Source organism: Scyliorhinus torazame, chromosome 14, assembly GCF_047496885.1.
Source record: "Scyliorhinus torazame isolate Kashiwa2021f chromosome 14, sScyTor2.1, whole genome shotgun sequence".
NCBI lineage: Eukaryota > Metazoa > Chordata > Chondrichthyes > Carcharhiniformes > Scyliorhinidae > Scyliorhinus > Scyliorhinus torazame.
In genome coordinates this window covers 8957736-9029229 of record NC_092720.1, presented here as the reverse complement: position 1 = coordinate 9029229, position 71494 = coordinate 8957736, and the positions used below count along the sequence as shown (strand labels likewise).

The 71494-nt window shown below is 50.2% G+C and overlaps 1 protein-coding gene across 2 annotated transcripts; it reads left to right on the top strand.

Moving 5' to 3' along the window:
- The first annotated feature begins 16698 nt into the window (after positions 1–16698).
- Positions 16699–54274, top strand: LOC140389510 (eukaryotic translation initiation factor 5A-1-like). 2 transcript variants are annotated; one of them, XM_072473659.1, is made up of 5 exons: positions 16699–16844; positions 37202–37390; positions 42997–43101; positions 46632–46763; positions 51531–54274. In XM_072473659.1, the coding sequence occupies exons 2-5, from the start codon at positions 37226–37228 to the stop codon at positions 51594–51596; spliced, it is 468 nt and encodes a 155-aa protein (XP_072329760.1). In that variant the 5' UTR covers positions 16699–16844; positions 37202–37225; the 3' UTR covers positions 51597–54274. The 2 variants fall into 2 exon arrangements, with proteins under 2 accessions (XP_072329760.1, XP_072329759.1); XM_072473658.1 differs by having other exon boundaries at positions 16833–16989.
- The last annotated feature ends 17220 nt before the right edge of the window (positions 54275–71494 follow it).

Here is a 71494-nt window from a genome sequence, read left to right as displayed (position 1 = left end):
AATGATTCAAACTCACACTATTTTGTTTATCCCAGAAATACCATTACAGTCACAAAAACCCAGTGAAGATTGACCACTATAAAGAAATATCATGGACTGGATTCTCCCAAACTGGGGTATATCCCCACGCTGGGGTAAAAACGCTGGCGTTGCACTCCCCAGTTTCCTGCAAAAAATAAAAGGCGATTCACTTACCTGCAGTGGGCTAGCAGTGACCCATCGTGAAGCTCGCAGCTTTGGCTGGGGATACGGGCCCCCACACCTCCGGTCTGAGTCCACGCATACGCACGACGGCGACTGAATTGTTGACCGGTACGGACTGCGGGCCACCTTCCCGTACCTAGATAACATCACCATCTACGGCCACGATCAGCAGGACCACGACGCTAACCTTCTCAAATTTCTCCACACCGCCAAACTCCTTAATCTCACATACAATAAGGAGAAGTGCGTGTTCTGCACCAACCGCTTAGCCATCCTTGGCTAGGTTGTGGAAAACAGAGTTCTAGGGCACGACCCCGACCGCGTGCGCCCCCTCATGGAACTCCCCCTTCCCCACTGCCCCAAGGCCCTGAAACGATGCCTGGGGTTTTTCTCCTATTATGCCCAGTGGGTCCCCAACTATGCGGACAAGGCCTGCCCACTCATCCACTCCACAGTTTTCCCCCTGACGGCTGAGGCCCACCAGGCCTTCAACCGCATCAAGGCCGACATCGCCAAGGCCGCGATGCACGCGGTCGATGAGTCCCTCCCTTTTCAGGTCGAGAGCGACGCATCGGACGTCGCTCTGGCCGCCACCCTCAACCAGGCAGGCAGACCCGTGGCATTCTTTTCCCACACCCTCCATGCCTCCGAAATTCAGCACTCCTCTGTCGAAAAGGAGGCCCAAGCCATCATGGAAGCTGTGCAGCATTGGAGGCATTACCTGGCTGGCAGGAGATTCACTCTCCTCACTGACCAATGGTTGGTTGCCTTCATGTTTAACAATACGCAGTGGGGCTTCCGGTTGCGGTGATGACCAGCTAAGCCGCACGTTTCGGCGGCTCCAGCTTAAATGGACCTTTTAAGAGTCCCAACGGGAAATTCTTTTTTGATGAAACCCGGTGTGGGGTGAGGCAACAGGGAGTTGCCCCCCCCCCCCCCCCCCCCCCCAGTGAGAAAGAAAAATATCGTCGGCGGCGGCCAGATCTCGGAGAATCCTCGAGGGCAGCGGCAGAAGAAAGAAAGGAGCAAGATGGCGTCGGAGGGAGCCCAGCCGACATGGGGACTGGACCAGGACGAATTTTTAAGACGGTGTGTGGAGCTGCTTAAAAAGGAGGTGCTGGCCCCGATGCTACAGGCAATCGAGGGGCTTAAAGAGACACAAAAGGCCCAGGAGATAGAGCTCCGTGTGGTGGAGCAGAAGGTAACGGACAACGAGATCCTGGGCCTAGCGGTCAAAATGCAGACGCACGAGGCGCTCCATAAGAAGTGCACCGAAAGGATTGAAGTCCTGGAAAATAGATCACGGAGAGTGGAAGGAGCTGACGGCGGGGCTTATGCGAGCACGATGCTACGCTCGCTAATGGGAGCTGAGGCCCCCTCGGGCCCCTTGGAAGTGGAAGGGGCCCATCGGGTCCCTGCGAGGAGACCAAAGGCGGGAGAACCACCTTGGGCGATGATCGTGCGATTTCACCGCTTCAATGACAGAGAGGTGGTTCTGAGATGGGCCAAGAAGGTACGAAGTAGTAGATGGGAGAATGCGGTGGTACGGGTGTACCAGGATTGGAGTGCGGAGGTGGCGAGAAGGAGGGCGAGTTTCAATCGAGCCAAGGTGGTGCTGCATAAGAAGAAAGTGAAGTTTGGGATGTTGCAGCCGGCGCGATTGTGGGTCACGCACCAGGAGAGGCATTACTATTTTGAGACGTCGGAAGAAGCATGGACCTTCATTCAAAAAGAGAAACTGGACCAGAACTGAGGGACTGATGTTGGAGGGGAAACGACAATGCTGATGTATAGAGGTGTAAATTGGGGATGGGGGGACACTGAGAAATGTGGGCGCCGGTGGGGGGGAAGAAGAGACACAGGCAGGGGACGGGGAATGGGAGCGGGGCTGTGAGGGGGAGCTGTGCCATGGGGGGCGGGATGGTTCTAGAAAGCGCGGGGTTTCTTTTTCTTTTCCCGCGCCAGAGAGATGATGGCGGGAAGATAGGCGCAACTGGGTTGCTGCTGTGGAGATCGAAAGGGAGCTGGTAAGAGAAAGGTGGTGGAGGCGGGAATGCGCCGCCTGGGGGACGGGTGGGTGCGCGGAACCGGGACGTGGGACTGGCCCAGAGAGGGTGATGGCTAGTCGACAGGGGAGGGGGGCGGGCAGCCCCCCAGTCCGGCTGATCACGTGGAACATGAGGAGCCTAAATGGGCCGATTAAGAGGGCCCGAGTGTTCGCGCACTTAAAGGGACTGAGGGCAGACGTGGCCATGCTTCAAGAGACGCATCTGAAGGTGGCGGACCAGGTTAGGTTAAGGAAAGGACGGGTGGGACAGGTGTTCCACTCAGGGCTGGACGCAAAGAATAGAGGGGTCGCCATATTGGTGGGGAAACGGGTGTCGTTCGAGGCTAGGAACATCGTAGCGGACAGCGGGGGCAGGTATGTGATGGTGAGTGGCAGACTGCAGGGAATGGAGGTCGTGCTGGTCAATGTATATACCCCGAACTGGGATGATGCAGGATTTATGAAGCGGATGCTGGGACGCATCCCGGACCTGGAGGTAGGAAACCTGGTAATGGTGGGGGGGGACTTCAACACCGTGCTAGACCCAGGGTTAGATAGATCTAGATCCAGGACCGGAAGAAGGCCGGCAGCGGCCGAGGTGCTTAGGGGGTTTACGGACCAAATGGGGGGAGTGGATCCGTGGAGATTTGCTAGGCCGCTGGCCAAAGAGTTCTCCTTTTTCTCCCATGTCCATAAGGTATACTCCCGGATAGGTTTCTTTGTTTTGGGAAGGTCACTGATTTTGAGGGTGGAAGGAACGGAGTACTCAGCCATAGCTGTTTCAGACCATGCCCCACATTGGGTGGATCTGGAACTAGGAGAGGAGAGGGAACAGCGTCCACTCTGGCGACTGGATGTGGGATTATTGGCAGATGAGGGAGTCTGTGGAAGGGTGCGGGGATGTATCGAAAGGTACCTGGAGGCCAACGATGATGGGGAGGTCCGAGTGGGGGTAGTATGGGAAGCGCTGAAGGCGGTGGTATGGGGAGAGTTGATCTCCATCAGGGCTCACAAGGGGAAAACATAGGCCAAAGAGAGGGAAAGATTACTGCGGGAGATTTTGAGTGTGGATAAAAAATATGCGGCGGCCCCGGACAAAGGACTATACAGGGAGAGGCGACAACTCCAGACGGAGTTCGACCTGCTGACCACAGGGAGGGCAGAGGCACAGTGGAGGAAGGCACAGGGGATGAGATATGAATATGGGGGAAAGGCGAGTCGCCTGTTGGCCCACCAGCTTCGAAAGAGGACAGCGGCGAGGGAAATAGGGGGAGTTAGGGGTGAAACGGGAACCACGGTGCGGAGAGCAGGGAAGATAAATGAGGTGTTCAAGACCTTTTATGAGAGGTTATACAGGTCCCAACCCCCGGAGGGAAAAGAGGGGATGCAGCAGTTTCTGGACCAACTAAGGTTCCCGAAGGTGGAGGAGCAGGAGGTGGAAGGCCTGGGGGCATCAATTGGGGTGGACGAGGTGACCAAAGGGCTGGGGAACATGCAGGCAGGGAAGGCCCCGGGACCTGACAGGTTCCCGGTGGAATTTTATAGGAAATATGTGGATTTGTTGGCCCCGCTGCTGGTAAGAACCTTTAACGAGGCCAGAGAAGGGGGGACCCTACCCCCGACAATGTCGGAGGCGACGATATCACTAATCTTGAAGCGAGATAAAGACCTGCTGCAATGCGGGTCTTATAGGCCTATCTCACTCCTAAATGTGGACTCCAAGTTGCTGGCAAAAGTGCTGACAATGAGGATAGAGGATTGTGTCCCGGGGGTGGTGCACGAAGATCAGACAGGGTTTGTAAAGGGGAGACAATTGAATGTCAACGTGCGACGGCTATTGGGGGTGGTAATGATGCCCCCAGCAGAGGTGGAGGCAGAGATAGTGGCGGCAATGGATGCAGAGAAGGCATTTGATAGGGTAGAGTGGGAGTATCTACGGGAGGTGCTGAGGAGTTTCGGGTTCGGGGAGGGGTTTGTCAGCTGGGTTAAACTCCTCTATGGGGCCCCAATGGCAAGTGTAGTCACAAATCGGCAAAGGTCGGAGTATTTTCGACTACACAGGGGAACAAGACAGGGATGCCCGCTGTCCCCATTACTGTTCGTGCTGGCAATTGAACCACTGGCCATAGCGCTGAGAGACTCCAGGAAATGGAGAGGGGTGGTTAGAGGGGGAGAGGAACACCGAGTGTCACCCTACGCGGATGACCTACTGCTATATGTGGTGGATCCAGTGGGGGGGATGATAGAGGTTATGCAGATATTGAGGGAGTTTGGGGATTTCTCGGGATATCGGCTTAACATGGGGAAGAGTGAGCTTTTCGTAATACACCCTGGGGACCATAGTAGAGGGATAGATGGCCTGCCGCTAAGGAGAGTGGAAAGAAACTTCCGATACCTGGGGATTCAGATAGCCAGGAGCTGGGGAACCTTACACAGACTCAATCTGACTCGGCTGGTGGAGCAAATGGAAGAGGATTTCAAAAGGTGGGATATGCAGCCGCTGTCACTGGCGGGTAGAGTGCAGGCGATTAAGATGATGGTCCTCCCGAGGTTCCTATTTGTGTTTCAATGTCTCCCTATATTGATTATTAAGGCCTTTTTCAAAAAAATAGACAGGAGCATCATGAGCTTCGTGTGGGCAGGGAAGGCCCCGAGGGTAAGGAGGGGGTTCCTGCAACATAGCAGGGACAGAGGGGGACTGGCGTTACCGAATTTGGGTGACTACTACTGGGCTGCCAACGTGGCGATGATCCGTAAGTGGATGATAGAGGGAGAGGGGGCGGCGTGGAAAAGGCTGGAGATGGCGTCCTGTAAAGGAACGAGCTTAAAAGCTATATTTGGGGTAGCGGATGAGCCGGGAGTGCAGGAGGCGAAAGAGGCCGATATTGTGGCCTTTGCGTCCCTAGTAGCCCGGCGTAGGATTTTACTCATGTGGAAGGAAGCGAAACCTCCCGGCGTGGAGGCCTGGGCAAACGATATGGCAGGGTTCATAAAACTGGAGCGGATGAAATTTGCGCTGAGAGGATCGGCTCAGGGGTTCACCAGGAGGTGGCAACCGTTCCTCGACTATCTAGTGGAACGTTAGGGGGAAAATAGATAGCCAGCAGCAGCAACCCAGAGAGGGGGGGGGAGGCAGGGAGGGAAGGGGGGGTAAATTGTTTGTGTTCTAGATGGTGTGAGGGGGCGGGGGGGGGCACTATTTCGTGTTATTTTGTTAGTTCACTATTTTATTTAAACAATGTTATCTATCAGTTATCATGTTACCGTTTTTGTTGATTTGTAAGGGGGGAAAATTGTGTTTGAAAACTTTAATAAAATATATATATTTTTTAAACAATATGCGGTGGGGCAAGATCAAAAATGATAAAATCTTAAGGTGGAAGATCGAGCTCTCCACCTACAATTACGAGATTTTGTATCACCTCAGGAAGCTCAACGAGCCCCCCGATGCCCTATCCCGAGGTACATGTGCCAGCGCACAAGTGGACCAACTCCGGGCCCTACACGATGGTCTCTGTCACCCGGGGGTCACCCGGTTCTTTCACTTCATAAAGGCCCGCAACCTGCCCTACTCCATTGCGGAGGTCAGGGCTGTCACCAGAGACTGCCAGGTCTGCGCGGAGTGCAAACTGCACTTCTACCGGCCAGACCGAGCGCACCTGGTGAAGGCCTCCCGCCCCTTTGTACGCCTCAGCATGGATTTCAAAGGGCCCCTTCCCTCCACCGACTGAAACACGTACTTCCTGAACGTGATCGACGAATACTCCCGATTCCCCTTCGCCATCCCATGCCCCGATATGACTTCTGCCACGGTCATTAAAGCACTCAACAGCATCTTCGCCCTGTTTGGTTTCCCCGCTTACGTCCACAGCGACCGTCGATCCTCCTTTATGAGCGATGAGCTGCGTCAGTTCCTGCTCAGCAAGGGCATTGCCTCGAGCAGGACGGCCAGTTACAACCCCCGGGGAAACGGGCAGGTGGAGAGGGAACATGGGACGGTCTGGAAGGCCGTCTTGCTGGCCCTGCGGTCTAAAAATCTCCCGGTCTCCCGCTGGCAGGATGTCCTCCCCGACGTGCTCCACTCCATCCGATCACTACTCTGCACTGCAACTAATGAAACCCCCCATGAACGTCTCCTTGCCTTCCCCAGGAAGTCTACCTCTGGGGTTTCGCTCCCAACGTGGCTGGCAGCTCCTGGACCCGTCCTCCTCCGCAAACACATGCGGACCCACAAGGTGGACCCGTTGGTCAAAAGGGTACAACTACTGCACGCGAACCCGCAGTACGCCTACGTGGCGTACCCCGACGGGCGCCAGGACACAGTCTCCCTCCGGGATCTGGCACCAGCTGGATCCCCACCCACGGCCCCACACCACCCGACACCCCCCTCCGATTGCCCCGGCGCCACTCACCCTCCCCCCAGCGCACCTCACCACAGCCCCCGCCCCAGGATGATCCGTCCTCCCACTGGTTCCACCCGGGGATGAAGACGAGGAAAACACACTCTTGGAGTCACAGGCGACCAAGTCGGCGCCCGCATTACCACCGGGACCGAGGTTATCACAGCGGAGGATCAAGGCACCCGACTGACTAAATTTGTAAATTTTGCCTGAACTGTAAATTTTTCCACCAAACTGTAAATTTTTCCACCATCCCCGCTGGACTCTTTTTTAACAGGGGGTGAATGTAATAGTCACCACTGATTGTATGGTAGTTGTAATAACGGTTTAGTAGATGTAATACGGTAAGCTCCTGTACTAGAGGTACGGGGGTAAATCCCTGTCTGCTGACTCCACCCAGTAGGCGGAGTATAAATGTGTGTGCTCACTGAGCTGCTCCCATTCTGGTAGCAGCTGCAGGAGGCCACACATCTCTGCTTAATAAAGCCTCGATTATTCTCTACTCTTGTCATGTAGTAATTGATAGTGCATCAGTCTGCAAGGTTTTGGGACAAGTCTTTAATTTTATAAAAGCTCAGGAGACTCGAGAAAGTAAATCTAAATGGCAACTTATTTTCAGACAAAAGAAAAGACTGCAATGTAGCAGACATCACAAAGGACCCAACTGGGACTACCATTCGTGAAGGTCCCAATTCGGGCCGGCTTTTAACGTCCTCTGCCCATTGTGGGGGAGTGAGGGGGGGGGGGGGGGGGGATCAGTCAGGTGGTCCCCATGGGTCTTGCGAGGGTTATTACAGATTGCCATTGGTGAATGCCCATTTTTTCTACCTTGTGTTTATTCCTCAAATCACTAAACATCTAAGTAAGTAAAGTCGCCATAGTCCCAGGTGACCATAGGCTGCTTTCCCCTTTGAGGTGAAGTAGTTGATTCTGAGACTAAGGTCCTGAATCTTAATAAAGGAAACCATGATGATACGAGGCGCAAGTTGGCTTTGATCGATTGGGGAAGGTTACTTAAAGGGATGACAGTGATAGGCAATGGCAAACATTCAAGGAGTACATGAGGGAGCTGCAACAATTGTTTATTCCTGCCCCGCACAAAAGTAAAATGGGAAAGAAAGGTGGCCAATCGATGGCTTACAAGGGAAATTAGAGATAGTATTCGATTCAAGGAAGAGGCATACAAATTGACCAAGAAAAATAGCAGGTTTGAGGATTGGGAGCAGTTTAGAATTCAGCAAAGAAGGACCAAGGGATTGATTAAAAAGGGGGAAATAGAGTGTGAGAGTGAGCTTGCAGGGAACATAAAAAGGGACTGCAAAGGTTTCTGCAGGTACTTGAAGAGAAAAAGATTGATGAAGATAAATGTCTTCAGTCAGAAACAGGAGAATATATAATAGGGGACAAAGAAATGGCTGAGTAACTAAATACCTACTTTGAATCTGTCTTCACAAATCAGATACCAGAAATGTTGGGGAACACAGGGTTTAATGAGAGGGAGGAACTGAAGGACATCAATATTAGTCAAGAAACAGTGTTGAGGAAATTGATGGGATTGAAGGCTAACATATACCCAAGGCCTGATTACATCCTTGGGTACTGAAGGAGGTGGTTCTAGAAATAGTGGTTGCATTGGTGGTCATCTTCCAGGATTCTATAGACTCTGGAACAGTTCCTGCAGATTGGATGGTGGCTAATGCAACTCCCCTATTTAAAGAGGGGAGAAGAGAGAAAATAGGGAATTATAGACAAGTAAGTCTGACGTCAGTAGTAGGGAAAATCCTAAAATGTATTGTCAAAGATTTTATAGCAGAACACTTAGAAAACAGTGGCAGGATCGGACAGAGTCAACATGGGTTTAGAAAGAGAAATCATGTTTGACAAATCTACTGAAATTCTTCTAGAATGTAACTAGTAGAGTTGACGAGCGGGAGCCAATGGATGTGGTATATTTAGACTTTCATGAGACATTTGACAAAGTCCCGAACGAGAGATTAGTTTGTAAAATTAAAGCGCATGGGACTAGGGGCAGTGTATTGAGATGGATAGAAAACTGGTTTGCAGACAGGAAATAAAGAGTAGGAATTAATGGGTCTTTTCCCAAATGGCAGGCAGTGGGGTACCACAGGGATCAGTGCTAGTACCTAGCTGACACAAAGTTGGGTGGGAGGATGAGCTGTGAGGAGGATGTAGAGGTCCTTCAGTGTGATTTGGACAAGTGAGTGGATGCAGTATAATTTGGGGAAATGCGAGGTCATCCCACTTTGTTAGCAAAAATCAGAAGGCAAACTATTATCTGAATGGAGAGGGGAGTGTGCAAAGAAACACTGAAGTAAACATGCAGGTACAGCGGGTAGTAAATAATGCAAATGGTATGTTGGCCTTCATAGCGAGAGGATTCACATCCAGGAGCAGGGATGTCTTGCTGCAATTATACAGGGACTTAGTGAGGCCACATCTGGTATATTGTGTTCAGTTTTGCTCTCCTTATCTGAGGAAGGATGTTCCTGCTCTGGAAGGAATGCAGCATAGGTTTACCAGGCTTTTTCCTGGGATGGTGGGACTGACGTAGGAGGAAAGATTGAATCGGTTAGGATTGTATTCGTTGGAGATCAGAAGAATGAGGGGGGAATCTCATAGAAACCTATAAAATTCATAGAATGTACAGTGCAGAAGGAGGTCAATTGGCCCAACACGTCTGCACCGGCCCTTGGAAATAGCATCCAACTTAAACCCACACCTCCACCCTATCCCCATAACCCAGTAACCCTAACTAACCTTTTGGACACTGAGGGGCAATTTATCATGGCCAATCCACCTAGCCTGCATATCTTTGGACTGTGGGAGGAAACCGGAGCACCCGGAGGAAACACGGGGAGAAGGTGCAGACTCCGCACAGACAGTGACCCAAGCCAGGAATCGAACCCGGGTCCCTGGCGCTGTGAAGCACCAGTGCTAACCACTGTGCTGCCGTGCTCCCCATTCTAACGGGACTGGACAGAATGTTCCCGATGGTGGGTGTGTCCAGAAACAGGGGTCACAGTCTGAGAATACGGAGTAGACCTTTGAGGACAGCGATGAGGAGAAATCTCTTCACCCAGAGAGTGGTTGGCCTGTGGAATTTGTTATCACTGGAAGTAGTTGAGGCATGATTTCAAGAACAGTTAGATGTAGCACTTCGGACAAATGGGGATAAAAGGATATGGAGAGAAAGTGAGATTATGCTATTGAGTTGGATGATCAGCCATGATCATAATGAATGGTGGAGCGGGCTTGAAGGGTTGAATGGCCTCGTCCTGCTTCTATTTTCTGTGAGAACAGACTGGTGATTGAATCTGAGGATCGATCCAGTTGTCTAGGCAACTGAGCTAAACCGGTCGGACAGCTGGTTGTGATGCAGAGCGAGGCCAGCAGAACAGGTTTAACTTTGAATTTACTAAACTAACCCCTCTGTAACCCAGCTTTTCACTTCAGGTTGTAGGACCTCATTAAAAATGCACAGAAGCAAACTAATCCAAAATACCTGACCCTTTTTGCTAGGGAACCCTCCAGACGTCCTGGCACCAATCTCACAAAAAAGCTAAATTAAACTGAAACCATGGGCGGGATTCTCCGATCCTGGGGTAAGTGTCGAAGCCGTCGTAAACGCCGGAGCGTTTTACGGCGGCGTCACCTGGCCCCTAGGATCAGCGATCCTGCGCCGCACAGGGGGCCAGCACGGCACTGGAGAGCCTCACGCAGCTCCAGCTGTCGATCCGGGCGCCAGCACGGGCGGCGCGGGTCAACTCATGCGCCCACGGCCGGCACGGGTTCGCGCATGCGCGTGGTTTGCCGTCTCCGCGCCGGCCCCGATGCAACATGGTGGGGACCTACAGGGGCCTGGCGCGGAGGAACATAGGCCCCCACTGAGGTAGGCCCGCCCGCCGATCGGTAGGCTCCGATCACGGGCCAGGCCACCGTGGAGGACCCCCCCCCCCCCCCCCCCCGGGGTCGGATCCCCCGCGCCCCCCACCAGGCCGCCCCCGCAGCATGAATGCCGTCCCGCCGGGTAGGACCACACAACGCCGGAACAACGCCGGGGGGGACTCGGCCTAACCCGGCGGGCACTTGGCCCATCGCACGGGGAGAGTCGCCTGGGGTGGTGGGGGGGGGTCAGAGAATCCCGCCCCATGTTTCACTTTCTCAACACGGTGGGCAGCACGGTAGCATTGTGGATAGCACAATTGCTTCACGGCGCCAAGGTCCCAGGTTCGATTCCGGCTTGGGTCACTGTCTGTGCGGAGTCTACACATCCTCCCCGTGTCTGCGTGGGTTTCCTCCGGGTGCTCCGGTTTCCTCCCACAGTCCAAAGATGTGCAGGTTAGGTGGATTGGCCATGATAAATTGCCCTTAGTGTCCAAAATTGTCCTTAGTGTTGGGTGGGGTTACTGGGTTATGGGGATAGGGTGAACGTGTTGACCTTGGGTAGGGTGCTCTTTCCAAGAGCCGGTGCAGACTCGATGGGCCGAATGGCCTCCTTCTGCACTGTAAATTCTATGAAAACACGGCAATATAAATTAAGCTTAAAGTTATGCATTTTTCCAAAGTTATCGACGTGGCCACTGTGCGGGGCACGGTAGCACAGTGGTTAGCACTGTTGCTTCGCAGCTCCAGGGTCCCGACTTAGGTCCCTGTCTGTTTGGAGTTTGCACTTTCTCCCCGTGTCTGCGTGGGTTTCTTCCGGGTGCTCCGGTTTCCTCCCACAGTCCAAAGATGTGCAGGTTAGGTGGATTGGCCATGCTAAATTGCCCTTAGTGTCCATAAAAAAGGTTAGGTGGGGATAGGGTGGAGGTGTGGGATAAGTAGGGTGCTCTTTCCAAGGACCGGTGCAGACTCGATGGGCCGAATGGCCTCCTTCTGCACTGTAAAATTCTGTGAGTGTCTGGTACTTGCGTAGCATTGTTTATTAACTGAAGCCTGAATATTGATGTGATACAAATAGTCCTCAACATAGTACTGTGCAACCATCAAAAAACATTTGGGCCTGGGACCCGACCCTGAGGAATTCCTGCAATGACACAGACAGGATATAGACAGGATGGTCAAATGGGCAGAAAGGTGGCAGATGGAATTTAACCCTGAAAAATGTGAGGTGATAAACTTTGGAAGGAGGAATTTGACAAGAAAGTAACCAATAAACAGCCTGACACTGGGAAGTTCTGAGGAGCAAAGGGACCTCGACTTGTTTGTCCATAGATCTCTGAAGGCGGGAGGGCAGGTTAATAGGGTGGTGAAAAAGGCAAATGGGGACTCAGGGGCTGGTTTAGCACACTGGGCTAAATAGCTGGCTTTTAAAGCAGACCAAGGCAGCCCAGCAGCACGGTTCAATTCCCGTACCAGCCTCCCCGAACAGGTGCCGGAATGTGGTGACTAGGGGCTTTTCACAGTAATTTCATTGAAGCCTACTTGTGACATTAAGCGGTTTTCATTTCATTTCATTCTTGCCTTTAACTGTTGAGGTATAGATTACAAAAGCAGGGACGTCATGTTGTTGTATAGAACTTTGGTGAGGCCAGAGCTGGAGTAATGTGCACAATTCTGGTCACCACATTATAGGAAGGATGTGATTGCACTGGAGGGGGTGCAGAGGAGAATCACCAGGATGTTGCCTGGGATGGAACATTTAAGTTATAAACAGGTTGGATAGGCTTGGGTTGTTTTCGCTGGAGCAGAGGAGACTGAAGGGGCGACCTGATGGAGGTGGACAAGATTATGAGGGGTATGGACAGGGTGGATAGGGAGCAGCTGTTCCCTTATTTGAAGGGTCAGTTAGTATTTTGGGAGTGTTGTTACTTTTGTAATGTATTTGCACACAGCAATCTCCCACAAGCAGCCCATATGGAAATGGCCAGATAATTTGTTTTCCTTTCCAAAAGCTAGAGAACCACCCCCCCTCCCCACTCTTCAGAATAGTGCCATGGAACCTTTCACATCCCCTGGGAGGACAGTGAATGCTTCAGTTTAATGTCTCATCTGAAAAATGGCACCTCTGGCAGTGCAGCATTCCCTCAGTATTGCGTGCACTTAGATATCAGCCTGGATTTTGTGCTGAAGTCGCTGGATTGGGACTGGATTTCTGACTCAGAGTTACCCACTGATCATGGCTGACAGAAAGATTAACCCACACACTTACCTTTGACACCCACAGGTTGTCCCAAAGCACATCACAGTCATTGAATCAGTGTGTTTATTTCATTTTACCACACTCTATTCCACAGCCCAGATGTGGAACAATTCTGGTTATTTTGTCAGGTTATCGACCTTCTGCACAACAGTTTTTACTTATTTGATCGATCAAAATCCTTCATGATTTTGGAAACATTTATCAAAATCTCCTCTTATGTCCCTTTTGCCAAATCAGCACATCTTCTCTGCTCTAAGGAGGCAAATTCTAGCTTCCCCAGCACCTCCACATAACTGAAGTCCCTCATTTTGGTAAATCTTCACTGCATCTTCTCCAAAGCCTTCAAATCCTTCTGAAATTGTTGTGTCCGGAATTGGATACAATACACCAGCTGAGGGAAAACCAGTGATTTATAGATTCAAAATATGTCCTTGCTTTTGCAATCTATACCTATCTTTAAAAATGCCAGGTTTCTGTATGTTTCCGAAAAGCCATTTTGGATACTTAGCGAACAGTTGAATAGATGGTGTCGTCGTACTTTTATTTTCAACAAAATAATCAGAGGCGACAGTTACAGAATGATCTTTTATTAGCCAACGCGTTGGGAGAGCACAACATCAGAGAAGGATCTCTGGAGTTGACTCTGCCCAACTAAGAAATCAAGCATCATTTATACATTGCCGAGCATGTGGGCAAATGCATTGTTTACCATTGAGCATTATCTGGTTCAACTTTATATTTAAACAAATTGCAGATGCGCACTCAGGCAGAGTGAGTATTATCTCCCCTTATCTTTCTATGACCCTTTCCCCAATTAGGTTACTTGTTGTTGTACAGTTAGATATGTCTGGTCTATACGTTAAACCAGAAAACATATTGCTTGACCCTTATTATGGCTTCTTAAGGATTGTGCTACCTAAGCATTTAGTTCGCATCGTTTGTGTCGCTTTATTAACGGTTGACATCTTTGTAAAATTATTCTCTCCTATTCTAGTGTACTACACTGCACTATATATGTTCAAAACTCCCTAAGAATGATTGTTGATTGCCTTAATAAATCGTTGTCAGTAAACCCTATTCATCTGCCTCCCTATATCAATAGTATAGAAACACAGAAAGATTGACAATGCAGGAGGCCATTCGGATGGGTGGGGTTACTGAGTTACAGGGAAACGGTAGAGGTGTGGGTGTGCGTAGGGTGCTCTTTCCAAGAGACGGTGCAGACTTAATGGGCTAGCAGATAACAAGTTATCCAGCCTAAACCAACTATTCACTTTTTAATCCTTCACTGTTTAGGTTACGGAACATCAATCCTCTGCCGCTCTTACAGCAGTGAATTCCAGACCCCCAGTGTTTGCCCCTATCTATGTCAATCCATCAGGCTTTATCCCAATAATTTTCCCTGTGTTTTTCGATCCATTATTGGATCCCATTATCTTTCCCACATATATGTGTCTCTGTCATCTGCCTCCAATGCCGTCACATCTTTCCCCAAATAAGAAGACCAAAACTGGACACAATACTCCAGATGTGGTCTCACCAACACCCCATACAATTAGAATAGAATCCCTACAGAGCAGAAGTAGGCCATTCGGCCCATCGGGTATGCACCGACCCTCTGACAGAGCAACCCACCCAAGCCCACTTTCCCATCCTATGCCAATAACCCCTTAAGCCAAGCTACACACACTGTACCTGCACTGACTTTCTGCGATTCATGAACAAAGACACCCATATCCCACTACCCAGATGCATCTTGATCCTGCTTTCGATATTTTGATAATAATTTGCCTTTCTATTATTGTGGCCAAAATGAATAACCACACATTAAACTCCATATGCCAAATTTTGGCCTAATCTCCTAACCTATGTATATCCGTCTGTAAAATCTGTATCAACTCTTCAGTGCCTGCTTTCCCACCTATTTCAGTATCATCGACATATTTTGCTGTGTTACACTCTGTTCATGCTTGCAGATCATTTACATCAATTTTAAACAGTTGAGGTCCGAGGACTGACCCCTGCGGCACCCCGCTGGTTACAGTTCGTCAGCTAGAGAAGGACCCATTTGCACCAATATGGGCAGCGCGGTAGCATAGTGGTTAGCACAGTTGCTGCACAGCTCCAGGGTCCCAGGTTCGATTACCGGCTTGGGTCACTGTCTGTGCTGAGTCTGCACGTTCTCCTCATGTCTGTGTGGGTTTCCTCTGAGTGCTCCGGTTTCCTCCCACAGTCCAAAGTTGTGCAGGTTAGGTGGATTGTCCATGTCAAATTGCCCTTAGTGTCCAAAAGGGATGGGTGGGGTTACTGAGTTACAGGGAAACGGTAGAGGTGTGGGTGTGCGTAGGGTGCTCTTTCCAAGAGACGGTGCAGACTCAATGGGCCGAATGGGCTTTCTGCACTGTAAATTCTATAATTCGATAAGTTCCCTTGTATTAACTGTAGTTTTTGGTACTTTTTTATTATCTTCTACCATCTGTTTTGATCCCAGGCCCTATGTGTCTGAATCTGGTGATCCCAGACCCTGTCTATGTGTCTCCATTTGGTCGATCCTGTGCGGTGGCACAGTGGTTAGCACTGTTGCCTCACAGCTTCAGGGACCCAGGTTCCATTCCAGCCTCGGGTGACTATCTGTGTGAAGTTTGCACTTTCTCCCCGTGACTGCGTGGGTTTCCATCTGGTCTGATCCCAGTCTGTGTGTGTGAATCTGGTCTGATCCCAGTCTGTGTGTGTGAATCTGGTCTGATCCCAGTCTGTGTGTGTGAATCTGGTCTGATCCCAGTCTGTGTGTGTGGATCTGGTCTGATCCCAGTCTGTATGTGTGAATCTGGTCTGATCCCAGTCTGTGTGTGTGAATCTGGTCTGATCCCAGTCTGTGTGTGTGAATCTGGTCTGATCCCAGTCTGTGTGTGTGAATCTGGTCTGATCCCAGTCTGTGTGTGTGAATCTGGTCTGATCCCAGTCTGTGTGTGTGAATCTGGTCTGATCCCAGTCTGTGTGTGTGAATCTGGTCTGATCCCAGTCTGTGTGTGTGAATCTGGTCTGATCCCAGTCTGTGTGTGTGAATCTGGTCTGATCCCAGTCTGTGTGTGTGAATCTGGTCTGATCCCAGTCTGTGTGTGTGAATCTGGTCTGATCCCAGTCTGTGTGTGTGAATCTGGTCTGATCCCAGTCTGTGTGTGTGAATCTGGTCTGATCCCAGTCTGTGTGTGTGAATCTGGTCTGATCCCAGTCTGTGTGTGTGAATCTGGTCTGATCCCAGTCTGTGTGTGTGAATCTGGTCTGATCCCAGTCTGTGTGTGTGAATCTGGTCTGATCCCAGTCTGTGTGTGTGAATCTGGTCTGATCCCAGTCTGTGTGTGTGAATCTGGTCTGATCCCAGTCTGTGTGTGTGAATCTGGTCTGATCCCAGTCTGTGTGTGTGAATCTGGTCTGATCCCAGTCTGTGTGTGTGAATCTGGTCTGATCCCAGTCTGTGTGTGTGAATCTGGTCTGATCCCAGTCTGTGTGTGTGAATCTGGTCTGATCCCAGTCTGTGTGTGTGAATCTGGTCTGATCCCAGTCTGTGTGTGTGAATCTGGTCTGATCCCAGTCTGTGTGTGTGAATCTGGTCTGATCCCAGTCTGTGTGTGTGAATCTGGTCTGATCCCAGTCTGTGTGTGTGAATCTGGTCTGATCCCAGTCTGTGTGTGTGAATCTGGTCTGATCCCAGTCTGTGTGTGTGAATCTGGTCTGATCCCAGTCTGTGTGTGTGAATCTGGTCTGATCCCAGTCTGTGTGTGTGAATCTGGTCTGATCCCAGTCTGTGTCTATTGGGTTTGATGGTGAAATCCAGGATGTTGTTGGTGCAGACGTCAGAGGGGGTGATTTTCCAGCGCGCTGGCGTCACGGCGGCGTGGTCCTGCGTGCTGCTGGGCGGGGCCTGGGAGGGGTGCGGGTTATTGAGGATTGGTCAGGCCCCTCCCGTTGGCTGGCGCAGTGCTGGGAGGTGCGCATGCGTAGCAGCGCCTTCTGCCCGGACCGTTGGAAGGTGAGGCAGCAGCGCGCGCGCCGCGGCCTGAAGCGAATGGCGCGGTCGGCGGGAGGAGAGGCCCGGCCGCGCCCGGTCCGGCACCCCGCGCTCACTCAGATCGGGCGCCCACCGCCCTCTCTCCCCTCGCCGCGCGAGGTCTGAGGTAAAGTCCCGGCCTTTGTTCGGGCGGGTGAGGAGCGGGCGGCCTGGTGGCCCCGGGCCCCCCTCCGCACCCCCCCCAGGTCTCCCCTCCAGGTCCCCCCTCCGCACCCCCCCCCAGGTCCCCCCTCCGCAACCCCCCCCAGGTCCCAATCCCGCTACCGGAGCCGCTCCGCCTGGGGGCCCCAGGCCCGATTGCCGCCGCGCTGTAACTTCCGGGTTAGAGGTCACCGCTGACCCTCCGCAATCACAGCCCCCGGGGAGGGGGATGGGGTTAAATTGTCCACGTGGGGGGGAGGGGGGTAAATTGTCCACGTGGGGGTGAGGGGGGTAAATTGTCCACGTGGGGGGGAGGGGGTAAATTGTCCACGTGGGGGGGAGGGGGTAAATTGTCCATGTGGGGGGAGAAAGGGGGTAAATTGTCCACGGGGGGGGGAGGGGGTAAATTTTCCACGTGGGGGGAGGGGGTAAATTGTCCATGTGGGGGGGGGTAAATTGTCCATGTGGGGGGAGAAAGGGGGTAAATTGTCCATGTGGGGGGGAGGGGGTAAATTTTTCCACGGGGGGAGGGGGTAAATTTTCCACGTGGGGGGAGGGGGTAAATTGTCCATGTGGGGGGGGTAAATTGTCCATGTGGGGAGGATGGGGGGGGTAAATTGTCCATGTGGGGGGAGGGGGTAAATTGTCCATGTGGGGGGGGTAAATTGTCCACGTGGGGGGAGAAAGGGGGTAAATTGTCCATGTGGGGGGAGAAAGGGGGTAAATTGTCCATGTGGGGGGGGAGGGGGTAAATTTTCCACGTGGGGGGAGGGGGTAAATTGTCCATGTGGGGGGGGGTAAATTGTCCATGTGGGGAGGATGGGGGGGGTAAATTGTCCATGTGGGGGGAGGGGGTAAATTGTCCATGTGGGGGGGGGTAAATTGTCCACGTGGGGGGAGGGGGGTAAATTGTCCATGTGGGGGGGGTAAATTGTCCACGTGGGGGGAGGGGGGTAAATTGTCCATGTGGGGGGGGGGTAAATTGTCCACGTGGGGGGGAGGGGGTAAATTGTCCACGTGGGGGGGAGGGGGTAAATTGTCTGTGTGGGGGGGGAGGGGGTAAATTGTCCATGTGGGGGGGAGGGGGGTAAATTGTCCATGTGGGGGGGGAGGGGGGTAAATTGTCTATGTGGGGGGGAGGGGGGTAAATTGTCCATGTGGGGGGGAGGGGGTAAATTGTCCATGTGGGGGGGGGAGGGGGGGTAAATTGTCCGTGTGGGGGAGGAGGGGGTAAATTGTCCATGTGGGGGGGGGAGGGGGGTAAATTGTCCACATGGGGGGGAGGGGGGTAAATTGTCCACGTGGGGGTGAGGGGGGTAAATTGTCCACGTGGGGGTGAGGGGGGTAAATTGTCCACGTGGGGGGGAGGGGGTAAATTGTCCATGTGGGGGGAGAAAGGGGGTAAATTGTCCATGTGGGGGGGGGGGGGTAAATTTTCCACGGGGAGCGAGGGGGTAAATTTTCCACGGGGGGGGAGGGGGTAAATTTTCCACGGGGGGGGAGGGGGTAAATTTTCCACGGGGGGGGAGGGGGTAAATTTTCCACGTGGGGGGAGGGGGTAAATTGTCCATGTGGGGGGGGTAAATTGTCCATGTGGGGAGGATGGGGGGGGGTAAATTGTCCATGTGGGGGGAGGGGGTAAATTGTCCATGTGGGGGGGGGGTAAATTGTCCACGTGGGGGGAGGGGGGTAAATTGTCCATGTGGGGGGGGTAAATTGTCCACGTGGGGGGAGGGGGGTAAATTGTCCATGTGGGGGGGGAGGGGGGTAAATTGTCCACGTGGGGGGAGGGGGTAAATTGTCCACGTGGGGGGGAGGGGGTAAATTGTCCGTGTGGGGGGGGGAGGGGGTAAATTGTCCATGTGGGGGGGGGAGGGGGGTAAATTGTCCATGTGGGGGGGGTAAATTGTCTATGTGGGGGGGGAGGGGGGTAAATTGTCTATGTGGGGGGGAGGGGGGTAAATTGTCCATGTGGGGGGGAGGGGGTAAATTGTCCATGTGGGGGGGGGAGGGGGTAAATTGTCCGTGTGGGGGAGGAGGGGGTAAATTGTCCATGTGGGGGGGGGAGGGGGGTAAATTGTCCATGTGGGGGGGAGGGGGGTAAATTGTCCATGTGGGGGGGAGGGGGGTAAATTGTCCATGTGGGGGGGAGGGGGGTAAATTGTCCATGTGGGGGGGAGGGGGGGAAATTGTCCATGTGGGGGGGAGGGGGGTAAATTGTCCATGTGGGGGGGAGGGGGTAAATTGTCCATGTGGGGGGGAGGGGGTAAATTGTCCATGTGGGGGGGAGGGGGGTAAATTGTCCATGTGGGGGGGAGGGGGGTAAATTGTCCATGTGGGGGGGAGGGGGGTAAATTGTCCATGGGGGGGTAAATTGTCCATGTGGGGGGGAGGGGGGTAAATTGTCCATGTGGGGGGGGAGGGGGGAAATTGTCCACGGGATGAGGGGGGTCAGTTGTCCACGTCATGGGGGGGGTAAATTGTCCATGTGGAGGGGTCAATTGCACACGTCGGGGGGGGGGTAAATAGTCCATGTGAGGGGGGGGGTAAATTGTCCACGTGGGGGGAGGTGGGTAAATTGTCAATGTGGAGGGGTCAATTGTACACGTGGGGGTGGGGGGTAAATTGTCCACGTGAGGGGGGTAAATTGTCCACAGGGGGCGGAGGGTGGGTAAGTTGTCCACGTCGTGGGGGTGGGGGGTAAATTGTGCACGTGGGGGGGTGAGTGGGTAAATTGTACCCGGGGAGGGTGGGTGAATTGCCCATGTGGGGGGGAGGGGGGGTAAATTGTCCATGTGGGCAGGGGAGGGGGGTAAATTGTCCATGTGGAGGTGTCAATTGTACGCGTGGGGGGGGGGTAAATTGTCCACGTGGGGAGGGAGGGGGGTAAATTGTCCACGTGGGGGAGGGTGGGTAAATTGTCCATGTGGGGGGGGGGTTAATTGTCCATGTGGGGGGGGTAAATTGTCCACGTCGTGGGGGGGTCAATTGTACACGTGGGGGCGGGTAAATTGTACACGGGGAGGGTGGGTAATTTGCCCGCGTGGTGGGGGGGGAATTGTCCATGTGGAGAGGTCAATTGTACACGTCAGGGGGGGGGGTAAATTGTCCACGTGGAAGGGTCAATTGTACACGGGGGCGTAAATTGTACGTGAGGGGGAGTGGGTAAATTGTCCATGTTGGGGGAGGGGGGGTAAATTGTCCACGTTGGGGGGGTAAATTGTCCACCGGGGGGAGGGGGGGTAAATTGTCCACGTCGTGGAGGGGGTAAATTGTCCATGCGGAGGTGTCAATTGTACACGGGGGGGGGGGGGGTAAATTGTCCACGTCGGGTGGGTAAATTGTCCACGTGGGGGGAGGTGGGTAAATTGTCCATGTGGAGGGGTAAATTGTACGTGCAGGGGGGGGTGAGGGTGGTAAATTGTCCACTGGGGGGGGGGTAAATTGGGTAAATAGTCCATGTGGAGGGGTCAGTTGTCCACGTGGGGGAGGGGGGGTCAATTGTCCACATGGGGGAGGGTGGGTAAATTGTCCATGTAGGGGGGGGGTAAATTGTCCACGAGGGGGTAAATTGTCCACGGGGGGGAGAGGGGGTAAAGTGTCCACGGGGGAGGGTAAATTGTCCACAGGGGCATGTAAATTGTCCACGTTGGGTGGGGGGGGGGGAAATTGTACACATGGGGGATGGTGGGTAAATTGTCCACGTCGTGGGGCGGGGGGTAAATTGTCCATGTGGAGGGGTCAATTGTACACGTGGGCGGGGGGGAGGGGGGTAAATTGTCCACGTGGGGGGGGGTCAATTGTACACGTGGGGGAGGGTGGGTAAATTGTCCATGTGGGGGGGGGTAAATTGTCCACGTGAGGCGGGGGGGTAAATTGTCTACGGGGGAGTGGGTAAATTGTCCACGCCGTGGGGGGGTCAATTGTACACGTGGGGGGGGGATTGTCCACGTGGAAGGGTCAATTGTACACGGGGGGGGCGTAAATTGTACGTGAGGGGGAGTGGGTAAATTGTCCATGTGGGGGGAGGGGGTGTAAATTGTCCATGTGGGGGGAGGGGGTGTAAATTGTCCACGTTGGGGGGAGGGGGGTAAATTGTCCACGTGGGGGGGTGGGGTAAATTGTCCATGCGGAGGGGTCAATTGTACACGTGGGGGGGGTCAATTGTCCATGTTGGGGGGGGGGGAGAGTGGGTAAATTGTCCACGTGGGGGAGGGTGGGTAAATTGTCCACGTGGGGGGGAGGTGGGTAAATTGTCCATGTGGCGGGGTAAATTGTGCAGGGGGGGTGAGGGTGGTAAATTGTCCACGTGAGGGGGGGGTAAATTGTCCACGTGGGTTGAGATTGGGTAAATAGTCCATGTGGAGGGGTCAATTGTCCACGTGGGGGAGGGAGGGTCAATTGTCCACGTGGGGGAGGGGGTCAATTGTCCACGGGGGGGGAGGGGGGGAAATTGTCCATGTAGGGGGGGTAAATTGTCCACGTTGTGTGGGGTGGGGGGTAAATTGTGCATGTGAGGGGGAGGGGGGGGGAGTGGGTAAATTGTTCATGTGGGGGGGAGGGGTGAAAATTGTCCACGTGGGGGGAGAGGGGGGTAAATTGTCCACGGGCAGGGTAAATTGTCCATGTGGGGGGGTCAATTGTACACGTGGGGGGGGGTAAATTGCACACGTGGGGGGAGGGGTGTAAATTGTCCACGTCGGGTGAGGGGGGTAAATTGTACACATGGGGGAGGGTGGGTAAATTGTCCATGTGGAGGGGTCAATTGTACACGAGGGGGGGGAAATTGTCCACGTGTGGGGAGAGTGGGTAAATTGTACGAGGGTGGTAAATTGTCCACGTCGTGGGGGGGGGGGTACATTGTCCACGTGGGGGGGGAGGATGGGTAAATTGTCCATGTGGAGGGGTCAATTGTACACGGGGGGGGGGGTGTAAATTGTTCACGTGGGGGGAGGGGGGTCAATTGTACATGTGGGGGGGAGGGGGTAAATTGTCCACGGGGGGGGTAAATTGTCCATGTGGAGGGGTCAATTGTTCACGTGGGTGGGGGCAAATTGTCCACGTGGGGTGGGAAGGTGGTAAATTGTACACGTGGGGGGTCAATTGTACACGTGGGGGGAGAGTGGGTAAATTGTTAATGTGGAGGGGTCAATTGTACACGGGGGGGGGGGGGTAAATTGTCCATGTGGAGGGGTCGATAGTTCACGTGGGCGGGTGGAGGGGGTAAATTGTCCACGTGGGGTGGGAAGGTGGTAAATTGTACACGTGGGGGGCGGAGGGGTAAATTGTACATAGGGGGGTAAATTGTCCATGTGGAGGGGTCAATTGTTCATGGGGGAGGGGGTCAATTGTCCATGTGGGGGGGAAGGGGGTAAATTGTACATGTGGGGGGTAAATTGTACACGTGGGGGGGGAGTGGGTAAATTTTCCACGGGGGGGGGAGAGTGGGTAAATTGTTAATGTGGAGGGGTCAATTGTACACGGGGGGGGGGGGGAGGAGGAGGGAGGTAAATTGTACACGGGGTGAGGGTGGTAAATTGTCCATGTTGGGAGGGGGGTGGATAAATTGTCCACGTGAGGGGGGTAAATTGTCCACGTGGGGAGGGAGGGGGGAAAATTGTCCACGAGGGGGAGGGTGGGTAAATTGTCCACGTTGGGGGGGGGGGGTAAATTGTCCACGTGGGGGGAGGGGGGTAAATTGTCCATGTGGAGGGGTCAATTGTACACGTGGGGGGAGGGGGGTAAATTGTACACGGAGGGAGCGGTGTAAATTGTCCACGTTGGGAGGGGGGTAAATTGTCCACATGGAGGGGGGATAAATTGACCACTTGTGGGGGATGGGGGGTACATTGTCCATGAGGGGGGTAAATTGTCCATGTGGAGGGGGTCAATTGTACATGGGGGGGGTGTAAATTGTCCACGTTTGGGGGGGGGGAGACGGTGGATAAATTGTGCACGTGGGGGGGGAGGGGGGGTAAATTGTCCACGTGGGGGAGGGTGGGTAAATTGTCCACGGGGAGGTAAATTGTTCACGTGGGGGGGGGTAAATTGTCCATGTGGAGGTGGTCAATTGTACACGTGGAGGGAGGGGTGTAAATTGTCCATGTGGGGGGGGAGGGGGGGTAAATTGTACACGTGGGGGGGTCAATTGTGCACGTGGGGGGGGAGGGGGTAAATTGTCCATGTGGAGGGGTCAATTCACGGGGGAGGGGGTAAATTGTCCACGTGGGGTGGGAAGGTGGTAAATTGTACACGTGGGGGGGTCAATTGTACACGTGGGGGGGGTGATGGGGGTAAATTGTACATGTGGGGGTGAGGGGGGGTAAATTGTCCATGTGGAGAGGGGTCAATTGTGCACCGGGGGGGGGGATTGTCCACGTGGAGGGGTCGATTGTTCACGTGGGCGGGGGGGGGTAAATTGTCCACGTGGGGTGGGAAGGTGGTAAATTGTACACGTGGGGGGGGGTCAATTGTACATGTGGGGGGGCAGGAGGATAAATTGTCCATGTGGAGGGGTCAATTGTTCACGGGGGAGGGGGTAAATTGTACATGTGGGGGGGTAAATTGTACACGGGGGGGGTAAATTTTCCACGTGGGGGGGCAGAGAGTGGGTAAATTGTTAATGTGGAGGGGTCAATTGTACACGGGAGGGGGGTAAATTGTACACTGGGTGAGGGTGGTAATTTGTCAACGTGGGGAGGGTGGGTAAATTGTCCACGTTGGGGGGGGGTTAAATTGTCCACATGAGGGGGGGTAAATTGTCCACGTGGGGGAGGGAGGGGGGAAAATTGTCCACGAGGGGGAGGGGGGTAAATTGTCCATGTGGTGGGGTTAATTGTACACGTGGGGGGGAGGGGGGTAAATTGTACACGGAGCGAGGGGTGTAAATTGTCCACGTTGGGGGGGGGAGTGGGTAAATTGTCCACATGGGGGGAGGGGGGAAATTATCCACGTGGGGGGGAGGGGGGTAAATTGTCCACGTTGGGAGGGGGTAAATTGTCCACGGGGGGAGGGGCGAAATTGTGCACGGGGGGGGGATAAATTGGCCACCTGTGGGGGGGAGGGGTGTACATTGTCCATGAGAGGGGTAAATTGTCCACGTGGAGGTGTCAATTGTACACGTGGGGGGGTGTAGATTTTCCATGTCGGGGGGGAGGGTGGGGAGTGGGTAAATTGTCCACGTGGGGGGAGGGTGGGTAAATTGCCACGTGGGGGGGGGTAAATTGTCCATGTGGAGGGGTAAATTGTACGTGCAGGGGGGGTGAGGGTGGTAAATTGTCCACTGGGGGGGGGTATATTGTCCACGTGGGTGGAGATTGGGTAAATAGTCCATGTGGAAGGGTAAATTGTCCACGAGGGGGAGGGGGTAAATTGTCCACGTGGGGGAGGGTGGGTAAATTGTCCATGTAGCGGGGGGGGTAAATTGTCCACGGGGGGAGGGGGTAAATTGTCCATGGGGGGACGGGTGGGTAAATTGTCCATGTGGGGGGAGGGGGGGAGTGGGTAAATTGTCCACGGGTGAGGGTAAATTGTCCACAGGGTGGGGTAAATTGTCCATGTGGTGGGGTCAATTGTACACGTGGGGGGGGCAGGTGTAAATTGTCCACGTTGGGTGGGGGGGGGTAAATTGTACACATGGGTGATGGTGGGTAAATTGTCCACGTCGTGGGGCGGGGGGTAAATTGTCCATGTGGAGGGGTCAATTGTACACGTGGGTGGGGGGGGTGGGGGTAAATTGTCCACGTGGGGGGTCAATTGTACACGTGGGGGGGGGCAGGTGTAAATTGTCCACGTTGGGTGGGGGGGGTAAATTGTACACATGGGTGATGGTGGGTAAATTGTCCACGTCGTGGGGCGGGGGGTAAATTGTCCATGTGGAGGGGTCAATTGTACACGTGGGTGGGGGGGGTGGGGGTAAATTGTCCACGTGGGGGGTCAATTGTACACGTGGGGGGAGGGTGGGTAAATTGTCCGCGGGGGGGGTCAATTGTCCGCGTGAGGCGGGGGGGTAAATTGTCCGCGTGAGGCGGGGGGTAAATTGTCCGCGTGAGGCAGGGGGGGGTAAATTGACTACGCGGGGAGTGGGTAAATTGTCCACGTGGGGGGGTAAATTGTCCACGTCGTGGGGGGGTCAATTGTACACGTGGGGGGGGGTAAATTGTACACGGGGGGGGGGTAATTTGCCCGCGTGGGGGGGGAGGGGGGAAAACTGTCCATGTGGAGAGGTCAATTGTACACGTCGGGGGGGGGGTAAATTGTCCATGTGGGGGGGGTAGATTGTCCACGTGGGAGGGTCAATTGTACACGTGGGGGGGCGTAAGTTGTACGTGAGGGGCAGTGGGTAAATTGTCCATGTGGGGGAGGGGGTGTAAATTGTCCACGTGTGGGGGGAGGGGGCTAAATTGTCCACGTTGGGGGGAGGGGGGTAAATTGTCCACGTGGGGGGGGAGGGGGGTAAATTGTCCATGGGGGGGTAAATTGTCCATGTGGGGGGGAGGGGGGTAAATTGTCCATGGGGGGGGTAAATTGTCCATGTGGGGGGGGGTAAATTGTCCACGTGGGGGGGGTGGGTAAATTGTCCATGTGGAGGGGTAAATTGTACGTGCAGGGGGGTGAGGGTGGTAAATTGTCCACGTGGGGGAGGGGGGTCAATTGTCCACGTGGGGGAGGGGGGGTAAATTGTCCATGTAGGGGGGGTAAATTGTCCACGGGGGGAAGGAGGGGTAAATTGTCCACGGGGGGGAGGGGGGGTAAATTGTCCATGTAGGGGGTGTAAATTGTCCACAGGGGGAGGGGGTAAATTGTCCACATTGTGTGGGGTGGGCGGGTAAATTGTGCATGTGGAGGGGAGGGGGGGGGAGTGGGTAAATTGTCCATGTGGGGGGAGGGGGGGTAAATTGTCCACAGGGTGGGGTAAATTGTCCATGTGGTGGGGTAAATTGCGCACGTGGGGGGGAGGGGTGTAAATTGTCCACGTTGGGTGGGGGGATAAATTGTACACATGGGGAGGGTGGGTAAATTGTCCACGGCGTGGAGGGGTCAATTGTACACGTGGGGTGGGGGGTGTAAATTGTCCACGTTGGGGGGGAGTGGGTAAATTGCCCACATGGGGGGGAGGTGGGTAAATTATCCATGTGGAGGGGTCAATTGTACACGTGGGGGGGGAGGGGGGGGAAATTGTCCACGTGGGGGAGAGTGGGTATATAGTCCACGTGGAGGGGTCAATTGTACACGTGGGGGGGGGGGAAGGGGGTAAATTGTCCACGTGGGGGGGGGAAGGGGGTAAATTGTACGAGGGTGGTAAATTGGCCACGTCGTGGGGGGGGGGGGGTACATTGTGCACGTGGGGGGGGAAGGTTGTAAAGTGTCCACGTGGGGGTGGGGTGAGTGGGTAAATTGTCCACGTGGGGGGGGGAGGGGGGTAAATTGTCCATGTGGAGGGGTCAATTGTACACGGGGGGGGGGGAGAGGGGGTAAATTGTACGTGGGGGGGAGGGTGGGTAAATTGTCCACGTGGGGGGGGTAAATTGTTCACGTGGGGGGTGGGGTAAATTGTCCATGTGGAGGTGGTCAATTGTACACGTGGGGGGAGGTGTGTAAATTGTCCACGTGGGGGGGGGGTAAATTGTCCACGGGGGAGGGTAAATTGTCCATGTGGAGGGGTCAATTGTTCATGTGGGCGGGGGGAGGGGGCAAATTGTCCACGTGGGGTGGGAAGCTGGTAAATTGTACACGTGGGGGGGGGCAATTGTACACGTGGGGGAGAGCGGGGTAAATTGTACATGTGGGTGGGAGGGGGGTAAATTGTCCATGTGGAGGGGTCAATTGTACACGTGGGGGGAGAGTGGGTAAATTGTTAATGTGGAGGGGTCAATTGTACACGGGGGGGGGGGGGTAAATTGTCCATGTGGAGGGGTCGATTGTTCACGTGTGCAGGTGGAGGGGGTAAATTGTCCACGTGGGGTGGGAAGGTGGTAAATTGTACACGTGGTGGGGTCAATTGTACACGTGGGGGGCGGGGGGGTAAATTGTCCATGTGGAGGGGTCAATTGTTCACGGGGGAGGGGGTCAATTGTCCATCTGGGGGGAAGGGTGTAAATTGTACATGTGGGGGGGTAAATTGTACACGTGGGGGGGAGGGGGTAAATTTTCCATGGGGGGGAGAGTGGGTAAATTGTTAATTTGGAGGGGTCAATTGTACACGGGGGGGGGGGGGGGAGGAGGGAGGTAAATTGTACACGTGAGGGGGGTAAATTGTCCACGTGGGGCGGGAGGGGGGAAAATTGTCCACGAGGAGGAGGGTGGGTAAATTGTCCGCGTTGGGGGAGGGGTGTAAATTGTCCACGTGGGGGGGGGGAGGAGGGTAAATTGTCCATGTGGAGGGGTCAGTTGTACACGTGGGGGGAGGGGGGTAAATTGTACACGGAGGGAGGGGTGTAAATTGTCCACGTTTGGGGGGGGGGGAGTGGGTAAATTGACCACCTGGGGGGGTAAATTGTCCACGTTGGGAGGGGGGTAAATTGTCCACAGGGAGGGGGCATAAATTGACCACTTGTGGGGGAAGGGGGGTACATTGTCCATGTGGAGGGGGTCAATTGTACATGTGGGGGGGGGGTGTAAATTGTCCACGGGGTGGGGGAGAGGGTGGATAAATTGTACACGTGGGGGGGGGGGTAAATTGTCCACGTGGGGGGAGGGTGGGTAAATTGTCCACGGGGGGGGGGGAGGAGGTAAATTGTTCACGTGGGGGGGGGGTAAATTGTCCATGTGGAGGTGGTCAATTGTACACGTGGAGGAAGGGGTGTAAATTGTCCACGTTGGGGGGAGGGTGGGTAAATTGTACACGTGGGGGGGGTCAATTGTACACGTGGGGGGGGAAGGGGGTAAATTGTCCATGTTGGGGAGGGTAAATTGTCCATGTGAAGGGGTCAATTGTTCACGGGGGAGGGGGTAAATTGTCCACGTGGGGTGGGAAGGTGGTAAATTGTACACGTGGGGGGGGTCAATTGTACACGTGGGGGAGAGGGGGGTAAATTGTACATGTGGGGGTGAGGGGGGTACATTGTCCATGTGGAGGGGTCATCTGTTCACGTGGGCGGGGGGGGGGGTAAATTGTCCGTGTGGGGGGAAGCGGGTAAATTGTACATGTGGGGGGGTAAATTGTACACGGGGGGGGGAGGGGGGTAAATTTTCCACGTGGGGGAGAGTGGGTAAATTGTTAATGTGGAGGGGTCAATTGTACACCGGGGGGGGTCAATTGTCCTTGTGGAGGGGTCGATTGTTCACGTGGGCGGGGGGGGTAAATTGTCCACGTGGGGTGGGAAGGTGGTAAATTGTACACGTGGGGGGTCAATTGTACATGTGGGGGGGAGGGGGGTAAATTGACCATGTGGGGGGGTCAATTGTTCACTGGGGAAGGAGGTAAATTGTCCATGTGGGGGGGAAGGGGGTAAATTGTACATGTGGGGGGGGTAAATTGTGCACAGGGGGGGGGTAAATTTTCCACGTGGGGGGGGAAGAGTGGGTAAATTGTTAATGTGGAGGGGTCAATTGTACATGGGAGGGGGGGGTAAATTGTACAGTGGGTGAGGGTGGTAATTTGTCAACGCGGGGGGGGTGGGTAAATTGTCCACAAGAGGGGGGGTAAATTGTCCACGTAGGGGAGGGAGGGGGGAAAATTGTCCACGAGGGGGAGGGTGGGTAAATTGTCCACGTTGGGGGGAGGGGGGTAAGTTGTCCATGTGGGGGGAGGGGGGTAAATTGTCCATGTGGAGGGGTCAATTGTACACGGGGGGAGGGGGGTCAATTGTACACGGAGCGAGGGGTGTAAATTGTCCACGTTGGGGGGGGGGTAAATTGTCCACGTGGGGGGGAGGGGGGGTAAATTGTCCACGTGTGGGGGAGGGGGGTAAATTGTCCACGTTGGGAGGGGGTAAATTGTCCACGGGGGGGGGGGGATAAATTGGCCACTTGTGGGGGAAGGGATGTACATTGTCCATGAGGGGGGTAAATTGTCCATCTGTAGGGGGTCAATTGTACACGGGGGGGGGGGTGGATACATTGTACACGGGGGGGGGGGTAAATTGTCCACGTGGGGGGGAGGGTGGGTAAATTGTCCACGTGGGGGGGAAGGGTGGGTAAATTGTCCACGTGGCGGGGGAGGGGGGTATATTGTCCATGTGGAGGGGTCAATTCTCCATGTGGGGGGAAGGGGGTAGATTGTACACGTGGGGGTGGGGGGGTTATTTGTCCACGTTGGGGGAGGGGGTAAATTGTCCACGGGGGGGGGTAAATTGTCCACATGGGGGTGAGGGGGGTAAATTGTACACATGGGGGAAGGGGGGTAAATTGTCCACGTTGGGAGGGGGTAAATTGTCCACGGGGGGGGGGGGATAAATTGGCCACTTGTGGGGGAAGGGATGTACATTGTCCATGAGGGGGGTAAATTGTCCATCTGTAGGGGGTCAATTGTACACGGGGGGGGGGGGGGGGGTGGATACATTGTACACGGGGGGGGGTAAATTGTCCACGTGGGGGGGAGGGTGGGTAAATTGTCCACGTGGGGGGGAAGGGTGGGTAAATTGTCCACGTGGCGGGGGAGGGGGGTATATTGTCCATGTGGAGGGGTCAATTCTCCATGTGGGGGGAAGGGGGTAGATTGTACACGGGGGGGTGGGGGGGTTATTTGTCCACGTTGGGGGAGGGGGTAAATTGTCCACGGGGGGGGGTAAATTGTCCACATGGGGGTGAGGGGGGTAAATTGTACACATGGGGGAAGGGGGGTAAATTGTACATGTGCGGGGAGGGGGGTAAATTGACCACGTTTGGGGGGGGGAGTAAATTGACCGTGGGGGGGGGGCGGGTAAATTGTCCACGTTTGGGGGGTAGAATTTCCACGTGAGGGGGGGGGGGATTGTCCACGTGGGGGGGGGAGAGGGGTTAAATTGCCCACTTGGACGGGTAAATTGTACACGTGGGGGTGAGGGGGGGGTAATTGTCCACGTGGGGGGAGGGTGTAAATTGTCCACGTGGGGGGAGGGGTTAAATTGTCCACGTGCGGGGGGGTAAATTGTCCACGGGGGGGAGGGGGTAAATTGTCCACGTTGGGGTGGGTAAATTGTCCACGTGGGGGGCGGAGGTGGTGTAAATTGTCCATGTGGGGAGACGGGGGTAATTTATCCACGTGGGGGTGGGGGTGTAAATTGTCCATGTGGGGGGCGGGGCAATTTGTCCACGTGGGGAGAAGGAGGTAATTTCTCCACGTTAGGGGGGAGGGGGTAAATTGTCCACGTGGGGGGGTGAGGGGGGTAAATTGTCCACTGGGAGGGGGTAAATTGTCCACGTTGGGGGGGGGGAGATAAATTGTCAATGAGGAGGGAGGGGGCAAATTGTCCATCTGGAGGGGGGGGTAAATTATCCATGGTGGGGGGGGCGGGAAGGGAGTGAATTGCCCATAGAATTTACAGTGCAGGAGGAGGCCATTCGGCATACCGAGTCTGCACCCAGTAACCCCACCTAACCTTTTTTGGACACTATGGGCAATTTAGCTTGGTCAATCCACCTAACGTGCACATCTTTGGACTGTGGGAGGAAACCGGAGCACCCGGAGAAAATCCACGCAGACACGGGGAGAACGTGCAGGCTCCGCACAGACAGTGACCCAAGCCGGGAATCAAACTTGGGACCCCTCGAACTGTGAAGCAACTGTGCTACCTTGCTGCCTGTGCTCCCATCTGGAGGGGAGGGGGGTTAAACTGTCCATGTGGGGAGGGAGAGGAGGATAAACTGTCCATATTGGGGGGGGAGGGGGGAGGATAAATTGTCCATGAGGTAGGGGATAGTTGTCCATTTGGGGGTGAGGGGGTGTAAATTGTCCATGTGGGGGAGGGGGCAAATTGTCCATGTGGGGGAGGTAAATTATCCATGTGGTGAGGGAGGGAGTAAATTGGCCATGTGGTAGGAGGAAGGGGGTAAATTAATATTAGCAATCTTTATTTTCACAAGTAGCCTTACATTAACACTGCAATGAAATTACTGTGAAAATCCCCTGTGGGGGGGTAAATTGCCCATGTGGGAGGAGGAAGGGGTAAATCGTCTATGTGGGGGGGGAGGGGGGGGAAATTGTCCATGTGGGAGGGAGGGGGGTCAACTGTCCATGTGGGCGAGGGGTAGTCAACTGTCCATGTGAGGAGAGGGTCAACTCCATGGGAGAGGGGAGTGAGGGCGATCAACTGTTCATGTGGCGGGTGAGGAAGGGAGGGATCAACTGTCCTTAAGGTGGGAATGGAGGGGGGGCAACTGTCCGTGGCGGGGGGGTCAACTATTCATCTGGGGGGGGCAGTGGGGGTCGCCTGTCCATGTGTGGGGGGAGTAGGGATCAACTGTCCATGAGGGGTTAACACTGTTGCTTCACAGCGCCAGGGCCCCGGGTTCGATTCCTGACATGGATCACTGTCTGCGGAGTCTGCACATTCTCCCTTGTCTGTGTGGGTTTCCTCTGGGTGCTCCGGTTTCCTCCCACAAATCCTGAATGGCGTGCTGTTAGGTGAATTGAACATTCTGAATTCTCGTACCCGAACAGGCGCCAGAGTGGCGACTAGGGGATTTTCACAGTAACTTCATTGCAGGGGGGGTGGGTACCGGAGCAATAGGTCAGAAGGTGAAAGCATTGAGGGAAAACGAGGGAATAAGGCCAGTATGGCTCTGAGGAAGAACAGGCAGGGAGATGTTGCCGTAAACAGCGGGTCTGGTGGCCTGAAGTGCAAGAAGTATTACGGGTAAGGCAGATGAACTTAGAGCTTGGATTAGTACTTGGAACTATGATGTTGTTGCCATTACAGAGACCTGGTTGAGGGAAGGACAGGATTGACAGCTAAACGTTCCAGGATTTAGATGTTTCATGTGGGATAGAGGGGGATGTAAAAGGGGTGGCGGAGTTGCGCTACTGGTTAGGGAGAATATCATAGCTGTACTACGGGAGGTCACCTCAGAGGGCAGTGAGGCTATATGGGTAGAGATCAGGAATAAGAAGGGTGCAGTCACAATGTTGGGGGTTTGCTACAGGCCTCCCAACAGCCAGCGGGAGATAGAGGAGGAGATAGGGAGACAGATTTTGGAAACGAGTAAAAACAACAGGGTTGTTTTGATGGGAGACTTCAACTTTCCCAATATTGACTGGGACTCACTTAGTGGTAGGGGCCTGGACGGGGCAGAGATTGTAAGGAGCATCCAGGAGGGCTTCTTAAAACAATATGTAGACAGTCCAACTAGGGAAGGGGCTTGACTGGACCTGGTATTGTGGAATGAGGCCGGCCAGGTGGTAGAAGTTTCAGTAGGGGAGCATTTCGGAAACAGTGACCACAATTCAGTAAGATTTAAAGTGCTGGTGGACAAGGATAAGAGTGGTCCGAGGGTGAATGCTAAATTGGCGGACGGCTAATTATAACAATATTAGGCGGGAACTGAAGAATCGAGGTTGGGGGAGGACGTTTGAGGGTAAATCAACATCTGACATGTGGGAGACTTTCAAATGTCAGTTGAAAGGAATTCAGGACCGGCATGTTCCTGTGCGGAAGGAGGATAAATACGGCAAATTTCAGGAACTTGGATAATGAGAGATATTGTAGGCCTCGTCAAAAAGAAAAATGAGGCATTTGTCAGGACTAAAAGTCTGGGAACAGACTGAGCCTGTGTAGAATATAAGGAAAGTAGGAAGGAACTTAAGCAAGGAGTCAGGGGGGCTAAAAGAGGTCACGAAAAGTCATTGGTAAATAGGGTTAAGGAAAATCCCACGGCTTTTTACACATGCATAAAAAGCAAGAGGGTAGCCAGGGAAAGGGTTGCCCACTGAAGGATAGAATCGTATGTGTGGAGCCAGAGGAAATGGGCGAGGTACTAAATGAATACTTTGCATCAGTATTCAACAAAGAGAAGGAATTGGTGGATGTTGAGTCTGGAGAAGGGTGTGTAGATAGCCTGGGCCACATTTAGATCCAAAAAGACGAGGTGTTGGGCGTCTTGAAAAATATTAAAGTAGATAAGTTCCCAGGGCCTGATGGGATCTACCCCTGAATACTGAAGGAGGCTGGAGAGGAAATTGCTGAGGCCTTGACAGAAATCTTTGGATCCTCACTCTTCGGGTGATGTCCCGGAGGACTGGAGAATAGCCAATGTTGTTCCTTTGTTTAAGAAGGGTAGCAAGGATAATCCACGGAACTACAGGCCGGTGAGCCTTGAGTCAGTGGTCGTGTCTCACTGACCTCATAGAGTTTTTCGAAGAGGTCACAAAGATGATTGATGCAGGTAGGGCAGTGGATGTTGTCTATATGGACTTCAGTAAGGCCTTTGACAAGGTCCCTCATCGTAGACTGGTATAAAACGTGAAGTCACACGGGATCAGGGGTGAGCTGGCAAGGTGGATAAAGAACTGGCTAGATCATAGAAGGTAGAGAGTAGCAATGGAAGGGTGCTTTTCTAATTGGAGGGCTGTGACTAGTGGTGTTCCTCAGGGATCAGTGCTGGGACCGTTGTTGTTCGTAGTATATATAAATGTTTTGGAGGAAAATGTAACTGGTCTGATTAGTAAGTTTGCAGACGACACAAAGGTTGGTGGAATTGTGGATAGCAATGAGGACTGTCAGAGGATACATCAGGATTTAGATCGTTTGGAGACTTGGGCGGAGAGATGGCAGATGGAGGTTAATCCAGACAAATATGAGGTAATGCATTTTGGAAGTTCTAATGCAGGTATGGAATATACAGTGAATGATGGAACCCTCAAAAGAGTATTGCCAGTCAGCGAGTTCTAGGTGTGCAGGTCCACAGGTCACTGAAAGGGGCAACACCGGTGGAGAAGGTAGTCAAGAAGGCATATAGCATGCTTGCCTTCATTGGCCGGGACATTGAGTATAAGAATTGGCAAGTCATGTTGCAGCTGTTTAGAACCTTAGTTAGGCCACACTTGGAGTATAGTGTTCAATTCTGGTCGCCACACTATCAGAAGGATGTGGAGGCTTTAGAGAGGGTGCAGAAGAGATTTACCAGGATGTTGCCTGGTATGGAGGGCATTAGCTATGAGGAGCATTTGAATAAACTCTTGTTTGTTCTCACTGGAACGAGGGACGACCTAATAGAGGTCTACAAAATTATGGGGGGCATAGACGGAGTGGATAGTCGGAGGCTTTTCCCCAGGGTAGAGGGGTCAATTACTAGGGGGCATAGGTTTAAGGGGCAAGGTTCAGAGTAGATGTACGAGGCACGTTTTTTTACACCGGGTAGTGGGTGCCTGGAACTCGCTGCCGGAGGAGGTGGTGGAAGCAGGGACGATAGTGACATTTAAGGGGCATCTTGACAAATACATGAATAGGATGGGAATAGACGGATACGGGCCCAGGAAGTGTAGAAGATTTTAGTTTAGACGGGCAGCATGGTCGGCACGGGCTTTGAGGGCCGAAGGGCCCGTTCCTGTGCTGTACTTCCTTTGTTCTTTGTTGTTCTTAATGTAAGCCTACTTGTGACAATAATAAAGATTATTATCCATGTGGGGGGGTGGGAAGGAATCAACTATCCATGTTGTGGAGCGGGGACTCAGCTGTCTGGGGGAAGAGGTGGTTTATCTGCCCATTAGTGGCTTTTCACAGTAACTTCATTGAAGCCTACTTGTGACAATAAGCGATTTTCATTTCATTTCATTAGTGGGGAAATCAATCGTCCATGTGGTGGGAGGGGGTGGCAACTGACCATGTTGGGGGAGAATGGGGATTCAACTGTTCATATTGGGGGAAGGGCGTATCGACAAATTGTGTATTGTGGGGGAAGTAGGGGTAACAACTGGCTGGGGGAGGAGGGAATAAATTAAATGTCCATGGAAGGGAACTTCATTGTCGGAGAGGATGGCAAAAAAACTGTCCATGTGAAGTGAGGAGAGCAAAATAAACTGTCCATGCGCAGTGAGGAGAGCAAAATAAACTGTCCATGCGCAGTGAGGAGGGGTAAATAAACTATCCATGCGCAGTGAGGAGGGGTAAATAAACTGTCCATGCGCAGTGAGGAGAGCAAAATAAACTGTCCATGCGCAGTGAGGAGGGGTAAATAAACTGTCCATGCGCAGTGAGGAGGTAAATAAACTGTGCAGTGAGGAGGGGTAAATAAACTATCCATGCGCAGTGAGATGGGGTAAATAAACTGTCCATGCGCAGTGAGGAGGGGTAAATAAACTGTCCATGCGCAGTGAGGGGTAAATAAACTGTCCATGCGCAGTGAGAGGTAAATAAACTGTCCATGCGCAGTGAGAGGTAAATAAACTATCCATGCGCAGTGAGGAGGGGGTAAATAAACTGTCCATGCGCAGTGAGGGGTAAATAAACTGTCCATGCGCAGTGAGGGGTAAATAAACTGTCCATGCGCAGTGAGAGGTAAATAAACTATCCATGCGCAGTGAGGAGGGGGTAAATAAACTGTCCATGCGCAGTGAGTCGGGGTAAATAAACTCCATGCGCAGTGAGGAGGGGGTAAATAAACTGTTCCTGCAGAGTGAAGAGGGGTAAATAAACTGTCCATGCGCAGTGAGGAGGGGTAAATAAACTGTCCATGCGCAGTGAGGAGGGGTAAATAAACTGCGCAGTGAGGAGGGGTAAATAAACTGCGCAGTGAGGAGGGGTAAATAAACTGTCCATGCGCAGTGAGTCGGGGTAAATAAACTGTCCATGCGCAGTGAGGAGGGGGTAAATAAACTGTCCATGCGCAGTGAGTCGGGGTAAATAAACTCCATGCGCAGTGAGGAGGGGGTAAATAAACTGTTCCTGCAGAGTGAAGAGGGGTAAATAAACTGTCCATGCGCAATGAGGAGGGGTAAATAAACTGTCCGTGCGCAGTGAGGAGGGGTAAATAAACTGTCCATGCGCAGTGAGGAGGGGTAAATAAACTGTCCATGCGCAGTGAGGAGGGATAAATACACTATCCACGCTCAGTGAGGAGAGGGGTAAATACACTATCCATAAGCAGTGAGGATGGAGTCAACAAATTGTCCATTTTGGAGAGAGGAGTGGTTAATACACTCCGTGGGGGAGGATGGGGTAAATCAAGTCCAGGGGAGTAAACTGTCCATTCTGGGGGGGGGCTGGGTGATGAATAAAATATCCATTGCAGGGAGGGGCTGCAAAATTCACATCAGGGTCGGCAAATAAACTGTCCATTGTGGAGGGAGGAGTGAATAAGCAGCGTTGTGCGAGATGGCGGGAAGGGGGGAGGGGAGTAAATGTGTTGTGACCATTGTCTGTGTGGAAGGAGGGTTGCCGGGTTGGTGAAAGGGCTACGTCCCTCTGAGGTTGTGCGGAACTGAGTAATCATGACCACTGGGAATACAGTGGCCTCCTGGGACACCTCCAATCTGAGCAAGTATATTAATTTGAGATGGTCTGTATTTTCAGTCCCACCTCTTGTGTGCCACTGGATGTTGTAGAATATAAAAATGTCAGTGCTGAAATGGGGCAGAGTCCTCCATCTTTGCTGTATGATGTTATAAATCCACTTCACTGTATTTTTTTGGTACAGTTAGTGAGTATAGATCTTATATAATATAATACTCTTTATTGTCACAAGTAGGCTTGCATTAACACTGCAATGAAGTTGCTGTGAAAATCCCCTAGTCGCCACATTCCGGCACCTGTTCGGGTACACCGAGGGAGAATTCAGAATGTCCAAATGACCAAACAGCCCGTCTTTCAGGACTTGTGGGAGTAAACCGGAGCACCCGGAGGAAACCCACGCAGACACGGGAAGAACGTGCAGACCCACACAGACAGTGACCCAAGCCGGGAATCGAACCTGGGTCCCTGGCGCTGTGAAGCAACAGTGCGAACCACTGTGCTACCGTGCCATTCTAGAAGCACAATGAGTGACTGCATCATCGAGGGTGATAGTAAGCCACAGTGGGACTGGTGGGGGCATTGCCAATTAGCCTTGAAAATCGGGTGACGGATGAGAAAATGAGGCAGTGTTTCATTCAATCTTGTTTTCAAATTGGTCGAACTTGTTTCATCCAACAGCCGCGGAGCTCTGAGTTACCAGAAACTCATCTGGTTTTTCCTTTTTGGTTGAGATAGGTTTTAAAAGCTACATAGTGTGATACTTTGCATTTTTGTTTTGCCATTGTTTGATGAAAAAGCTTTCCCCTCCAGTATCTCCACTGAAACGCAAGGACCATGGATGTCGACCTAGATTTCCAGACCGGAGATGCTGGGGCATCTGCCACCTTCCCAACACAATGTTCCTCTTTGCGCAAAAATGGATTTGTGGTTCTGAAAGGGCGCCCCTGCAAGATTGTTGAAATGTCGACATCTAAGACTGGCAAGCATGGGCATGCCAAGGTGTGTAGTCATCTTCAGTGTCCTGAATACTGTAATCCAGTTAGCAGAATTTGAATATTAATATTCGTGTTGACTTTTCCCCTCTCCATCTTGTCTCCCCTTTTCTATGAATCTGCACACTTTGCTAGTTTTAAGGTACCGCCCTCAAATGGTCTTTCAGTGTGAAAGTAAATTTGAGTGGCATGGCTGTCTCATTAATTGGAGGAACAGCATTGCTTTGCCTGATGTTCTTTCAGAGATGTGTTTTTGAAGATCAGGGTCTTTGGATAACGGGCTTTGTTTTTTCCTATCTAACCTGGAGAATTGTTAACCCACTGTTAACCTCAGGAACTAAATCTGCTCTGCAGTGACCCGTGGTTGGGCATGTTGACCCATCAGAAAGGGGTTTTTGTTGTGTTTTTCAAGTACTTCGCTCTGCAAAGACCGAAAAAACTCACTTGGATTTGACAAGAATAATTCCGGTATAATAGTTTAAATGGCTGAGACCATAAGACGTAGGAGCAGAATTATGTCACTTGGCCCATCGAGTCTGCCCCGCCATTCAATCATGGCTGATATTTTCTCATCCCCATTCTCCTGCCTTCTCCCCATAACCCCTGATCCCCTTATTAAGCAAGAGCCTATCTCTCTGTCTTAAAGACACTCAGTGATTTGTCCTCCACAGCCTTCTGCGGCAAGAGTTCCACCGATTCACCACCCTCTGGCTGAAAAAATTCCTCCTCATCTCTGTTTTAAAGGATCGTCCCTTTAATCTGAGATGGTGTCCTCTGGTTCTAGATTTTCCTACAAGTGGAAACATCCTCTCCACATTCACTCTATCCAGGCCTCGCAGTATGCTAGAGCTGTTGGGGAGGGTTTAAACTAATGTGGCAGGGGGATGGGAACCGATGCAGGAAGTTGGAAGGTAGTAAAACAGGGACAGAAACAAGTAAGGGGGAAAGTGTAAGGCAGAGAAGCCATAGTCAAAAAATCAAAAAGGGTGACAGTACAAGGTACAGTGACTGAGGGGAGCTCAGTGAATAGGCCCAGTAATACTAAAAGGAATAAAACAAGTAAAAACATTAATGGTAAGCGACGCGGAGGGTTGTTACATGAAGATATGGGTTCAACGACAAGGAAAATTAGGAGAAAAGTTAAGAGGAAATATAACTTGGGAGAGGTTACTGATGGTGGTGTTAAGATTCAAAACGGAGGTAAAAAAGCCAACATAAGTGTACTTTACCTGAATGCTCGTAGTATTCGGAATAAGGTAAATGAGTTGATGGCACACATCATCGTGAATGACTATGATTTAGTGGCCATTACTGAAACATGGTTAAAGGATGGTCACGACTGGGAGTTAAATATCCGAGGGTATCAAACTATTCGGAAGGACAGAGTGGATGGTAAGGGAGGTGGTGTAGCTCTGTTATTTAAGGATGACATCCGGGCAATAGTAAGGGATGACATCGGTGCTATGAAGGATAAGGTTGAATCCATTTGGGTGGAAATCAGGAATAGTCAGGTGAAAAAGTCACTGATAGGAGTAGTCTATAGGCCACCAAATAGTAACATTATGGTGGGGCAGGCAATAAACAAAGAAATAACGGATGCATCTAGAAATGGTACAGCAGTTATCATGGGGGATTTTAATCTACATGTCGATTGGTTTAACCAGGTCGGTCAAGGCAGCCTTGAGGAGGAGTTTATAGAATGTATCCGCGACAGTTTCCTGGAACAGTATGTAATGGAACCTACAAGGGAATAAGCAGTCCTAGATCTGGTCCTGTGTAATGAGACAGGATTGATTCATGATCTCATAGTTAGGATCCTCTCGGAAGGAGCGATCACAATATGGTGGAATTTAAAATACAGATGGAGGGTGAGAAGGTAAAATCAAACACTAGTGTTTTGTGCTTACACAAAGGCGATTACAATGGGATGAGAGAAGAACTAGCTAAAGTGGACTGGGAGCAAAGACTTTATGGTGAAACAGTTGAGGAACAGTGGAGAACCTTCCAAGCGATTTTTCACAGTGCTCAGCAAAGGTTTATACCAACAAAAAGGAAGGACGGTAGAAAGAGGGGAAAATCGACCGTGGATATCTAAGGAAATAAGGGAGAGTATCAAATTGAAGGAAAAAGCATACAAAGTGGTAAAGATTAGTGGGAGACTAGAGGACTGGTAAATCTTTAGGGGGCAACAGAAAGCTACTAAAAAAGCTATAAAGAGTAAGATAGATTATGAGAGTAAACTTGATCAGAATATAACAACAGATAGTAAAAGTTTCTACAAATATATAAAACAAAAAAGAGTGGCTAAGGTAAATATTGGTCCTTTAGAGGATAAGAGATTTAATAATGGGAGATGAGGAAATGGCTGAGGAACTGAACAGGTTTTTTGGGTCGGTCTTCACAGTGGAAGACACAAATAACATGCCAGTGACTGATAGAAATGAGGCTATGATTGGTGAGGACCTTGAGAGGATTGTTATCACTAAGGAGGTAGTGATGGGCAAGCTAATGGGGCTAAAGGTAGTCAAGTCTCCTGGCCCTGATGGATGCATCCCAGAATGCTAAAAGATGGCTAGGGAAATTGCAAATGCATTAGTGATAATTTTTTTAAAATTCTCTAGACTCTGAGGTGGTCCTGGCGGATTGGAAATGAGCAAACGTGACACCACTGTTTAACAAAGGAGGTAGGCAGAAAGCGGGTAATTATAGGCCAGTGAGCTTAACTTCGGTAGCAGGGAAGATGCTGGAATCTATCATCAAGGAAGAAATAGCGAGGCATCTGGATGGAAATTGTCCCATTGGGCAAACGCAGCAGGGGTTCATAAAGGGCAGGTCGCGCCTAACTAATTGAGTGGAATTTTTTGAGGACATTACCAGTGCGGTAGATAACGGGGAGCCAATGGATGTGATATATCTGGATTTCCAGAAAGCCTTTGACAAGGTGCCACACAAAAGGTTGCTGCATAAGATAAAGATGCATGACATTAAGGGTAAAGTAGTAGCATGGATAGAGGATTGGTTAATTAATAGAAAGCAAAGAGTGGGGATTAATGGGTGTTTCTCTGGTTGGCAATCCGTAGCTAGTGGTGTCCCTCAGGGATCAGTGTTGGGCCCACAGTTCACAATTTACATGGATGATTAGGAGTTGGGGACCAAGGACAATGTGTCCAAGTTTGCAGACGACACTAAGATTAGTGGGAAAGCAAAAAGTGCAGAGGATACTGAAAGTCTGCAGAGGGATTTGGATAGGTTAAGTGAATGGGCTAGGGTAAGGAATACAATGTTGACAAATGTGAGGTAATCCATTTTGGTAGGAATAACAGCAAAAGGGATTATTATTTAAATGATAAAATATTAAAACATGCTGCTGTGCAGAGAGACCTGGGTGTGTGCTAGTGCATGAGTCGCAAAAAGTTGGTTTTCAAGTGCAACAGGTGATTAAGAAGGCAAATGGAGTTTTGTCCTTCATTGCTAGAGGGATGGAGTTTAAGACTAGGGAGGTGCTGCTGCAATTGTATAAGGTGTTAGTGAGGCCACACCTGGAGTATTGTGTTCAGTTTTGGTCTCCTTACTTGAGAAAGGAGGTACTGGCACTGGAGGGTGTGCAGAGGAAATTCACTAGGTTAATCCCAGAGCTGAAGGGGTTGGATTACGAGGAGAGGTTGAGTGGACTGGGACTGTACTCGTTGGAATTTAGAAGGATGAGGGGGCATCTTCTAGAAACATAAAATTATGAAGGGCATAGATAGGATAGATGCGGGGAGGTTGTTTCCGCTGGCGGGTGAAAGCAGAACTAGGGGGCATAGCCTCAAGATACGGGAAGTAGATTTAGGATTGAGTTTAGGAGGAACTTCTTCACCCAAAGGATTGTGAATCTATGGAATTCCTTGTGCAGTAAAGCAGTAGAGGCTCCTTCATTAAATGTTTTTAAGATAAATATAGATAGTTTTTGAAGAATAAAGGGATTAAGGGTTATGGTATTGGGGCGGAAAGTGGAGCTGAGTCCACAAAAGATCAGCCATGATCTCATTGAATGGCGGAGCAGGCTTGAGGTGCCAGGTGGCCTACTCCTGCTCCTAGTTCTTATGTTCTGATGTATCTTGTACGTTTCAATAAGATCCCCTCTCATCCTTCTAAACTCCCAACGAGTACAGACCCAGAGTCCTCAAACGTACCTCATACGACAAGTTCTTAATTCCAGGGATCATTTTTGTGAACCTCCTCTGGATCCCTTTCCAAGGCCAGCACATCCTTCCTTAGATATGGGGCCCAAAACTGCTCACAATACTCCAAATGGGGTCTGACCAGAGCCTTATACAGCATCTGAAGTACTTCCCTGGTCTTGTATTCTAGCCCTCTTGACATGAATGCTAACATTGCATTTGCCTTCTTAACTGCTGACTAAACCTGCACATAAACCTTAAGAGAATCGTGAACAAGGACTCCCAAGTCCCTTTGTGCTTCTGCATAACCTCACACTTTTCCACATTGTATTTCATTTGCCACTTCATTGCCCACTCTCCTAGCTTGTCTCAAGTCCTTCTGCAGCCCCTTTGCTTCCTCAATGCTACCTGTCCCTCTACGGATCTTTGTATCATCTGCAAACTTAGCAACAGTGTCTTCAGTACCTTCTTCCAGATCATTAATGTATATTGTAAAAAGTTGTGGTCCCAGCACAGACCCCTGAGCCACACCACGAGTCACCGGTTGCCATCCTGAAAAAGACCCCTTTATCCCCACTCTCTGCCTTCTGCCAGTCAGCCAATCCTCTATCCATGCCAGGATCTTACCCTGAACACCTTGGAAATGTTTAAACACTGCATTTTTTCAAAAATAAATTTAGAGTACCCAATTCATTTTTTCCAATTTAAGGGGCAATTTAGCGTGGCCAATTCACCTAGCCTGCACATTTTTTTAGCGTTGTGGGGGCGAAACCAACGCAAACACGGGGAGAACGTGCAAACTCCACACAGACAATGACCCAGTGCCGGGATTGAACCTGGTACTCGGCGCCATGAGGCAGCAATGCTAACCACTGTGCTGCCCAATACTGCATTTTGATCTGAAATATTTGTGGTGTTCTCCTGATTGACCATGACAAATTAAAGTGAACAATCCTTGGGGGCCCACTGAGTTGCAAAATGGAACTTAAAAGGTATTAAACGTAGATTTGAATGGTAAAGCTTCATTTGAAGTATGTTTTGTGATCAGTTTGTTTTACTGATGTGTTTTTCACTATCTGAATCTTACAGGCAAGGCTGCACCTATTGCCTTGCCCCAGTAGCCCTGAGTCATTGATTAATCACCTTGGATCACTGGTGATGGTTTGAAACAGTGGAGTAACTTGCTAGGCTGTTTCCACCTTCAAGCAGATGCTTGTGACCTCGCCCCCATAGAAACACATCCTGAAGGCCTGATGAATTTGAATCTCTCAATTGTTGTGAATACAGTGATCATGATTGTGTGTGTGTATTGTATGGAAATAAATAAATTAGACTGGTGTGGGAATGGAGTCACATACAGCTTGCATGTCCTTGCATGTTAAATGTGCCAAGTAACATTGGTACAGCATCGAATGTTACATGCTGTATTTCCTGTTGTATTTCTTCCCAGGTTCACATGGTTGGTATTGATATATTCACTTCAAAGAAATATGAAGATATCTGCCCTTCTACCCACAATGTTGATGTCCCCAATGTCAAGAGAAACGATTATCAGGTGAGCTGCTGTAATTAACTGAAAAATGTGCTATTTTATTTGTTTGTGGGATGTGGCTGTCGCTGGCTGGGCCAGCACTTATTATCCATTCCTAATTGCTGTGGAACTGGAGTCATGGGCAGACCAGACAGGGTAAGGATGGCAGATTTTCATCCCTGAAGGTTTTTATAGCAATCAACAATGTGTTTCATTGTTAGACTTTTAATTTCAGATTTTTAAAAATTGAAGTGGTGATTTCACCACCTGCCGTGGTGGGGGGGGGGGGGGGTTCGAACCTGTGTCCCCAGAGGATTACCCTGGGTCTCTGGATTACTAGTCCAGAGACATCAGCACTATGCGACTGCCACCTCTGATACCAATGTCTCCCAAGGAGACCAGTGTATGGGTTGCTGCCTAGTTGTACTAAGCCATGGTTAATTGTTCTTGCTCATGTGCTTTTTCTGTTTAAATGTTATTACCTATAGGAGATGATGATTTACATTTACATTCCACATTACAAGAAGGCTGTGGTCACAGTGGAGAGGGTACAGAGGACATTTATGAAGATAATACCAGGATTGGAGAATTTTAGCTTTGGGCCAAATGGCCTTCTGCTCCTACATCTTATAGGAATGTTTGGAATGGCTGAGGTTGTTTCATAGATTATCATAGAATTTACAGTGCAGAAGGAGGCCATTCGGCCCATCGAGTCTGCACCGGCTCTTGGAAAGAGCACCCTACCCAAGATCAACACCTCCACCCTATTCCCATAACCCAGTAACCCCATCCAACACTAAGGGCAATTTTGGACACTAAGGGCAATTTATCATGGCCAATCCACCTAACCTGCACATCTTTGGACTGTGGGAGGAAACCGGAGCACCCGGAGGAAACCCACGCAGACACGGGGAGGATGTGCAGACTCCGCACAGACAGTGACCCAAGCCAGAATCGAACCTGGGATCCTGGAGCTGTGAAGCAATTGTGCTATCCACAATGCTACCGTGCTGCCCTTTCCTTTGCAGCAGAGGAGATTGGGAGGATTTAATTGACGTATACAATTGAGTTGTCTAAATTGTGTGGAAAAGAAGGATCTATTTCCTTTAGCAGGGAAGTCAGAAACCGGGGACACAGATTTAAAGGGCAAGTCAGAAGAATTAGAGGGGAGTTAAGAATGCTTTCGCCCAGGTGGTGATGGGGCCTGGAACTCACTGGCTGAGGGATGGTAAAGACCCAACTCTCTGCATTTAAAACAAAGATGCACTTAAGTTGCTGTAATGTACAGGGTTATGAACCAAGAGCTGGAAAGTAGAATTAGGAAGGATACTCTTTTTTTTTCAACACAAATTCAATGGGCTGAATGGTAGAAAATGTACAGTAGAGAATGAGACAGGCTGGGAATTGAGTCATTTGCAATTTGGTAATTAAATTGTAAACTGATTTTTCACATGTAGGAGGTGAACTGGGTCAACCATTGAGAAGGAGATGCTGTATTATGGTATGAACTTGAGTTGCTGTGTACAACGGCTGCGATTACTGCACTGGGTGATGTTTCAACTGTTGTATTTTTCTAGTTTTGTGGAATTGCACAGTCTTGCTTGAAATATCCCGTATGGGGTGATGTTTTACTGTTTCTTGCACATGTAATTCTTAGCTGCTGGTTTGGCCTGGCCAGTGGAAAGCAATTCAGATCGTCTGGCGGGATAGCGACCCAAACTGTTAAATTGTGGAAATACAGAGAAACATTCCATCCATCGCAGACATCAAATCCTGAGGCAGGCTGGATTTACTTTGGGGGTGGGAAAGAGTGCGTTGTGATGATTGAATTTTAGATGGTTCAATGCTCTGAACATTCTTGTATTCAAATTGAGTTTGCAGCTTGCTCACCTCATTCTGGGCAGCAGCGGGGCAACAAAATTGGACTTGGCCTCTTTTGTTGAGCAGAAGAAAGGTTGTAATCCTCATCAATGAGTTGTGTGGTAAGTGGGTGTATGCATGTTGTTTGTTTACCTGTGCTCTAGGGCAGTCCTTTCCGACCTTTTCAGTAACATGGCAAACTTCAATGAGACAAACAATTCCACGGCGCGCACACTTAGACTGGTGGGCAGGTTCAATAAGCGATTAAAGAGGCTAATGGAATCTTGGATTTTCTTACCAGCAAGGGGGCTGTGTTACGCAACGATAGAAATTCAGTTACAGTTTTCGGGGGGGAAATATTAAACTGAACATTTTTCTACCCGCTTATGAAGCAGCCACAGCACTCGGTGAGCAACATTTCCAAATATCATCCTTCCGTCTCTGTTACCAGGTGATGGGTGGAGATTATTTCAGCGCTGAACTTGTTGAGTTCTTGCTGTAGGCTACGTGTTGTCCATCAGTATTCAGGTATGTGGAATGTGAGCAGGGTGCAAGTGTGTGAGTGACACTAACCCCAGTCCTGGCTTCAGTATCGACACATTATTCCAAAAGGCACGACTATAATTCACTGTTTCCTAGCTGTTGAGAACGTGACAAACTCCAGATTCTTCAATCCGTTTTTCCAGAAGTGATTCTGGTGCAGCACCAGGTTGGCTTTGGTTCCTTTTCCCGAATGGTAATTAATGAGTAAAATGGCAGTTGCTAAATGGATTACAAGCTCCCAAAAGGCTCAAGTGTTTTTATTTAATAAAACAATGAGGAAAAGTCGGATATAGATGAATGAAATCCATCAAATTGATATGTTGACTGAATCCCAAGATCTTAACTCGTTCTAGAATAGGTTTGAAAATGAGGTTTCACAATTAACTTTTCAGATTACAGGGGGAGAGTGAACTGAATTGCAGGGGAGACTGCTGTACATTTCTAGTTACTGGGAACCATGTGCAGTTAACCTGATTAGGGCAGTAAAAGAGTATATGTTACAGATGTTAAGAGGGTTATAGTTAAACATTTTTGACGAGGACTAATTAATGATCATTGTGACAGTAAAGTGTGGAGCCACACACCCGTCCAATCAACAGCAGAAAACCAGCCGAAAAACATCCGTTATTGTGATTCACAATGTCAATAGCAGCTCCCTTAGGGTTGACCCCCCCTGCTCCCCTGTGTTTTTTTTTATTCGTTCACAGGGGTGGGCGTCCCTGGCTGGGCCAGCATTTATTGCCATCCCTAAGGGCATTTAAAAGTCAGCCACGTTGCTGTGGGTCTGGAGTCACATGTAGGTCAGACTGGGTAAGGACGGCAGATTTCCTTCCCTAAAGAACATTAGTGACCCAGGTGGGTTTTTAACGACAATCGACAAAGTGGTTTCACAGTAATCTTTATACTTTTAATTCCAGATTTGTTATTGAATTCAAATTTCACCATCTGCCACGGTGGGATTCGAACCCGTGCCCCCAGAGCATGCCTCTTGGTCTCTGGGTTACTAGTCCAGCGATAATACTGCTTCTGCCTCCTAAGTAATGCCTTTACGTACGGGTGCAATTAAATAAAAGTCTGTACCGTGCAGTTATCAATGAAGTCGATAGATTTTTCTCGGAACTTTGCATTGAATTGCATTTTCTTTTCTCTAGTTGATTGGAATTACGGATGGCTACCTCTCTCTGATGACAGATGGCGGTGAAGTGCGTGAGGACCTGAAGCTAGCAGAAACTGATCTGGGAAAGGAAATACTACAGAAATATGATGCTGGCGAAGATCTAGTAGTAAGAAGAACTGATGTGTATTTCCATGATCATTTTTGAGCAGGGACAGTAAAAACCACACTTGCCTCTAGTCTTTCATAAAGTCATGAGTGGCATTTATCAAAATAATAATGAATGCAGAATGAGAAGTCACCAGTTTTCTTCACTTAGAGCCATAGATGTTTACAGCATGGAAAGAGGCTCTTCGGCCCAACTTGTCCATGCAGCCCAGTTTTTACCACTAAGCTCGTCCCAATAGCCTGCATTTGTCCCATATCCCCCTCTAGCCATCTTGCCCATATAACTGTCTTAAATGCTTTTTAAAAGACAAAATTGTACCCACCTCTACTACTGCCTCTGGCAACTCGTTCCAGACACTCGCCACCCTCTGTGTGGAAAACATTGCCCGTCTGGACCCTTTTGTATCTCGTCCCTCTCACCTTAAACCTATGCCCTATAGTTTTAGATACCCCTACCTTTGGGAAAGGATGCTGACTTATCTACCTTATCTATGCCCCTCATTATTTTATAGACCTCTATAAGATCAACCATAAGCCTCCTCCGTTCCAGGGGATAAAGTCCCATTATATCTAGCCTCTCTTATAACTCAGACCATCAAGTCCTGGTTGCATCCTAGTAAACCACTTTCCTGCACTCTTTCTAGTTTAATAATATCCTTTCTATAACAGTAATCTGTATTGTCACAAGTAGGCTTACATTAACGCTGCAATGAAGTTACTGTGAAATAGGGTGACCAGAACTGTACACTGTATTCCAAGTGTGGCCGTACTAATATCTTGTACAACTTCAGCAAGACGTCCCAACTTCTGTATTCAATGTTCTGACCAATGAAACCAAGTATGCCGAATGTCGTCTTCACCTCCCTGCCCGCCTTTGACTCCATTTTCAAGGAGCTATGAACCTGTACTCTGAGATCTCTTGGTTCTGTAACTCTCCCCAACACATTACCATTAACTGAGTAGGTCCTGCTCCGATTCGGTTTACCAAAATGCATCACTTCTGATTTATCTGAATTAAACTCCACCTGCCATTCATCGGCCCACTGGCCCAATTGATCAAGATCCCGTTGTAATCCTAGATAACCTTCTTCTTTGTCCACTATGCCACCAATCTTGGTGTCATCTACAAACTTACTAACCATGCCTCCTAAATTCTCATCCAATTAAAAGTTTATTGGATAAACATATGAATGATAATGGCATAGTGTAGGTTAGATGGCTTTTGTTTCGGTGCAACATCGTGGGCCGAAGGGCCTGTACTGCGCTGTATTGTTCTATGTTCTAAATCATTAATATAAATACAAATAACAGTGGACCCAGCACTGAGGCACACCGCTGGTCACAGGCCTCCAGTTTGAAAATCAACCCTCCACAACCACCCTTTGGCTTCGGTCGCGAAGCCAATTTTGTATCCAATTGGCTACCTCACCCTGGATCCCGTGAGATTTAAACTTATGCAATGATGTATGATACAGTACAATCTTTGCTAAAGTCCATGTTGAAAATGTCGACTGCACTGCCCTCGTCTACCTTCTTGGTTACCCCTTCAAAAAACTCAAATCAAATTCGTGAGACATGATTTTCAACTCACAAAGCCATGCTGATTGTCCAGAATCAGTCCTTGCCTCTCTAAATGCCTGTAGTTCCTGTCTCTGAGAATACCTTCTAGCAACTTACCTACTACAGACGTTAGGCTCACCAGTCTGTAGTTCCCAGGCTCTTCCCTGCGGCCCTTCTTAAACAAGGGCACAACATTTGCTACCCTCCAATCTTCAGGCACTTCACCTGTGGCAGTCGACTGTTCAAAAATCTCTGCTGGGGAACCGCAATTTCGTCCCCAGCCTCCCACAACATCCTGTCTCAACGATTTATCTACCTTGGTGCGCATTAAGACTTCCAGCACCACTTTGTCTGTAATATGTACACTCCTCAAGACATCACTATTTATTTTCCCCAAGTTCCCTAACATCCATGCCTTTCTCAACAGGAAATATTCATTTAGGATCTCACCCATCTCTTGTGGATCCGCACATCAATGACCTTGTAGATCCTTAACAGGCCCAACTCCCTCCCTAGTTACTCTTTGGCTCTTTCTGTATTTGTAGAAGCTCTTTGGATTCTAATGAGTACTTTGTGTGGAGAGGAAAGCAATCTAGCATTGTTACTCCTGATTTGATATCAGCAGTACCTTCTGAGATTGGACAAGATTGAGTTTGTTGAATAGCAGAGCTCCTTGTCAATGCGTAGATCCAAACTTGACTCTGAAAATATGGTCACTTGATGACTATCAAGAAGTCGGTGCTTTTGGGGGGGGTGAAAGATTGGTGAGAGAAAGGGGCTGATGAATCATGGGATGTACAGAGGTGGAATGGTTCACTTCCTTGTATTAAACAATTGTTGTGTAGATGCCATATTATATTGGGTGTGGGCCCAAACTGCCACAGATCAATTTGTTGAGTCATTTCTCGTATGACATGCGTCATTGAAGTCCCAACAAGCAATCCATTGACCATCAGCACATGAAGCAAAGTAACAGGATCAGATCCCCCTCGTGCGCCCTCCTTTCCCCCTCGTGCGTCCTCCCCTTAACCCGCCGCTCACCCTCGCAACCTCCCTCTTCCTGCACCTGGACAACCTCCTGACGATCAGCAGTGGCTGGGCACAGAGCTGAGGCCCCCCCCCCATCTCAAATAAAAAGATGGGCAGGTCAGGTGGACTGCCGTACTAAATTGCTCTTTAGTGTCCAAAGATGTGCAGGTTAGGTGGTTACGGGGATAAGGTGGGGGAGTGGGCCTAGGTGGGGTGCACTATCAGAGGGTCAGTGCAGACTCGGTGTGTTGAATTAGTTGAGTGGACCTTCTGTGAACTGTCTCTACCGCTATATCTCTTTTTTCAAATAAGGAGACCAGAACTGGAAAACGCATTCCAGTTGTGGTCTCGCCAAGGTCCTATACAGCTGCATTCCATTCCTCTGGCAATAAACAACATTCTATTTGCCTTCCTGCTCACTTGCTGTACCTGCATTCTAACCTTTTACTCGGATACCCAGATCCCTCTGAGCCACCAAGTTCTGCAATCTTTCAATTTGGGGGGCACGGCAACACAGTGGTTAGCACTTTCACAGCACCAGGTTTCCCAGGTTCGATTCCCGGCTTGGTCACTGTCTGTGCGGAGTATGCACATTCTCCCCGTGTCTGTGGGTTTCCTCCGGGTGCTCCGGTTTCCTCCAACAAGTCCCGAAAGACGCGTTGTTAGGTGAATCGGACATTCTGAATTCTCCCTCAGTGTACCCAAACAGGAGTGTGGCGACTAGGGGCTTTTCACAGTAACTTCGTTGCAGTGTTAATGCAGGCCTACTTGTGACAATAATAAAGATTATTTATTATTCATTTATTAACTAATCTGCTTCTGTATTCTTCCTGCCAAAGTGGACAAATTCACCTTTTCCCACATTATACTCACATCTGCCAATATTTTGCCGACTGATTTAACCTCTATATTCCTTTACAGTCTCTACCTCCTTTTGACAACTTACTTTCCTACCTATCTTGGTGTCATTGGTAAATTTAGCTCATGTACAGTCAATCCCTTCATTCATATCATTGATGCAGATTATAAATAGCTGAGGCCCCAACACTGGTGCCTGTATCAACGCACTTGTCACAGCTTGCCAACCCACAAGAGACCCATTTATCCCTACTCTGTGCTTCCTGTTGGTTAACCGATCCTTCATCCATGCTGACATGTTACCTCCGACACCATGAAATTTTATCTTGTAAAATAACCTTTGACGTGGTACCTTATCAAACGACTTCTGAAAATTCAAGTGCACCACATCTACATGTTTCCCTTTTATCTACTATGCTTGTTACTTTTTCAAAAAACTAATAAATTTGTTCATAAAGTTAGCTTTTACAAAAGACACATTGACTCTGCCTGATCAAATAATGACTTTCTAAGAATCCTGCTACCTGACCTCCTTAATGATGGATTCTTCCTTCCCTGGGTAACACGCACTTTACCCAATCAGCGGCCGGAGGTTTCCTGTGCCTACCCTGCGCTCCTACTCTCACATCTTGGGCCTCGCAATCTCTCTGCACCCTGTCCCTCTGGTGGTGGCAACTTTGGCATCAGAACCTCGCGGAAAATGGCCCAGAGTGCAGGTGACCAACTGCAAATTGGGAAAAAACAGGCTCTAAAGAATAAACAACTTTAAGCGCAATGATGTTAAGTGGAGTGACTTAAGTGATGACTTTCTGTGCTTATTGGCTGGATTGGTGAACTCTGTTAAATAGGGAGGTGCAGGAGGTAAGTCCTGCTTCTTAACTTGTCGGAGTTGCATTTGATTTCTTTGGCCACAGCCATGCATGGAACTAGTTTTGTCACCAAAGTACTTTTTACTCCTCTTACCTTGTGTTCATATCCTACGTACTTGGATGTACTTTCCTGCATGTTATGTTGCATTCTTAAAGCAACACCATGAATGATGTGACTTCCGAATGAGACCATTCGTTCTAAAAGCTGTGTTTAACCATGGGAATTTGAGATTCCCCCTCAAACCTCAGTGATTGTTCTCAAATGCCAGAATTAAGAAATGAACTTTGCAGTTAAAGGAGGCTGGTAATGTCTCCCAGTCTTCCTACTGAATTCATGTTGTGCAATGATCCACAAATAATGGAATGGTCTTCTACTCTCTCTAATGATCTATGAAACTTGATTGTTGCCTGTGACCAGCCTTGCTAATGTTTTGTTTTCCCCGTCTTCCTAGGTCACAGTTCTGCACGCAATGAACGAAGAAGCAGCCATTAGCATCAAGCCATTGGCCAAACAATAAATGGGAATTAAAAGACCTGACTGCTTGGGCCAAAACCTTGGATTATAATTAGGTTAATTATCGGCAAAGTAATGGCCTTCACACCATGACCTAATTTTCTTAGAATTTTTTTCCAAATGGCACCAGACCGAACCTGACCTTGTTGCCTAATCAGCTAACCAGCGGTTATGTGGGCTGATTGGCCTTGTACTAAATCATGGGTGTTGGTGCTCCCAAATAAAAGTATGGTGATGTAACATTTGCCGCCATTGGTCCTGTTTTGTTAATAGAATGGGCCTACAGAGTGAATTCCAAAAGCTGTCTGCCCGGTGTTTGATTTGATGCCTGTCCTCATTGAACCCTCAGTGCACCTAAACTAACTGTATTCCCTCTTACACTCCGGCCAACTTTAAAAAAAAAAAAAAAAATTTGTTGGCTTCTCTTGTTGTAAAAGTCTGCTTATACAGTGTCAGCATTTGTCTTGGGTATAATGGGCAGGTTCTTCAAATGTTGCAATTTAAAGAAAACACCAATACTGGGTGTGTTAAGCTGCAAAATTTCACTCGAGGCCTTTATCACCAGACTGATAATTATAATATTCAGTTGCTTCTTACTTTTATTGTACTTATCATGCTAAGGGATTAAAATGAGGGAAGCATTTCCGGGAACTTGTCTTCGTGACGTGTATTTGGTGTTGGATTTGTCAGGGACGAGATGAACTGCCAGTGCTGCAATGATTTTGTTAATTACTTATAGAGGGGGCAGGCTGCTGATGGAGGAAGTATTTGTATTACTTGCCTGTAGCTGTAATACTCACCAACACTTTCCCTCACACACCAAACTGGATCAGACCACCAAGTTCAAACCATTACTGGCGAGTGCAGCTTCAAAGGAAAATGCCTGTGGTGAGAGTTGCAATTTCATACTGAAACCCACGTCATTTTGCTGATTTGCTTGGTGTATGTTTGAACTTGCAGAATGGGTTACATAGAAGCTTTCAAGACCCTTGTTTTCTCAAAGTGTAATCTTGCCCTCTCCCCTGATGTGGAAGTGTTACTAGGTCCCACCTTTCTGGCTGCTTGTAGCTTTTTGGCTGCTTTTGCTTCTGCTACTTGTATGCAATCGAACAAATACTGCTTCATGGGCCTCCAAGTACTCAGTGGGTTGGTGCTTGTCCATGTGCATAAAATAATGCGGTCAGTGATTTGTATTGTCATTACTTTAGAATTAAAGCTGTGCTCCAGGGTAAATTTCACTTTCTATTGAGGCAGAAATGGTTTCTTTGGCTGCAGTTGGTTGAGCCATAGTTCCACCATTGCTTTACAGTGGGCTGCTTGAAATGTGAGGACAGTTGCTTTCACAAACGTTAACCAGGTAGCAGATTTGGCCCTTTACCCCAGGGACCTAGGTTCACGTTCGGCTCACATCTATGTGGGTGAAAGTTTCTCATTGTGGAGCATGTTGAGGAAGGTGCAGAAAGCCGCTGTACTCCATTCGCAGTGAGTGTAGGCTTGCTGCATAAAGCTGCCGATAGTACGTTGGCAGTATTATTCAGGCACTGGTGTGGGGAAATGGCAATGCTGCATATCTTCACCTGAACATAGAATAATCCAGTGTAAATGCTGTGCTGGCTCTCTGATAGAGCTGCCAGTTAATCCAAATCCCTTGCCCTTTACCCAGCGCTCTGCAAGGCTTTTTCCTTTTTGAAGTGTTTAACAATTTTTTTTCAATCTGCTTCCACCATAACGTGTTGAGTATAAACATTTCTCATTCGCGTCCGTCCGTCTGTTCCCCACCCCACTACCTGACATTTCCAATTACCGGAAATTTGTAACCTCTGGTTCCCAATGCTCCTGGAAAGTTTCCCTTCACTTTATTCCAACTCACTGATTTGAGCACCTCCATTAAATCTCCCCTTAGCTTTTATAATCCCAGCTTGTCTGGTGTGCTTGGTGGTGGGAGGTGCAAACAAAAATGTTTAGTTCAGTCCCCAAAAGAGGTCCGTTCCTTTCATGTGCAAGATTTGTTGGCGTCCTCATGGATCCCTGGTCTTTGGAGATTTTGTAAATACAGTAGATGTGCTTTGGTCAGCATGATTGAATGGAGTCATTCTCCACCCCATTGGTGCATTGAGTTGGAAATAAATAGACAAAAGATCTTAATTTGATTTCAAAAGACTTAAATCTGCGTGCGTAATTCAAATAGTTGACTGAAATGCAGTTATCCAAGTTATTTTAAGCTAGTTTAATCTGCTCCACCAGGCAGATTTTGGGATTGTCTGTACCTATTCGTATGAAAAAACCTATTACTAGGTTTTGCAATGCAATTAAAGCTCACTCACCATCATAATGACACACAGATGTAACCAGGAAACAAACAACTACAAATAGAGAGTATATCCTTCACAGTAAAGTGTATTCCTTCAAGGTTCTTAGCTATTTGATGTTGTATTGAAGTCTCCTTTGACCTGGGTATTGGCATCCTTACTTGTGTAATTTGAGCAGCAGGTCGTCAGGCTACTAATTTTTCCTGGATTTGTTTTGTTTTTAGCAATTAATAAGGGCTCAAAGAGAGAAAACTGTATTAAAAGCTGTTTAATCTGAATGCTTGTGGTGCCATTTATAAAGGAATGATGCTAATGCAAATGAGTTTTGCACAAAACCTGTAAATTTCCATTAAAACATGTTCAGATAATCTGCTCTCCTGATTAATAAATTGTTTTTATTTCTCCAGTTAATATCTGGAACAGCAGTCTGAATGAAATACTCAACCATTAGTCTTGTGTAGAATTTCAACAGAGAACAAAGTCTACTGTATTTTGTTGGTCCGCTGGAGTAACAGAAGCACTGTGGTGGGTGCCTGACCTCTGGGGTGAGGAGAGGAGAAAGTTGTGTAGGATTCCTTACCTGTGGCTGTTGTAAATCGGTGCTGTTAAAAATGTTCATTCTGACTAGATTAGATTCACAATTGATTTTCTCCCCCCGCTCCCCCAGCAGTTCTTATGCTATCTTTAACCTGGTGTTGTAAGACTTATTATAAAGTCCCAACAGGTTTGTTTCAAATCACTAGCTTTCGGAGCACTGCTCCTTCCTCAGTGAAGTAAGACTTCTTACTGTGCTCACCCCAGGCCAATGCCGGCATCTCCACATCATGGATATCTTTATGAATTGTGGAATGCGATAGATTTGTGGGCAGCACGGTAGCAAATGGCTAGCACTGTGGCTTCACAGCTCCAGGGTCCCAGGTTCGATTCCCGGCTGGGTCACTCTCTGTGCGGAGTCTGCACGTTCTCCCCGTGTCTGCGTGGGTTTATCCGGGTGCTCCGGTTTCCTCCCACAGTCCAAAGACGTGCAGGTTAGGTGGATTGGCCATGCTAAATTGCCCTTAAAAGTGCCCAGAAATATTAGGGGTTATTGGGTACAGGGATAGGGTGGAAGTGAGGGCTTAAGTCGGTCGGTACAGACTCAATGGGCCGAATGGCCTTCTACAATGTATGTTCATAGCACAGAAGGAAATCCTTTAGCCCTTCATTCCTATGTTAGCTTTCTGAAAGTGCTATCGAATTTGACCTGTCTTCTACTGCCCTTAACGTTCTTATGTCGCCTCTAGTTCTTTTGCCATTTTCACGTCGTAAACTCCCTCGAGCACAAGAGACAGTTTAAAATTAAACTAAAAAAAAACCATACATGCAAACATCTTTGTTTAACATTAATCGAGCTCAAGTTTTAATCCTTTCTTACACTAGCGCTAAACTAAATTCACTTAAATCTATACCTTCTAATATATGCCAATGCCAACATAGATTATTTACAACTACCTCTGCTTCCTGACCCCATACCTTTACTGAAAACAGTCTCCCTATTCACTGCCAAGTGTGAATGATTTTTAAAACCATAAAATCTCACCTCTGTTCTATGGAGAAATGTTCCACATGAAAGTCCCTCGTCCTGGTATAATTAGTCTTGTAAATTTCTTCACACTTACCATTAGAAATCATCCAGCTGAATTAACATTTTCTGAAGATTTAACATAATTTCCAAGTTTCTGCGTCCACTTCCTCTTATAAATTCAACCTGTGTGAGATACCAGAATGCAATTGGGACCTGTGCGACTACAGACTACCCAACGGCTGTGGGAAGTGGAAGTGGACACCATACATGATTCTCACTTGCCCCCATTGATGCTGGGCATTAGGAAATAAAAATGTAGGTTAATGCTTTGGATGGATCCTGCAGTGCTCTTATTTCCCAGTGCAACCTGACTGGTACGCTTCTCAGGAAGGAGTTTCCTTGCTTCAAATTTGTAGGTACTGTCCCATCAGGTTTAAGGGTCAGCTGTAGAAATTTTAACAGCTAGGTCCAATTTTGTCATTTCAATGTCTACCCAACTTGTGACTAGTATTTAGCCAGAAATAGTGGTGGTCCTTTTAACTACAATGGGAGTGAAATTGACCTTACACGTCACTCGCTTTTTTTATTTTCTCTTTCAGACCTGATTTGCTGACCACTTCCAGCATCCAGTTTTTATTTCAGATTTGCAACTTGTTTATAAAAGTAAATTACTGCGGATGCTGGAATCTGAAACCAAAGAGAAAATGCTGGAACATCCCAGCAGGTCTGGCAGCATCTGTAGGGAGAGAAAAGAGTTAAAGTTTTGAGTCCAGGTGACCCTTTGTCAAACTTCTTGCAACTTATTTTGTGTTCGTGGTCCTGTCAGCATCCAGTATCTGTAATAATATCTTGTAAGTCATCCCATCTAAAAATTAATGGTCTGCATTTGTCCAGGTGAAGCAAGACCTCCGAATCCCAGTTCTGAGGGGGAATCATGGCAGTTGCTTATGGATTGGTACTGGATGCATCTTAAATAGGGTTTTGGGAGAGGGCCAAGTTGGCCAGATTAGTTGGTTGGGTTGGAAATCTTCTATCCAGCCATCCTTGATCATGTTTCCCACAGCCCTGCTTTTATAAGTAGCAGTTTTATTGATATTTAAAAGCTGTCGACTGATGTTGGGAACAAAACAGGCTCCATTCCAGACCATCAGTGACCTCTAGTCGCCCTTTATAACTCTTAATTCATCTGTCCAAATGCAGATTATTCACTGAATGATGGCCCAATGCTGCTATTTAGTGCGAAGAGGCAAACCTTTAGTCTGCTCCAGCTGGGATGAGGATTAAACCCTATGTTGGCAGCAATCATATTTGCACATTAGCCATCTAACTAATGGGTCTTTTAAAGCTTCAACAGTTTGCAAATATTTTGCAAAATGGCATTTCTACAGCATCTTTAAGACGTCCTACGACAACGGGTGCAATTCGCTGGCCTCATTACACTCACGCTCAAGTGGGACAGGCCAAAAACTAGATCTGCACTGGACACCAAACCGTTTGCGATGTAACCGGCCACTCCCATCAGCGAAATCGGGGCCTCGGCATAGTGTGGCGAGAATCCAGTTATCACCACTTAAAGCGCCATTTCCATACAAACAACAAGAGCTACCCCTTCTCCAGCGGCCTCCCCTCATTCAGCCACCTCCCCAGTAAGTGCTCACGCTGGCACCAATTAGTACTCTTGAAAAACATGAACCTGATGGAAGGGCTGTGGGGAACCGAGGAGGTGAGTAGCCATCTTTGCTCACAGCCAAAGAGCCCGGGTGTGTCGGGCTTGCCACCCTAGTGCTCGGCAGGGGGTGGGTGATGGTCTGCAGGGGTGGGCTGCTGTGGGTGGGGGGGTGGGGGGGAGAGGTGCTACGGGGGCAATCGCAGTATCACCATGCCAATAGGGCATCCCAGCCCTATTCCGGGGGCAACCCTTGTCCCTGCCCCACCGATTGCCCATAACCCCCACCGACTGGGTAGCACAAGTGGTTAACACTGGCTTCACAGCACCAGGGTCCCAGGTTTGATTCCCCGCTGGGTCACTGTGGAGTCTGCACGTTCTCCCCATGTCTGCGTGGGTTTGCTCCGGTCTCCTACCTCAGTCCAAAGACGTGCAGGTTAGGTGGATTGGCCATGATAAATTGCCCTTGGTGTCCAAAAAGGATAGGAGGGGTTATTGGGTTACGGGGATAGGGTGTAAGTGGGTCAGTGCAGACTCGATGGGCGGAATGGCCTGCACTGTCCTATGACTGCTGAGGACTCTTGCTGCGTGGCTGAAGGTTATCGCTAATAGGGAATTGGAAATTACGGATAAGTGAGCACTTGACACATGCCAAGTGGATTCCCCTGAGTGGGTGGGCCATGTAGCATGTGGGAGTCATTGCCCAGCATTCCAATCGCATCTTGATGCCTAAACACTGGGAGGCAATACCACACGCACCAGACAACATCCGAAACACCCAGGCGATGGGACACAGCTTCAGGGACATGTCTACAGCCGGAGGGTAGGTGAGCGCCGTGGGGGTGGGGGGATATCTGGAGAGATGGGCAAAGGGTCCGGGGGTCGGCTCGCATTGCGGAAGGAAGTGACCGAGGCATCATAATGGTTGTGCAAAACATTTTATGTGCTGTACAATTCCTCATTCATGATAGCCCCTACCCAGGTGCCCTCAGTGATCCAGAACATGCTTGGCCTTCCTAGCTTGACCACTACGTCTTGGTGTTTCCCCAGGCTGCACAGCTGAGATGGAGGCCATCAGCTACTTACCTCGTCCTGTGGTGCTTGATTCCCCGGGCAGGCATCCTCTGGGGGCTCTAGGGAAATCCATGGGACGGGTCCGGGTTGGCCCCTTCCTCCTGATTGGTGCCCATAGGGCCCTGGGGTTCACTTTGGGACGGAGGGGCAGTTGGTTCGAGCCCCGGCTCTCCCTGCATCGTCTGGCTCTGCCAGCCCTGGCGGCTCCCCATGGTCTGCACCGTGGTGTTGACGCTCTCAGCGATGCTCCTCAGTGATTGGTCCATGCTCTGTAGCGCCTCGGCCATGCCCATCTGAGAGCGCGACATGTCCCGCAGAACCTCATCAAGGTTCGCCTGGTACTGAGCGACATCCTCCAGCGAAGCGCTCATTCTGCTGAGGTCCTCAGCCATGGCCATCACCGACGGCAACTGCTTGGACACCTTCGCTCATGGTGCCGACGTCATGCACTTTGTTCTCCACTGCAGTCACCACCCTAGCCGTGTTGGCCTCGGTGCCACTCATTGCCGGCGCCATATCCTGCACATGTTGCAGCTCTGGGTAATCCTGTTCCAAAGGCTCAGCATCAGGCTGGGATCCAGGAGCCCTCTGGCTGCTGTCTCGCCCGGGGGTTCCTGCCCCCACCAGATGTACATCAGCAGCTGTGTGGTCCTCACCAGATTGTACCCCAGGAGCTGAACCACTAACATATCCCACCCTGATGAGTGCATCTGTGCTGGTGGAGGGTGGGCACAGCAGCTGTACCGCGACCACAGTGCCACCCTTGGAACCCGCCTCGGAGGTGTTCTTGGAGTCGGGAGTGAGGGCCACTCGGGATGGGCTGGAGCACCGACAGGAGAATAGACATGTGGTCAGTGGGAGGGGTGGGTCAGTACTAATGCAATCCCTACTCCCGTTTGACAGGTCGCCCGCTTGGAGCCCGGTGGTTCCTCACCTCTGCGGCGTCTGCCAGCCTCCTCGTTGGTGACTGCCCTGTCCTCGGCCACACTTGTCACCTCCAGGGCCCGCACCTCGAAGGAGGTGAGGATTTCCAAGTGCGGCACCCCACTGCCAGTCTGGGCCTTCTCCCGCTGATTGTGGGAGAGCTTCTCCTCAGAGAGCATCGTTAGCCACATACGTGGTTCAGTGGTGTGAAGTCGGGGTTGGGGGGGAGGAGGAGGAGGGGGGCTGGGGATCACTTGCAGAGTTGGGGGGTGGGACGTTGGTGTCTACTCTGGCTGCCCGGTGTAGGACATTGACCTTCCTGGTGAGCGCTCTCCCGGCGAATCAGCTGGCGAGGCGTTGTTTGTGGTGAGAAACCTGTGAGGCCTCGTGAAGTGGACCAATTAACGTTGAATTGCGTTGCTGGTTTCGCTGGGCCGGGAGTCTGGCAGCAATTCCCGCTTGCTACAACACTTGGAAATTTTTCCGGAGAATCGCCCGAGTTGGAGAGGCTTTGACGTTGAAGGATGTAATCAAAGTTTAGGTCCTAAAGGGAAGGGAGGCACTGGCGCAATGGTTGTCACTGGACCAGTAATCCAGAGACCCAGGAAAATGCTCTGGGAACCGGAGATTGAATCCCACTGCGGCAGGAGGTGGAATTTGAATTCTGTAAAATATCTGGAATCAAAAGTGGAATGGTGACCGTGAAACTATTGATGTAAAAACCCATTTGGTTCACTAACTGAAATCTGTTGAACTTACCCGGTCTGACCGGCATGTGACTCCAGACCCACATCAATGTGATTGACTCTTAAACACCCTCTGAAATGGTTCAACAAGCCACTCACCCATTCAAGGGATGGCCGACACATTCTGGCCCAGCCAGCCACTCCCACAGCCCGTGACTGAATTTACAATGGTGGGCTAATAGATTCATGAGGATCCTGATACAGTCGCGCCACACAAGTACCAGGCAATGACCATTTCCAAACAGAGGGGATCTAACCATTGCTCCTTGACATTCAATGGCATCACCATCATTGAATCCTCCACAATCATCTGACGCCCCCCCCCCCAAAGTCTAACCACCATCTACAAAGCACAAGTCAGGAGTGTAACGGAATACTCTCCACTAGCCGACAGGTAAGTAACAGAGGCTTTCATAGAATCATAGAAGTTTACAGCATGGAAACAGGCCCTTCGGCCCAACCAGTCCATGCCGCCCAGTTTTTACCATTAAGCTAGTCCCAGTTGCCCGCACTTGGCCCATAACCCTCTATACCCATCTTACCCATGTAACTATCTAAATGCTTTTTAAAAGACACAATTGTACCCGCCTCTACTACTACCTCTGGCAGCACATTCCAGACACTCACTACCCTCTGAGTGAAGAAATTGCCCCTCTGGGCCCTTCTGAAACTCTCCCCTCTCACCTTAAACCTATGCCCTCTAGTTTTAGACTCCCCTACCTTTGGGAAAAGATGTTGACTATCTACCTTATCTATGCCCCTCATTATTTTATAGACCTCTATAAGATCACCCCTAAGCCTCCTACGCTCCAGGGAAAAAAGTCCCAGTCTATCCAGCCTCTCCTTATAACTCAAACCATCAAGTCCCGGCAACATCCTAGTAAATCTTTTCTGCACTCTTTCTAGTTTAATAATATCCTTTCTATAATAGGGTGACCAGAACTGCACACAGTATTCCAAGTGTGGCCGTACCAATGTCTTGTACAACTTCAACAAGACGTCCCAACTCCTGTATTCAATGTTCTGACCAATGAAACCAAGCATGCCGAATGCCTTCTTCACCACCCTGTCCACCTGCGACTCCACCTTCAAGGAGCTATGAACCTATACTCCTAGATCTTTTTGTTCTATAACTCTCCCCAACGCCATACCATTAACTGAGTAGGTCCTGGCCTGATTCGATCTGCCAAAATGCATCACCTCACATTTATCTAAATTAAACTCCATCTGCCATTCGTCGGCCCACTGGCCTAATTGATCAAGATCCCGTTGCAATCCTAGATAACCTTCTTCACTAGCCACTGTGCCACCAATCTTGGTGTCATCTGCAAACTTACTAACCATGCCTCCTAAATTCTCATCCAAATCATTAATATAAATCACAAATAACAGTGGACCCAGCACCGATCCCTGAGGCACACCACTGGTCACAGGCCTCCAGTTTGAAAAACAACCCTCTACAACCACCCTCTGTCTTCTGTCGTCCAGCCAATTTTGAATCCAATTGGCAACCTCACCCTGGATCCCGTGAGCTTTAACCTTCTGCAACAACCTACCATGCGGTACCTTGTCAAAGGCTTTGCTAAAGTCCATGTAGACAACGTCTACTGCACTGCCCTCATCTACCTTCTTGGTCGCCCCCTCAAAAAACTCAATCAAATTTGTGAGACATGATTTTCCACGCACAAAGAACAAACAAAGAACAAAGAAATGTACAGCACAGGAACAGGCCCTTCGGCCCTCCAAGCCCGTGCCGACCATACTGCCCGACTAAACTACAATCTTCTACACTTCCTGGGTCCGTATCCTTCTATTCCCATCCTATTCATATATTTGTCAAGATGCCCCTTAAATGTCCCTATCGTCCCTGCTTCCACTACCTCCTCCGGTAGCGAGTTCCAGGTACCCACTACCCTCTGCGTAAAAAACTTGCCTCGTACATCTACTCTAAACCTTGCCCCTCTCACCTTAAACCTATGCCCCCTAGTAATTGACCCCTCTACCCTGGGGAAAAGCCTCTGACTATCCACTCTGTCTATGCCCCTCATAATTTTGTATACCTCTATCAGGTCGCCCCTCAACCTCCTTCGTTCCAGTGAGAACAAACCAAGTTTATTCAACCGCTCCTCATAGCTTATGCCCTCCATACCAGGCAACATTCTGGTATGGCAACAAAGCCATGCTGACTGCCCCAAATCAATCCTTGTCTCTCTAAATGCTTGTAGATCCTGTCTCTCAGAATACCTTCTAGCAACTTACCTACTACAGACGTTAGGCTCACCAGTCTGTAGTTCCCAGGCTTTTCCCTGCTGCCCTTCTTAAACAAGGGCACAACATTCGCCACTCTCCAATCTTCAGGCACCTCACCTGTGGCTGCCGATGATTCAAATATCTCTGTTAGGGGACCCGCAATTTCCTCCCTAGCCTCCCACAACATCCTGGGATACATTTCATCAGGTCCCGGGGATTTATCTACCTTGATGCGCTTTAAGACTTCTAGCACCTCCTCCTCTGTAATATGCACACTTCTCAAGACATCACTATTTATTTCCCTTAGTTTCCTAACATCCATGCCTTTCTCCACCGTGAATACCGATGAGAAATATTCATTCAGGATCTCACCCAACTCTTCTGGCTCTGCACATAGATGTCCTTGTTGATCCTTAAGAGGCCCTACTCTGTCCCTAGTTACTCTTTTCCCCTTTATGTATCTGTAGAATCTCTTTGGATTCTCCTTTGCATTATTTGCCAAAGCAATTTCATGTCCCCTCTTTGCCCTCCTGATTTCCCTCTGAACTATATTTCGACAATCTCTATACTCTTCAAGGGATCCACTTGATCCCAGTTGTTTATGTACGTCATATGCCTCCTTCTTTTTGACCAGAGTCTCAATATCTCAAGTCATCCAGGGTTCCCTACTTCTACCAGCCTTGCCCTTCACTCTAAACGGAATGTGCTTACCCTGCACCCTGGTTAACACATTTTTAAAAGCCTCCCATTTACCAGCCGTCCCTTTGCCTGCCAACAGTCTCCCCCAATCTACCTCTGAAAGTTCCTGTCTGATACCATCAAAATTTGCCTTGCCCCAATTAAGAATTTTAACTCTTGGGCCAGACCTATCATTCTCCATAGCTATCTTAAAACTAATGGAGTTATGGTCACTTGTCCCAAAGTGATCCCTCACTAACACTTCTGTCACTTGCCCTTCCTTATTTCCCAAGACGAGGTCAAGTTTTGCCCCCTCTCTAGTCGGTCCATCCACATACTGAATGAGAAATTCCTCCTGAATACACTCAACAAATTTCCCTCCATCCAAGCCCCTAATGCTATGGCTGTCCCAGTCAATGTTGGGAAAGTTAAAGTCCCCTACTATTACCACCCTATTTTTCTTGCAGCTATCTGTAATCTCCTTACATATTTGCTCCTCAATTTCCCGCTGACTATTTGGGGGCCTGTAGTACAGTCCTATCAAGGTGATCTCTCCCTTCTTATTTTTCAGTTCCACCCATATAGACTCAGTGGGCGAACCCTCGGATATATCCCCTCTAAGTACTGCCGTAATGTTCTCCCTAATCAAAAACGCCACTCCCCCTCCTCTCTTACCTCCTGTTCTATCCTTTCTATAGCATCTGTACCCCGGAACATTGAGCTGCCAGTCCTGCCCCTCCCTTAGCCATGTTTCAGTCATAGCTATAATATCCCAGTCCCATGTGCCCATCCATGCCCTGAGTTCATCCGCTTTGCCCGTCAGGCCCCTTGTATTGAAATAAATGCAGTTTAATGTAGACTTTCCTTGCTCTCTGCCCTGCTTTCTCTGGTCATGCTTTACACACTCTCCCTTCCTGCCTTTTGTTTCCGTCCCCACTGACTTCCTACATCGGTTCCCATCCCCCTGCCACATTAGTTTAAACCCTCCCCAACTGCACTAGCAAACACACCCCCGAGAACATTGGTTCCGGTCCCACCCAGATGCAGACCGTCCGATTTGTACAGGTCCCACTCCCCCAGAACCGGTCCCAATGTCCCAGGAATTTGAAACCCTCCCTCTTGCACCATCTCTCAAGCCACGTATTCATCCTAGCTATCCTGTCATTCCTATTCTATCACGTGGCACTGGTAGCAATCCTGAGATTACTACCTTTGAGGTTCTACTTTTTAGTTTAACTCCTAACTCCCTAAATTCAGCTTGTAGGACCTCATCCCGTTTTTTTACCCAAATCGTTGGTGCCTATATGCACCACGACAGCTGGCTGTTCACCCTCCCCCTCCAGAATGCCCTGCAGCCGCTCCGAGACATCCTTGACCCTTGCACCAGGGAGGCAACATACCAACCTGGATTCTCGTTTGCGTCCGCAGAAACGCCTGTCTATTCCCCTTACAATTGAATCCCCTATCCCTATAGCTCTGCCACTCTTTTTCCCGCCCTTCTGTGCAGCAGAGCCAGCCACGGTGCCATGAACCTGGCTGCTGCCACCTTCCCCTGGTGAGCCATCTCCCCCAACAGTTTCCAAAACGGTAAATCTGTTTTGGAGGGTGATGACCGCAGGGGATCCCTGCACTGCCTTCCTACTCTTCCTCTGTCTGTTGGTCACTCATTCCCCATCTGCCTCAGTAATTTTAATCTGCGGTGTGACCAACTCACTGAATGTGCTATCCACAACTTCCTCAGCATCGCGGATGCTCCAAAGTGAATCCATCCGCAGCTCCAGAGCCGTCAAGCGGTCTAACAGGAGCTGCAGTTGGACACACTTCTTGCAGATGAAGGAGTCAGGGACACCAGAAGGGTCCCTGACTTGCCACATCTCACAAGAGGAGCATGACACGGGTCTGAGCTCTCCTGCCATGACTTAAACCTGAAGTTAAATTTGAACTACACTACACAGCTAAGAGAAAGTCAAAGAGAGAGAGAAATCACTTACCAGTCACAAGCCAATCACTTACCTGCTGGCTGTGATGTAATTGCTCCCGAGACTCCCTCACAGGTCTGCTTCTCTGCATCTCCTTAAGATGAGCACCAAATTCCCTTAACTAGTTAATTAATTTACTTAATTAATTGGATTTTTTTTTTTTTTTTGGAAACTCACCCCCAAACACCAAAAAAGACACAGCCCTCACTCACCTCTTACCTGAACTCAGATGCACTCTGTTTGCCTCCAGCACTCTGTTTCTAAAGGCACTTCAGCCACACCCTTTGTATCCTTCCTGATTTACAGTCAGCCAATAGGCCTGCTCCCGAAACTGATCTCCCGAAACTAAACAGCTGACCTGCAAGGTAAGGAGATTGTTAATCAGTACTTACCTCACCCAGGCCGCGACCTTTTAAACTGTCCGCTCGGCCTCGCAGCTCCCGCGCTGTTTCAATCTCCCGCGCTGTTTCCAAAGTCCCGGCTCTCTCTCTCTCCCGCTCCCAGCTGACCTGCAAGGTAAGGAGATTGTTAAGCAGTACCTTTATTGAGTATTTCAACAGTAGATGAGTTGAGAGATAACCGGGAATATTGAGATTGCAGGAATGGAAGTAGGCGATTCTGGTGTTCGAGAAGAAATGGGTTTGGAGTCTCAGCTCTGCATCAAATAAGATGCCAAAGTGTGAGACATTATTTCAGTCTGCTGAACAGATATGGGTCCATGCTGCTCTTCCAGTTGCACACAGTTGTGGTGGGAGGCTAATTATTACAGCTCCAGAACGTCACTGCAGGAGCTCCTTAGGGTGGTGTCCCAGGCCCAACCATCTTCAGCGACTCGTACTGAAGCAGATCACGTCCAAATGCAGCAAGACCTGGACAATATCCAGACTTGGGCTGGCGAATAACATTCGTCACACAAGTGCCAGACAATGACAAACGAGAGGATCTAACTGTTGCCCAATCACATGTTGCATTACCATCACTGAATCCCACACTCAAAATCCTGGGAATTACCATTGACTACAAATTGAACTGGACTGGCCATATAAATACTGTGACTACCAGAGCAGGAATCCTGTGGCAAGTAACTCACCTCCTGACTCCCCAACAGCAGCCCACCTTAGAACATACAATACAGAAGGAGGCCATTCGCCCATCGAGTCTGCACCGACACACTTAAGCCCTCACTTCCGCTCTATCCCCGGAACCCGATAACCCCTCCTAACCTTTTTGGTCACTAAGGGCAATTTTTTTATCATGGCTAATCCACCTAACCTGCACGTCTTTGGACTGTGGGAGGAAACCGGAGCTACCGGAGGAACCCACGCACACACGGGGAGAACGTGCAGACTCCACACAGACAGTGACCCAGCCGGGAATCGAACCTGGGACCCTGGCGCTGTGAAACCACAGTGCTATCCACTTGTGCTACCATGCTGCCATCTACAAGGCACAAGTCAGGAGTGTGATGGAATATTCCCCACTTGCCTGGATGAGCGCAGCTCCAACAACACTCAGAAAGCTCGACACCATCCAGGACAAAGCAGCCCCACTTGGTTGCTCCCCTTCCACAATCATTCAACTCACTCGAGACGTCTAGTGGCTTTTCGGAGGAGGTCGCACGCTGGGCAGCTCCTGCTAGAGTCCTGGGTTTTTGGTCCTTTCCACATGTTTTTTTTTGCGGGGGGGAATCTTCAAAGGATGTGTCCCAGGTGAGACTTAGTTGGCAAAGAATGACCAAGAACCAACAAACAAATATTGGGAAGAAGGATTTGAGTGCCAGCTCGCAGGCACGATCGAGCACAGCAATAGGTACATTGGCAGGGAAGATGGGGGAGGCAGGCTTGCCGGGTGGGGCTCTTTTGTTTTTGACAAACATTTTATTGAGGTATTTTTGGTTTCACAACAACAACAAAATAAACAATGTACATGAGTCTATAAACATAGTGCAAAAGCCTGCTTCCTCTCTTACAGGTCCCTCCCTACTCTAAGCTAAACTATCCCCCCCCCCCCTTCTGCTGATGATTAATTTTCCCCAAAGAAGTCGACGAACGGTTGCCACCTCCAGGCGAACCCTAACATTGACCCTCTCAAGGCGAACTTGATTTTCTCCAGACAGAGAAAGCTAGCCATGTCCGGTAGCCAGGTCTCCAACTTCGGGGGCTTTGAGTCCCTCCAAGCTAATAGTATCCGTCTCCGGGCTACCAGGGAAGCAAAGGCCAGAACGTCTGCCTCTTTCTCCTCCTGGATTCCCGGGTCTTCCGACACCCCGAAAATCGCCACCTCTGGACTTGGTGCCACCCTTGTTTTTAACACCGTGGACATGACATCTGCAAACCCCTGCCAAAATCCCCAGCTTGGGCATGTCCAAAACATGTGGACATGGTTCACTGGTCCTCCCGCACACCTTGCGCACCTATCTTCTACCCCAAAGAACCTGCTCATCTGGGCCACTGTCATGTGAGCCCGGTGAACGACCTTGAATTGTATCAGGCTGAGCCTGGCGCATGTTGTGAACACGTTGACTCTACTCAACGCATCCGCGCAGAGACCATCCTCTATCTCTCCTCTTCCCACTTGCGCTTCAGCTCCTCAGTCTGCATGTCCTCTGATCCTATGAGTTCCTTATAGATGTCAGAGACCTTCCCGTCTCCCAACCACCCTCTGGAAACTACCCTGTCCTGTATCCCCCTTGGTGGTAGGAGCGGGAAGGTTGAGACCTGCCTACGTAGGAAGTCCCACACCTGCAGGTACCTGAATTTGTTTCCCCTCGCCAACCCAAACTTCTCCTCCAGCTCCCTCAGGCTAGGAAAGCTCCCCTCTATAAACATACCCCCATCCTCTCAATCCCTGCTCTACGCCATATCCGGAACCCCCATCCATACTTCCCGGGGTAAACCGGTGATTATTACAAATTGGAGACCGGACCGATGCTTCCTCCATTGCCCCCAGACTCTCAGGGCTGCCACCACCACGGGCTGGTGGAGTACCGTGCCGGCGGGAACGGCAGAGGCGCCGTTATCAACGCCCCCAAGCTGGTGCCCTTACATGGAGCCGCCTCCATACGCTCCCATGCCGACCCTCTCCCCACCACCCTCTTCCTAATCATGGCTTTATTCGCCGCCCAATAGTAGTTACTGAAGTTTGGCAGCGCCAGCCCGCCCTCCCCCGGCTCCGCTCAAGCATCCCCTTTTTCACTTGCGGGATCTTGCCCTCCCATACAAAGCCGGTGATAACTTTGTTGAACCATTTAAAAAAGGACCGCGGAATAAAGATGGGGAGACACTGGAACACAAACAGGAATCTCGGGAGGACCGTCATCTTCACCGTCTGTACCCTCCCAGCGAGTGACAACGGGAGCGCGTCCCACCTCCGAAAACCGTCCTTCATTTGGTCTACTAGTCGGACCAGATTTAGTTTGTCCCATTCCTGCGCCACTTGGATATCTAGATACCTAAAGCTTCCCCCTACCACTCTAAACGGCAGCTCCCCCAGTCGCCTCTCCTGTCCCCTTGCCTGGATCGCAAACATCTCACTTTTCCCCGTATTTAGTTTGTAACCTGAAAACCGGCCAAATTCCCCCAGAATCTTCATGATTTCTTCCATCCCCTCTGCTGGGTCCGATACAAACAGGAGCAGGTCGTCTGCATAAAGCGAGACTCTGTGCTCCACCCCCCCCCCCCCCCCCCCCCCCCCCGGACCAGCCCCTTCCAGCCACTTGAAGCTCTCAGTCCAATTGCCAATTGCTCTATGGCTAACGCGAACAACAGTGGGGAGAGGGGGCGCCCCTGTCCCGTCCCCCGATGCAGCCTAAAATAGTCCGATGTTGTCCTATTCATCCGTGCGCTCGCCACAGGACCCCGATACAGCAACCTGACCCAGTCAGTAAAGCCCCGCCCAAATCCGAACCGTCCCAGTATCTCCCACAGATATTCACATTCTACTCGATCAAAGGCCTTCTCTGCGTCCATTGCGACCACTGCCTCCACCTCCCTACCTTCTGGGGAGGGGGGGGGGGGCTGCCCTTCTAACGCTAGAGACACTGGCTGAGGTGATGGCAGAGTTTGAACAACAGTTCAATAAGCAGGGTGGCACGGTGGCGCAGTGGTTAGCACTGCTGCCTCACGGCGCTGAGGTCCCAGGTTCGATCCCGGCTCTGGGTCACTGTCCGTGTGGAATTTGCACATTCTTCCCGTGTTTGTGTGGGTTTCACCCCCACAACCCAAAGATGTGCAGGGTAGGTGGATTGACCACACTAAATTGCCCCTTAATTGGAAAAAATAATTGGGTACTCTAAACGTATAAAAAGAAAACAATAAGCATTTTGCAATGTGTAGGAGAGAGATGCTGGAATCGCTGAAGCAGTTGGTGGAAGGTCTGCTGGCCCCGATCAGGGAGTCACTTGCAAGAACCTCAGAGGTGGTGCGGGAGCAGGGTGAGATGTTGAAAGGGGTAGAGGGGCAACAGTGACCAGCTCGCCTGACTGGAAGCTGAACTGGCCAAGGTGCAACACAGAACTGAAGGTCGGAGAGGCAAGGTGGAGAACCCTGAGAATAGATGGTGGTGGCAGAATTTGAGGATGGTGGGCCTGCCCGAGGAGGTGGAGTGCCCGAGGCTGACAGAGGTTATTGTGCCGATGCTGAGGAAGCTGGTGGGCTGTGTCCCCCCTCTCCCCCCCCCCTCCCCCCCCGCGGAGCAGAATAAGGGCCGCTTTGGTCAAAACCGCAGACGAATGAGCCACCGAGGGCAGTGATAGTCTCCTTCCATAGGTATCAGTCAAAGGTGCTGAGGTGGGGCAAGCGGAGGAGAGGAGATGTGCGAAGGCACCGGCATTCGTATTTACCAGAACCTTACGGTGGACCTGGCGAAGAGGTGGGCGACCTGTAACAGGGTGAAGGCGGCATTGTACAAGCGTGGAGTACGCTTCGGAGTGATCTACCCGGCGAAATTGAGGGTTATGCACAACTCAAGGGACCATCTATTCGAGATGGCGGAGGAGTTGAGGTGTTCGTAAAGGCAGAAGGACTGGAACGGGATTGAGTATGGTGGCAGAGAGACTTTGTTGCCGTTGGGGATAATGTTTTGGTAAAGTTGTATTTTCCTGTTTTTTCTGTTAGTCTAGGTGATTTGATGTCCTTAACCCAGGTCCAGAACCCAGGTCCTCAGCGCCATAGGAGGCAGTGCTAACCACTGCACCACCATGCCCGCGGAGGTGGAGGAAGTTAGGAACGTAATAGTAAGTATGCAGTTGGGGAAGGCATCGGGGCCGGATGGGTTTCAGGTGGAATTTTATAAAAGGTTTACGGACTAATTGATAATAATAATAATCTTTTTTATTGTCACAAGTGGGCTTATATTAACACTGTGAAAATCCCCTAGTTGCCACATTCCGGCGCCTGTTTGGGTACACTGAGGGAGAATTCAGAATGTCCAATTCACCTAACAACCACGTCTTTCGGGACTTGTGGGAGGAAACCGGAGCACCCGGAGGAAACCCACGCAGACACGGGGAGAACGTGCAGACTCCGCACAGACAGTGACCCAGCGGGGAATCGAACCTGGGACCCTGGCGGCGTTTGAAGGCTCGATGGCCCCAGGGGTCGCTCCCGGAGATGATGAGTCAGGCGTCCATTTCATTTTTGTGCCAACTGAATGTGCTGTTCTCTCCTGAGCCGGGGTGGGAGGTGGGTGGGGGGGAGGATGGGGACATGGGGGTGGGTGGGGGGAGGAACGGGGGGGATGGGGGGGGGGAGGAATGGGGACAGTGGGGGGAGGAACGGGGGACATGGGGGGGGGTAAGGGACGGGGGGCAACAAGAGGTGATAGTGGCGTTAGATACTGAGAAGGCATTTGACAGGACAGGCTACTTGTTTGCAGTGTTGGAGCGGTTCGGGATAGGGCCTAGGTTTGTGCTGTGGTCAAACCTGCACAAGGAACCAGGGCCAGTGCTCGGACGAATAATGTTAGCTTGGTTATTTTCGGTTGTCTCGGGGAATGAGGCAAGGTTGCCCCCCCTGTACGTGTTGGAGACTGAGATAACGGCCATCGTTTGGAGAAGTACGAATAAGTGGAGGGGATAATGAGGGAGGGGGTGGGGAAGCATAGGGTGTCGCTGTCTGCCGATGACCTTTTGCTGCACATAAAGGATACAGTTCCACGTTGAGGGACATAATGGGGCTGCTAAGGCGGTTTGGGACTTTCTCCAGGTACAAATTGGATTTGGAAAAAGGTGAATATTTTCGGTCACTCTGCTTGGGAAGGGGATTAACTTGGGAGTCCTGTTGCTTTGTTCGACAGGCTCTCATTTTAGATCCTGAGGTAGCTCGGGATTGGTCATGGCTCCGAAAGTTAAAAAATTAAGTGGCTCTGGAAGTTTTGAATTCAATGAGTGGGGTTAAGGTGGATTTACTGAGGAGGGACACTCTCCTGCAGTGTCTTGCTGGGCGAGTGCACTCGGTGAAGATGATTATTTTGTCACGGTGTTTAATTTTATTCCAGTGCTTGCCGGTGTTTCTACCCAAAGCTTTTTTTGTGGGGATGGAAGGTTTGATCTCGTTGTTTATATGGGCGGATAAGATGGCGAGGATCCGGAAAAGGATCTTCGAGGGACCGGCAGTCTGGGGGTTTGGCGCTGCTGAACCTGATGTATTGGGTGGCGAACATGGAGAAGGTGTGGGGCTGCTGCGATGTCAGGAGGCAGTCTGGGTGAGGGTGG

Bases quoted from the DNA above. Each gene is read 5' to 3' on its own strand.
- LOC140389510 (XM_072473659.1), top strand. From the start codon at position 37,226: ATGGATGTCGACCTAGATTTCCAGACCGGAGATGCTGGGGCATCTGCC. The intron at 43,102-46,631 runs GTGAGCTGCTGT...TCTTTTCTCTAG, and splicing joins TCAAGAGAAACGATTATCAG to TTGATTGGAATTACGGATGG. The intron at 46,764-51,530 runs GTAAGAAGAACT...CCGTCTTCCTAG, and splicing joins ATGCTGGCGAAGATCTAGTA to GTCACAGTTCTGCACGCAAT.